General features: G+C 42.5%; 3 protein-coding genes across 4 annotated transcripts in view; 2 read left to right on the plus strand and 1 right to left on the minus strand.

The window, feature by feature from the left end:
- The window catches only part of LOC308253463 (zinc-alpha-2-glycoprotein-like), a 9,331-nt gene extending 6,848 nt beyond the window's left edge, over positions 1 to 2,483 (minus strand). For both annotated transcript variants that reach the window (XR_013961134.1, XM_080679003.1), the window contains exon 1: positions 2,129 to 2,483. Coding sequence is in view for 1 of the 2 variants with exons in the window: in XM_080679003.1 (XP_080535129.1) it covers positions 2,129 to 2,204 (76 nt within the window). In the remaining variant the exon portion in view is untranslated. The remainder of the gene's footprint in view (positions 1 to 2,128) is intronic.
- A 14,575-nt stretch (positions 2,484 to 17,058) lies between these two features.
- Positions 17,059 to 23,234, plus strand: GJC3 (gap junction protein gamma 3). The gene is made up of 3 exons (XM_080679687.1): positions 17,059 to 17,111; positions 21,346 to 22,130; positions 22,929 to 23,234. Exons 2-3 carry the CDS (start codon positions 21,347 to 21,349, stop codon positions 22,934 to 22,936), a joined length of 792 nt encoding a protein of 263 aa, XP_080535813.1. The 5' UTR covers positions 17,059 to 17,111; position 21,346; the 3' UTR covers positions 22,937 to 23,234.
- A 5,102-nt stretch (positions 23,235 to 28,336) lies between these two features.
- Positions 28,337 to 55,237, plus strand: TRIM4 (tripartite motif containing 4). The gene is made up of 6 exons (XM_080679049.1): positions 28,337 to 28,957; positions 36,187 to 36,282; positions 36,955 to 37,185; positions 43,284 to 43,306; positions 43,566 to 43,663; positions 51,688 to 55,237. The coding sequence occupies exons 1-6, from the start codon at positions 28,565 to 28,567 to the stop codon at positions 52,272 to 52,274; spliced, it is 1,428 nt and encodes a 475-aa protein (XP_080535175.1). The 5' UTR covers positions 28,337 to 28,564; the 3' UTR covers positions 52,275 to 55,237.
- Positions 55,238 to 71,940: the final 16,703 nt, after the last annotated feature.

The raw sequence follows: 71,940 nt of genomic DNA on the forward strand, positions 1-71,940 counted from the left end.
ACAAACACTATAATTAGAAAGTGTAGGAAGGAGAATTGACTAGTAACCTCAGGAAATGACCTAGAATGGATCAGCATAAGGTAAGAACAGGATGGAACTCAGAAATGCCAGGGCTGTCCCTGCATTTTTGTGTGAGTCGGAGAGCGGTAGAAGGTTGGGATATTTTTATAATAAATTTCAAAATGGATTCCTAATATAACTCTTACTAGAAGCCTGGTGCACGGATTCTTGCACCAGTAGGGTCCCTCGGCCTGGCCGGCGGGGATCAGACCGAAACCGGCTCTCCAACATCTCCCAAGGGGTCCCAGATTGCAAGAGGGCAGTTCTCAGGTGATGCACCCCGGAATCAGGCTCCCTCCTCTCTGGTTCCAGGTGCATCACCCAAGAATCACAGCTGCCAAGTCACCACAGCTTGGTAGCTCCTGCATTGAGTGTCTGCCCCCTGGTGGTCAGTGTGTGTCATAGCTACCGGTAAGAGCGTCTGCCCCATGGTGGTCATTGCATGTCATAGCTATCGGTCGGACGGTTGCTTAGGCTTTTATATATATAGATAGGTGTTACTAATGTTAGAGGTCATATTCCAGATTTCTAATTCCAGTACTTAAGTTATTCTTTTCTTTTTTAAAGTTGGGAGAAGGAAAAGGGTAAGGTAAGGAAGGGTGGAGGAGGTTATGAAGAAACAGATATGATTAACAGGAAGGTGAAAGGTGCCAGTGGGGCAGGGGGAATGGATGGGAGAGAAGGGACAATTGTAGGACATACAGGACATGAACTAGGCTCAGTGATACCAAAACTGGGCCTCAACTCTTCTTTTCACAAACTAACTTAGAAAACATTGAAAAGATGCTTTTGGTATAGGAAATGTGAAAAGCAGTGGGCATGCTGAAAGAGTTTCAAAATAAGAAAAAGTATCCAGGGGGAACAAAAGGGTAGGTTAAGTCAAAAAACATGTGGGTATATGGAAAGCTTGCTAAAATTAGGGTAAAAGGAGATGAAGAATGAGAAAAATTCATATGTAAAAAGTAACAAGGGAAAAGAAGAAAAGAAGAGATAAAAAGTGTGAGTGGGGAAATATTTGTGAGTTATTCTCACTAATTAGTTTCTAAATGCGATTGCCATTTTACTCAGTAGATGTCGAGTAAAGATTACCACACATAATGTGGGTGGGCCTCCTCTAATCATTGAAGGCCACAAGAGAAGAGACTGAGGTCTCCAGAGGAAGAAGGCGCTCTGCCTCCAGATGGCCTCTGGACACAAGACTGCGACATCCTCTCTTCTCTGGCTCTCCAGTGTGCTGACCCACCCCGCAGATTTTGGACTTCTCAGCCCCCACCATGGTTTGGGCCACATCCTTAAAATAAATGTTTCTTTATGTGCATATACATCACATTCATTCTGTTTCTCTGGAGAACCCTAAAGCTACACTAGATTTTGGTGTAGGATGTTATTAACAATGTAAATATAATCAATAGTTATAAAACACATATTCTGACAGTTTGTAAATGTAAAAATTCTAACTTACACAGTTTTGCTTACATTTCTTCATCCTGAAATTTTGTATGCCAAAAAAAGCCTCAGGACTCTGTCCTAAAATGGACTCTGCCCAACCTCCAGCTGGCTTCTTTCCCTGTCACTAGCCTTCCAGGCCCACTGTCAGTGTCTAACTGGGGAGGGGGGCGGGGAAGGAATGGGCTTGTTTCTAGAAGTATCCTCCAGTTAATATGCCTTTACAAGTGCTCTTTGGAGTTGCTGTCTTTCTTTTTCAGAGTCAGATACATCGAGCCATTGGAAGGAGGGAGGAACCAAAAGTTCTACCTGTGTGGCCCCTGCTCTGTCTTGGCTGTATGACCCAGGACAGGTCACTTCACTTGTCTGGGTCTCAGTTTTGCTCATTTTCCTACTAAGAATTTTAGATTCTAATTATTCAAGGCCTTACGTAGCATGAGTCCAGAGGCTCCCTAAATGCTTCTGGAAGTGTGTGAGCTGAGGTAGCTGACAGCCTTGAACACCCATTCCCACTGTACACCGGGAATCCCGGCTTCAGCCGGGGCCCTCTCCCAGCCCATCTATCTTGCTCATTCCCTCCCCTGCATTCTTCTCCATACCCAGCCCTTGGTTCCCAACTCACTGTTTTGAGTGTCCTGGGGGACTGCAGGACCCACAACAAGCAGTAGCGACAGCAGGACAGGCACCATTGTGCTCATCGTGTCTGAGTGGAAGGTACTGGAGCTCCCAGGTCCTGGTGCAGACTACTTGGAGAGACAGCCAGATATAGTTTTGGGAACAGCTTGGCTTTGAGCCCTGCCCAGGTGAGGTAAATGCACAGGCCAATGAGAGTGCCAGGCGGGGCTCCTCAGCTGACTGTGAGGAAGCAGGATGCACAGGCCAGGCTGGGTGTGTTTTCCTCGGTGTCTACAGACGATCTGCTCATGTGGAGCTGAGCCAGGTGATCTGGGACTGGGACTTTGACATGGGTCCAGACTGTTGCTCTCTTGGCAGCAGCATGTAATTACAGGACCAGTCCCATGGTGTTATTTGGTTTGTGCTTCTCCTGCCTAATTCTTAGTTTCTCCATTGATTCCAAGAACTAGCTGGTAAATAAATGTATTTTTTTGCTTAAAGTCAGAATAGGAATCTGTTTCAGTAACTAATGATGTGACTGTTACCAAAATTGGAAAAGGATTCTTTTTAAGCAACAGTCACTTGGGAAAATGGAGGAAGGGGAACCAGGCTTGGTTATGGGGCCGAATTGGGGTTAAAGGCACAGTCTCGCAGGCTATGATAAGGAGTGGAGGGTCAAACAGCCAACTGAGTCACCTCTTATGGTCAACTAGAATAGAATGCTCAGTGAAGGCAAAATATTAGATGCCAAACAGCTTGAGAAATTCAAAGACAAAGTGTGATGATCGAGTCCATAGTGCTGGGAAACTTGTAAAAAAAAAAAAATGTAATTAGCCGAAACCGGTTTGGCTCAGTGGATAGAGTGTCGGCCTGCAGACTGAAAGGTCCCAGGTTCGATTCCGGTCAAGGGCATGTACCTTGGTTGCGGGCACATCCCCAGTGGGGTGTGTGCAGGAGGCAGCTGATCGATGTTTCTCTCTCATTGATGTTTCTAACTCTCTATCCCTCACCCTTCCTCTCTGTAAAAAATCAATAAAATATATTTAAAAAATGTAATTAACTCAAAAGCAGAAAGTATTGAGTCAAAGCACAGTCTGAAAACCAGGTGATATCTATAATAGTGCAGAGAGGATCTTTTGGCTTTTCTAGTTTTAAAGATGAAACAGACAAAAAATGAATAGTGCCTAATGATTTAAAGCTAAAAACAAAAAATAAGTTTTCATAACTTAATAACAAAAGTCTGAAAATTCCAATAGTCAAGTATGACCCAGACATTCCTGCAAAACTTATACAATTGCTACTAAGGATGAGTGACAACAGGAGTTTCACCAGAGGAAGAAGTCAAGTGTGGAATGGCATTGGGAAAGGCTTCCTGAGAGACGTTGGGGTTGAGGGAAATACCCAACAGGGATAGAATTTCTGTTGGCAGCAGGAAGAAATTTTGTAAGGACAGGGATGTGTGTTCTGTCTGTTTCTCTGTCCCTAGTACTAAGCCCAGTTCCTGGCAGAAAGAAGACAACAAATAAACACAAAAATAGATCAATCGATAAATGAGCAGGGACCAAAAGGGATGGCAGCAGATCTATCTGAGAGTCATTGAAGCCATTTGGTGGAAATGGAGTTCAGGAAGGAGAGTGAGGGTATGGCAGATGGCGTGCTATATTCAAAAGGAAGGTTGGAGTCAAATTCCAGACAGTCCGCATCCAAAGAACATCCAATGTCTTCCAATGAGTGAGGCACATTTTACTATTGTGTCTTTTCCTTCACAGCCTATATTCCCTGCATACTCTATCCCTAGATCACCAGTTCTTAGCCTTTTGTGCCATCTACTCACTTGTTGAGACAAATTTTATATTTTCTTAATTTTTAGAAGTTATTTATTTTTTTATTCCTTTCAAGATAATACTTAATGCATTATAAATAAAACACAGAATAGAGCAGAAACCAGTTACATGGAAGTGCAGGTCTTTCCATGTATTTTTGTGACCTGATGGTTGTTTGCAAAGGGGTCCCCCATACAGAGCAACATGCTATCCTAAAGTGGCTCTGTCCTAAATGCAGGTTGCATACCTGTCAGGATCTGTCACTCTCCCCTCTCAGCTGTCTCATACCTTCCTGGTCAGCAACAATCTTTCTACCTCTTTTTGGCAAGCTGTGTTACACTTTTATACCTTCTCTGAAATCTCAATCCTTCCTGGAAGTTTCTGTGGGGCTGTGAATGACTCTGTGCCCTCTCCTGTTCCCCCAGTCTTTAGAGGTTTCCTCCTTCTGGTCCAAGTCTGCCCTGCTTCTCATAAGTGGGGTGAGATCTCTCATTGTAATCTGCCTTAGCCTTGGGCTATTCATGTGACTTCTGGTTTCTTCATTGATCTGAAAATGTTCTCCTGTGATATGTTTTTCTTTATTTGTTCTAAATTGGTGTGTGTGTGTGTGTGTGTGTGTGTGTGTGTGTGTTTAAATACCACTGGCTGGTTTATTTCCTTCTGAGTTATTTGATTTTTCTTCCATTACTAAATATCAAATACAACATTTCCATATACTTCCCACCCAAAACAATGTAATTAAAAATACTAATGTGAGAGAGAATTAAAGGGCCACATGCCTTACCCAGGCCACTTTCCTTTTTCTCCCTGGGGACCTCAAGATAAGAACATAAATTAAACTTAGGCCCCTTTCATGATACTCAGGGGTGGACTGACAATGTCCCTCTCTGTGCCCATTCTTGTCCTGAACCCAGAGCTTTGAGAGTCGTTTTAGTGGGTTAAGTAGGATTCTGAGGAATACCATTCCTCTAAATCCTCCTCTTCCAGTAGGTTATCTACCCTTTTATATCCCCTTTCCTCAAGGTACCTTGGCCCTTCTCTTTCTCAGTGCTGGTGAGTAGAACATAAGAAGCTGTGAACACTCAGTCCAGGTAGTAGGTGATCCTTCTGAGCATCTCAGGGCACTCCTCCTCCAGACAGGCCTCAGACATTTAATTGAGATGCTCTCTGCTCTCTGCTTCTGGTTGGTGTTCAGGGCTGCTAGGGGAGCAGGCCTAAGCCAGCAGTCGGACATTCCCCAAGGGGTCCTGGACTGTGAGAGGGTGCAGGCCGGGCTGAGGGACCCCTCCTCCCCTCCCCCCTCCCACTCCCCCTCCCCCCTTAGCTTATTTTTATTTTTCATTTTGATAAAACACATTATCAAGAAGCTTCTGGAGGTAAAATTTTTGAGAGCTTGTATATCTGAAAATGTCTTTATTATACCTTCACATTTGATTGACAGTTTGGCTAGGTATAGAATTTTAGGTTAGAAATAATTTTCTTTAGAGGTTGAAGGCATCTCTCTGTTTTCTTCTAGCTTTCATTGGTACATTTGAAATGTTTAGAGCAGTGGTCGGCAAACTGCAGCTCGCGAGCCACATGCGGCTCTTTGGCCCCTTGAGTGTGGCTCTTCCACAAAATACCACGTGCGGGCATGCACGTACAGTGCGATTGAAACTTCGTGGCCCATGCACAGAAGTTGGTTTTCGGCTCTCAAAAGAAATTTCAATCGTTGTACTGTTGATATTTGGCTCTGTTGACTAATGAGTTTGCCGACCACTGGTCTAGAGACATTCTGATTTTTTTTGGTTACTCCTCACTTGAGGATAGTTTTTCCACTGATTTTCAGAAAGGATGGTAGGGATGGAGGAGGAGAGAGAGAGAAAAAACAAACATTGATGTGAGAGAGACACACATTGATTGGTTGCCTCCTGCATGCACACTGACCAGGGCCAGGGATCAAACCTGCAGCCCAGATACATGCCCTTAACCAGGAATTGAACCCGCAACCCTTAGGTCTGTGGGCTGACACTCTAACCACTGAGCACCACTGGCCAGAGCGCCATTCTGATTTCTTTTTTTTTTTTAATTATTTTTTACATCTTCATTGTTGAAAGTATTACATATGTCCCTTTTCCCCTCCCCCACTGACTTCTTCTAGCCCATCCCTGCTCCTCACCCCAGGCCTCACCCTACTGTCTATGTCCATGGGTTATGCATATATGCATACAAGTTCTTTGGTTGATCTATTCCCGCCACCTACCCAACCCACCTTCCCTGTGAGATTTGACCATCTGTTCATACTTTTGTCTCTGGATCTATTTTGTTTATCAGTTTATTTTGTTCATTAGATTCCACATATGAGTGAGGTCATGTGATACTTGTCTTTCTCTGAATGGCTTATTTCACTTAGCATAATACTGTCTAGGTCCCTCCATGCTGTCTCAAAGGGTAAGAGATCCTTCTTTTTTACAGCTGCATAGTATTCTATGGTATAAATGTACCACAGCTTTTTTAAAAAACAAATATTTTATTGATTTTTTACAGAGAGGAAGGGAGAGGGATAGAGAGTGAGAAACATCGATGGGAGAGAAACATCGATCAGCTGCCTCCTGCACACCCCCTACTGGGGATGTGCCCGCAACCAAGGTACATGCCCTTGACTGGAATTGAACCTGGGACCCTTCAGTCCACAGGCCGACGCTCTATCCCAGGGGTGGGCAAACTTTTTGACTCTAGGGCCACAATGGGTTCTTAAACTGGACCGGAGGGCCGGAACAAAAGCATGGATGGAGTGTTTGTGTGAACTAATATAAATTCAAAGTAAACATCATTACATAAAAGGGTACGGTCTTTTTTTTTTTATTTCAATAGTTTTATTCATTTCAAACATTTTAACAAGAAGAATGTAAACACTAATTATGATAATTTGAAACTTCAAAAAATGGAGGAATCATAGCACAATAACACACCTTATATTGAAGATGGCAAAGGCAAAATAAAATTGCCTAACAAAGGAAAGGTACAAAAGCCTTTCAAATTAAACTTAAATATAATAAAATAATTTAAAACTAAAACAAATAGAAAAGAACAAAATGTGTAAACAGTAAATTAAACATTTTCTTTAGTGCAACTTCCAAATTATGCCCGGGACGTAGATGTAGATGGCAATGTAGACTGGGTTGAAAGGTTTTTGGTCTTTAAAACATCAACTTCAGTGGGAACAGTGTTGTTGGTCTCCTTTTTAGCTAATGCTTTGATACTGTGCTCTCCAGGGGCGTGTCTCCCTACATCACCACGATAACGTGTCTACGCATTCCCAGGGTGATGTCGGGGATGCGTCCGCTGGCATTACAAGGAGCCTCTGGAAGATTGAGAGGTTGTTCCTTCTACTGAATGGGCGGATATAAATCCGCCCACTCAGAAGAAGAAGCTGCGGCTGTGTTTCCGACGTTGCCATGTTAACACTGCTGCTGGTGAAGGAGCGAAGGGGAGAGCAAGAGAATCCTCCGCTCTTTCGGCTCCACGGGCCGGATAGAACAGCCGACCGGGCCGGATCCGGCCCGCGGGCCGTAGTTTGCCCACGGCTGCTCTATTCACTGAGCCAAACCGGCTAGGGCTACCACAGCTTTTTTTATCCACTCATCTACTGATGGACACTTGGGCTGTTTCCAAATCTTGGCTATTGTAAATTGGGCTGCTATGAACATAGGGGTGCATACATTATTTCTGATTGCTGTTTTGAGTTTCTTAGGATATATTTCTAGAAGTGGGATCACTGGGTCAAATGGCAGTTCCATATTTAATTTTTTGAGGAAACTCCATACTGTTTTCCATAATGGTTGTACCAGTCTACATTCCCATCAGCAGAGTATAGGGTTTCCTCATTCTGATTTCTGATTCTTTTGTGTATGACCTGTGTTTTGTTTTTTTTTCCCTGTCTTATCCAGAAACTTGTAAAATTTTTATTTTTTCTCTAGTTTTTTGAAATTTCATGACAATATGCTCTGGTCTGAGTCTATTCCTCCTCAGTTCTTTCTATATGTAACTTCTATTGTATAACTGTTGGACCTTCTGGCCAGTAATTTTCTTATGTGTTCGCTCCTACCATCTCTTTTTCTTTTTACTATAGTTTCAGGGAGATTTCCTCAACTAAGGAAACCACCTCCCCCTTGGCTGAGGGACTCCACAAACAAAATGACCCATCCCTCTGCTCCTGGACGTAATGAAAAACCTGGAGCTTTCCAGGGCCCGTGAGAGGGCTGGCGGTGATGCCCAATGGCAGGAGAACCCTCCTTTCCCTTGACAGAGAGGACTACCCACAAGAGACAGAGGGAACTTAGGGAAGAGGTGCTCTGGGCCACCCCCCAACCAACCATGGCTGAGTAAGAGGAGAGCCAATGGCAGGGGGGGTGGGGCGGGCAACAAAAAGGACAGTCAATCCTTCACGGCTTATGCCCTGCCAGGAGAGCACTGAGTTATGGCCTTGATCACTGCCTGTGAGAATGTTCCTCTGCCTGATTCCTTTGTAAAGCCCAGATAGGAACATTGGTGCTCTCCCCTTCCTCCATGATTGACTTCAGAACCACAGAGGGCATCCTGGGCGATGGTTGTGAGGAAAGCCGGGGGTGAAAAACACCAGCTGGCACCACATTGCCCTAGGGTGCTGTAGACTGGATGGGGGCACCGCACAGATTCTCCCCACACCTCCAAACACACACACAGAAGGGTAGGGCAGTTGGCTGCTGTAGCCCAGAATCCTGAACCTTTCCTGTGTCCCACATCCACGGGCGTCAACAACGATCAGTATGTTAGCACCATTCTGAGGCAATCCTGCCTCACCGGTAGGAACAATCGGCTGTGAGTCAGGGAACAACCGGTTGATGGAACATGGAGATGGGGGTGGAGGAAGGAATTGGGGAGGGTGCTTTTGAGAAGAGCAATTAGCCAGGGGCCTCGAAGTTCCTACACATTCATACTTAGCATGTCATGTATGCAAAACCCTGTGGGATCTTAACCAAGCCCATTTCTCAGGGTAGTGTTTGCAATGAGAATCCTCAAGGGATGAGGTACTGGATCCCCTTTGGAAAAAGATCAGGCTTATGACAGCTGACTGTAAAAGCGTGCATTCCTCAAGCTCAGTGTTCTTTGATTGTACTGCAAGCCTACTGCCACCTGGATTCTTTGAAGTTACTGTCTGGGAGTTAGGGGTTCAGGACAACCCTGGTCAACATGCTGCTCATGCTGCTTGCTGTGCCACGATCACCAGTCCTTTGTCTCGCTCTCCTGTCTTCTGCCAGCATCCACAAAACAGTAATGGACTAATTTATTGGGTTGAAAGTAGGGTTAATTTACAGACTTTGACAAGTATCTGTACCTTTTTTGTCTGCATTTGGATCCCCATTGGCAAAGGGTGTGCTGCGCCAGCACGGCCAAAAGTGAACTGAGGAGGGGCGGTGAAGGATTGAAGAAAAGACAGACAAGAGAATACCGCTGGGCCTAGATGAGGACACAAAAGACCCAGCCTGCAAGCTGATGCTTTATTTTATAGTCTGATTAAAACAAGGGTAGATTAACATGTATACAAATGCTCTTGTTTTGGCAACACTTGCTGCACCTCCCACAGCCCATTGGCTACTTAGGAAGGAATTAGGGAGGGCTACAAGGTCAGGTTTAATTATGCCAGGAGAGCTCTGCCCTCCAGGCTGGGACTTGTTTGTGGACCTGCCACAAGTCAGCCTGAGGCTTGACCCTAGAGCCACTCCCTACAAAAGGGGACTTCATGTGCCAAGATGATCAACCCATCTGTTGATGTACCAGGCTGAGCAACCAGCCATGGGAAAAACGGGTTAAGCAATGAAGACCTCCAGATGTGCTGGTGCAATTTTGGGAAACCTGATCAACTATTGCAGGGTAAACAGGATGATTCAGCCCTTGCTGACAGCTTCCTGGAACTCTGCAGCAGACACCATACACATAATGTCCTCTCTTCAGTAAGGTCCAAGCTAGACATTTACATTTGTGTTGATGTTTGAGTCTAAGCGGTAATATCCTATTTTGCCACAAGAGGGAGGCTGGGAGAGGAAAATCAGATCTGCTGACTTTGCCAAGTCACTTGAATAGTTTCTTTCTTTGGATATCTTGTGAATTCTGAGGAAACAGACACAACAATATTCATAGCTATTCCAAAACAAAATAAAAATGACTTGTAATCTTTATATTATTTGCAACTTTTATTTCCATCCAGTTTAAGAGTTTAACTGCCTGGTCGAGTGACTGTAGAGTGATTACGTCTGCTCTTTTATCTTGCTTTTAATATCCCCATCTCAAATCCTGATGTCCCCATCTCCCTCACTCATCTTCAATAATTCCCCATTGTTTTCTCTTCCCTGAACACACACTTTTCGGGGTAAGTGTAATGCCAACTTAGGGTTTTGATCTTCTTCTGATTATTCAAAACAGTAACTCCTAACTAGGATTTTACCCAATATAGTGAGTTATGGTTAATGAATCAGATTTTACAGACCTTGAGCAAATTACTTAATTCCTATGTACTTCAATTTCCTCACTGCTACACTGGATATTACAATAATAACTTTATCACAGTGTTTTTGGTGAGAATTAAATGAGATAATATATACCTGTTACATAGTATTTGCTTAATACCACTACTATACTTACCCAAGGTCCTCCTCTTTCTGTTTTTATTCATTACTCCTGTTACTCATAACTTCTGACTAAAACTTTTCTGTTCCAGCAATGTCCTTCCTAGTCCATGTGACTTAATCACTCCTACTTAGGAGATACAGACTATTTTCCTGATCTCTCCTCTTTGAGATTCCTGATTCTCTGCAGTTGGGGGGCATTTTGTTATCTAATATCACTCTTTATCCCTTATTCTGTGCCTTTTATCAACAGTTCTACAAGGTCTGAGCAACTGGCCTCTGTCTTATTCTGTCTCTTGCAGTCTGTATGACCCATATAAATTACTTGAGTCTGTTTTCTCATGTGTAAAATGGCGTGGAGGACCCTTAGGGTCCCATGTAGCTGTAACAGTTTATGGAAAGAAGAAAAAACACATTTAGTGAGCACCTAGCCTAGACTCTGAACTATGGACTATATTTACTGAGCAAGTTCTCAATGTTGAGCAATGCCCTTGGCAATGAGGGTGCAGGGCAGATCAAGAGACATGCTGCCTCTACCCTCATGAAGCTTACATAGATTAGTTTTAAAAATTGAATTTTCACGACAGCCATGTGAGGACTCACCGATGCAATGTAGCATAGAGGATTAAGTCACTTGATTAAGTCCCTGTAAAACGACTAGTGACTGGTGGAGCCACCATGTGAACCCAGGTTTGATTGACCCCAAGGTTGGCTCACTTTCCACCCAACATCCCTGGGCACGGTGAGTCTGATACTCTTTTAAGTAGGAACAGCCTCAGACAAATGCAGTTGTGGAGCTGAGAGATCAGATATGCCTGGTAAAGAGCTGACTTTGACTATTTCCTGCGAGACTTGAGGCCTAGAAGTGAGAATGGAGAAGTGATGGGGAAGGAGAAAGCAGCTGTGTTGTGGGGGAGGCAGGAGAATCTGTGTATTTCTATTTGTGTCTTTTGCTGATCTTTTAGGGATCTGATATTTTCTTTCCTAACTCCTCTTTTTATGCCTAATTTAATTGGGACTGCCCCTTGATCTTGTAAAAACAGCACATGCAGGTGGACAAAAGTAAGTTTACAGTCATGAGTATGCAAAACAGAGTTTATTCTTGCATTATTATTTATCTTGTATTATATATTTTTCCATATGAACAACTGTAAACTTACTTTTGCCCACCTCTGTATGTACCTTCCATCCACAACACTCAGTCCACTGGCTTTCTCTGTCTTTGGAATAGTGCATGATGTCTTTCAAGGTCACCAGTAAGATGTCCTCTCTGGTCTTCTGCACTTGGCTTTCCTCCTCTCCTCTGTTCCCATCACCTGGCTCTAGGGTCCCAGGGACTTCATAATCATAGAGAAAGAAAGCTTGCTTGTTGGGATGGGCAGTGGCCTAAAATCTAGGAAAGACTTTACTGGGCATGGAAAATCTGGTAAGAAAGGCACAGAGTAAGGACCTGCAAAAGTGGAAAGGACTTTGAGGAGTGGGTCAACTGTGAGTCCCATTGTGGGGCAGCAGAGGATCAAGAAGGAAGACCTAGTGGTTGGGATTAATAGCTGCGTCACCGTATTGTGTGCTGACATGGGCAGAAGGACTTGCCTTTGATAGAAAGTGCAGGAAGGAGAATTTTCTAGATTCAGATAATGAATTATTCTGATTAATTAATTACCCCAGATGGGATCAGCATGGAGTAAAACCAGGATGCTGTCTCTTTATCAACAGTTCTTTGAGTTGCCATGCTGGTGAGAAATGCATTTGCTGACTATTTGTAAATGTTACAGAGTCTAAACCTACACAATCTTAAGAAGTTATCAGCTTAGCCCTAGACGGTTTGGCTCAGTGGGTAGAGCATCAGCCTGCAGACTGAAGGGTCCTGGGTTCGATTCTGGTCAAGGGCACATACCTCGGTTGCAGGCTCCTCCCTGGGCCAAGCCCTCAGGGCGCCTGCAGGAGGCAACCAATCGATGTGTTTCTCTCACATTGATATTTCTCTCTGTCTCTCTTCCACTCTGTCTAAAAATTAATGGAAAAATATCGTGTGAGGATTAAACAAACAAACAAAAAAAGAAGTTATCAGCTTATATATATATATTTTAAAAATATATTTTTATTTATTTCAGAAAGGAAGGGAGAGGGAAAGAGAAAAGCATCAAAGATGAGAAAGAATCATTGATCAGCTGCCTCCTGCATGCCCCACACTGGGGATTGAGCCTGAAACCTGGGCATATGCACTGACTGGGAATAAAACTGTGACCTCCTGGGTCATAGGTTGAAGCTCAACTACTGACCCACACCTGCCAGGCTTAGCTAATATGTTTGTTTCCTCCAGATTTTCATGTGATGATGGGCCCAGGACTAGCTTAGCTCTCTTCTCTCCAGGTCATGTAGTATCTCAGGTCCCGTACCATTATATCCAATTCTCTAGGGGTGGTTTTCCTTCTTGTTCTGATTCTTTCTGCTGACCCCTCTTTAACCCTTATTCCTGGTGGTGTCTTGTCTCCCCCAAACTAGACAGATACAGCCATCTGTGGAAAGAAGGAGGGAGGGAGAGAAGAAAGCTATTTCTCCAATCATTGTGGGGTACAGAGATGCCAGACCTCTGCACTCCTTTCTACTCCCTAACCTTGGGTGATCCTTGCACCCTGAGCATACTGCTGCTCCAGGTCTTGGCACATGTTGCCAACATATGGCTGTGGAGGAGGCTGGTCTCATCTGGTGGGAAGAGGAGGGACAAAGAGGATATTGTGTGGTGGACTAAAGAAGTGGGGGCTTCTTGCTTGGCACCAGTCCTCAGAAACTTACTGTAAAAGAGAAGTTTGTCTTGGTGTTTAAGGGTCCTGTTAGAAGCTTAGAAATAATTAGGCAGAAACCCTCTCCCTCTCCCTCTCCCCCCCAGCACCAACTTTGGCCTCCACCCCTGATACCCATGCTGACTGAGGCACTGTGGACATTTATAAATGGGGCCATTGAAGAATCAGGAGAAATTCAGGCAATTTTAAAAAGTACCCCTATTCCCTGGGCCCTCTGCACTCCCCACTTTCCACCCTCACTTCAGACATTTAGACAAGGACTGCGGTCACTCCAGCTGGACCATCTGTATAGCCCATCTGTATAGTGGGGTCAGAGCTCTTGGTTTCCAAAGGGAACTGTTAGTTTTTTTTTTTTTTTTAAATATATTTTATTGATTTTTACAGAGAGGAAGGGAGAGGAATAGAGAGTTAGAAACATCGATGAGAGAGAAACATCGATCAGCTGCCTCTTGCATACCCCCCACTGGGGATGTGCCCGCAACCAAGGTACATGCCCTTGACTGGAATTGAACCTGGGACCCTTCAGTCCGCAGGCGGACACTCTATCCACTGAGCCAAACCAGTCAGGGAAAACTGTTAGTTTTAAGTAAGTTAGATTAAAAACCCATCATTGAAAGGGTTGGATCTCCATCTGGAAGTACCCTGCAATACACTGTGAGGTGCATGCAGTAGTGATTCCCCAGGTTCTTCCCCGAAGTAACCTACAGCTATTTACTCAAATATCCATACAATGGGGGAGGGGGATACTGAGATCTTTTGAGGTTGCATAGATTATCTGAGCTGGCACTGAGAACCCTGAGGACCCAAAGCGCCATCATAGGGCATGTGGAAGTTGGTAATAAATGGAGCCCTGTCCCGCTTCCTCTCACAGTTATAGCTTACATTCACTGCCTCTACAGACCCATCTGCTGTTCGTTTCCCATGTTCTAGAATGTACAGTTAGAATAGATGAACTTAGCAGATGGCTGAATCCCACATAGATTCCTTGACCACTGAAATAAAGTTATTATGATAGGGGCAGAAACAGAATATTGGGAACCAGCTAGAATTGTAAGAAATATTAATCATGCTCTGTTAACCATGATTGTTTTATTCTGGTTAAAGAAGGCACATTCTAACCTGGCTGGGAGCTCACCTGGAAATGCAGCCCATTCTCCCCATCAGGGAGCTGCCTATTATTGTAGAAAGATTAATAACCTTGTTGCAGAAACCAGAGCCAGAAACCAGAGCTGCTAGCTTTGAAGACCCCTAGCTTTTGCATACCCGAAGGCCTTTGCAAATCCCCAGCCTGTATTACCTGTAAACTGCCCATTTGGCTAACCCTTTCCCTACTTCCCCATGTAATCTTTGTCCTCCTACCCAATATAAGCAGCGGGCTTATGGTGGGGGGCAGAGCAGATTTTTGTGGATGACCTGCTGCTCTCCCATGCTGCCGGCAGTATTGGAATAAATGCTCATATATGATTCAACCCTGTTCTGCTTAATTGGTTCAAGTAGTGACAGGCAGCATGGACCCACTGATTGTCTGGTTACAATTACATAGCAAAGGGCAAGTGAGCTCTGCCCCACTCCCTCTAGGCCAGTGGTTCTCAACCTTTTTAATGCCACGACCCTTTAATACAGTTCCTCATGTTGTGGTGACCCCCAACCATAAAATTACTTTTGTTGCTACTTTATAACTGTAATTTTGCATTACGATTCATAACAGTAGCAAAATTACAGTTATAAAGTAGCAAGTAATTTTATGGTTGGGGGTCACCCCAACATGAGGAACTGTATTAAAGGGTTGAGGCATTAGAAGGTTGAGAACCGCTGCTCTAGGCCAAGAGAATAAATAGAAAGCTATATTGCATCACAGGAAAAATAATGGCAGAAATCAGTGTCATTTTCAAATAATTAAAGAATGCATGGCAGTGGTCTCCATCATATCCCCATTTAATTCACCAGCCTGGGCCCTGAAAAACAGCATGGATTGGAACCTCAATGTTTAGCACTGGGCTAGATGTAGTATATTTAGTAGAACAAAATAACACAGCCTTTGTTATATGGTAAGTGGCTATTGATCGGATTGCTGTGCATACTGATTCATTGTAAGAACAGTCAGATTGCTTGTTCAAATCCCAACTTCTCCACTCAACTAGTTGGTCGACCTTGAATAAGTTACTTAACCTCTCTATTATTCATTTATCTCCTTTGTAATAGTACTTACATCAAAAGGTTGTTATGAGGGATAAGTGAGTTAGTAGCACTTAGAATATCGTTCATTTATTAAGCACTGAATTAATGTTAGTATAACAAAATATTAAATTGGAAATTTTGACTGGGATTTTGAGATGCAATGTTTTAAGAATATATATACAATGCAGATGACATTCTAAAGTGATTTGTTAGTCTGAGATTCACTACTTCAAAGGAAAAACAAACAAACAAGTTATGTCACTTAAACTCTACACCCACATCAAAGTTGTATAAAATGGCAGAGTTGTTGAAAATTAGAGGGCAAGAGAATTAACTTGGGAGAGAGGATATCTTTGGAAAGAGATTGCTGTTAGTTCTCCCAGAGGACAAAGAATGAAGGTGTTGGCCTCTTGCATCTCAAGCCTAGTGAGAGGAGCTCCAATATGCTATTGACTTCTGCTTGATAAATCAAAAAGGGAAAATATAGGACATCCAGTAAATGAATAGAAGGAGATGAGGCTGTATTAGAACAGGCTTGAATGCTCAAAGTTTGTTGACCCTAAGAATGCATAACTATTTCCTGTGGCCCAGACGTGAACATGCCCCAAAGGGAGGTTATTTTATGATGTGCTTAATAGAATACCCGGAGAAGCAAAGAGGCTTCAAAGGCAAAAAAAAAAAAAAAAAAAAAAAGGAAAAGGAAAAAAAAAATCATTTGACAAATTGTCAAAAAGATCAAATCACTTAAATGATGAAGACTATCCAGATGGACTTAGACTTCTCCATAAAGATATTAAATGCTAGAAAACAGTGGAATGATACCCAAATATCCACAGGGGCAGAATCTGGAACTGAGGTCCCCTCCAACTCTCCTCCTTGAGAGTGGAATGTTGGCTCTGGGAGCCACAACAGAGTAAACAGATCTCTGCACTGAGAGTTACTCTCCCATCCAGCCACCCACCTACCTGCTCTTCCAGCCTTGCCCCTTCCCGTTCTTTGGAGGGGATGGGGCTCTTGCAATGAAGGCAATAATGGGTATGGGGCAGGTATTACAGTTCTCACTGGGCCTGGTGGAGAGGAGCTGGGCTCCTGGGGTTGCTGAGGAACATGGAGCAGATGCCCATTATGCTGTGGTGGGAAGCCTGTGCTATTTCTCCCAGCCAAGAGGAGAGGACATCCTGAGATAAATAAGAAAATTCTATCTGTTGTTGCCGGCAAGCCTGCATGTTGGAAACATACTGAAGTCAATGCTCTCTTTCTGATAATCTGAAAATTCCTGTTTCAGTTCACTTAGGACACTACCCTCGCTCTCAACAACAGAGGGTTATTCTCTACAGCCCATTCTTTAACAGCAGGGCAGCCTGCTCCTCAGCTGCAATTCTTTTATCCTTCACTTAGGCTGCCAGGAATGGAAGGGGGAGGGGCGGAAGTGGGCGGCGGGAGGAGGGAGGGCCTGGGGGAGAGCTGGGACCCTGTGGACTTCAGCCTGAGGCTGTTTCTCTCTGTCACCAGTTGTTGGTGCTTTTGCTCAAAGCTGCCAGGTGAGTGCTCACGCTGGGACAGGGGGCAGCTGGGGTGGCACAGGGCTAAGGGGCAGAGGTGGTGGGGGCTGCATGGGGCTCTACACTGCCTTCTCCAACTCTAATGTGCACACCAATGACCTGAGGATAGAATTAAACTTCAGATTTGATTTGCTAAGCTGGGGGTGTGGCCTGACATTCTGCATACCTGGTGATGCCAGTTCTGCTTCACATGGTCCACACTTGGACTAAAAGAATCTAGGTCCTTTTCCAGGCCAGGTGGGGTGAGATGGGAGCAGTGAGCGGGTCCAGCACTGTCCTCAGTGGACATCCTACACTCATACCTTCACAGAGATGGATTCTGCCACCAATGGAATCCTGAACATTTTCTCCAAAAGAATAGAGATGCTTGGAAAAATTCTTACCAAAATCATGATGGATTACAAAAAAATCTATTTACATATTTGAAAATCCCCTCAAACTGGGCTTTCCTCCCTCTTCCAGCTACTGAGCTCACTGATGTTGCTCCACCAACTAAAATCTTAACAGGGCTCAGACCCTACCAATTCTCTCCCAAGTTTATCTGCAAACTATTTCTCCAGTCCTAGAAACAGAGTGGTGCTGAGCTTTGTCAGCAATGCTCAGCCCTCAGCTCCCTAGGTCCTGAAGTTCAGCTTGGGGACGCTGGTCCTTGTGGGCAGAGCTGCAGACACGTTTATAGAAGGATGTGGGTCTCCGTGAATAAGACAGGTGGGCTGGGGAGGATTGGAACAGATTGGGGGGAAGGGGGTGTCACAGAGTCCCAGGAAAGCAGGAGATGAGGCAGAAGGGAGGACTGTGTTAGGCGCGGGTCTATAGAAAACTCCCTTTGGTCTGCAGACTTTGGGAGCTGGAGCACAATTTTGTCTGAACATGAGGCCCCAGAATGTGTGTGGAAAAAGCATTTTGGTGATAACAGCCATGGGGCAAAGGACAGATAGGGGACTCAGAACTAGATATGGAGGCTCTAAACCAAGAGGTTCTCAGGCAAGTCCTCTTGTCCTTTTTCTGCTCTCCCTTCCAAACCCCTAAAGCTCTCTGGTGAGCTGTGGAGACCCCAGTGCAGTTACTAGAACCTCTTAGAGGACATTTGGGTGTCTGGCTATGGCTCTGGGGTGGGCACAGGACAGAGAAGAACCAAAGGCAGGGCCTCTGGAAACTACTGAAATTCCCAATACTGAAAATATGCCAGGCCTGCTCTGTGTTAAATTGCAGTTCTGCTGGGAATGTGCTGGAAGTCCTTTGAGAGTGTTGGGCCTGCTCTTGGAAATGAGGAGCTGAGAGCAAGACTTCAGAATTTACCAAATTAGAATTCAGTCTGAAACTCACCAGGAGATCCAGGGCAGAAACACTCAGAGTCCCCGCTGCCTCCTAGAGGTATGCAGCAGGGAGGGGCTGCAGGCTTCCTCATAGATGAGGCTGGTTAAGGGAGGATTTGCAACTAGCCTGGAAATGGGTAGATTATCATGTCCCAACCAATAAAAGCTCTTTGAAATGTTCTTGCTTTACAGAGCTGGTAACTGAAGCCAAGAGTAGAGAGGTGATCGACCAGAGCTACCATAAACAGTGGTTCTTAACCAGGGTGAATTTGACCCCAGGGGACAATTAGCAATATCTGGAGACATTTGAGATGAGTAAGAGGGAAGTGTGCTACTGGCATCTACTGGGTAGAGGCCAGGAACACTGCTAAATGTCTTAAAACACACAGGGCAGCATTCCCCAGGCTCCTAGACAAAATGATCAGGACCAATAGTCAATAGTGCCAAGGTTGAGAAACCCAGAACAGCATTGGAACTTAACCTTCCTTTTGGTCCTCTATGGAGTTCAATATTTCTCTAAACAAAATTTAATTAAGCATTGATTGAGAAACTGTTTTTCTCCCTCAGGCACTTCACTATATACTTTTTTGGGGTATTTTTTCATCCAGTAAGTAAGCTAGTGATTTTGTTTTATTGTTGTCTTGATGTTCAAGTTAGAAAACAGATTTTGTTTCTTTATTTACCTTTTATTATTTTCAATTATTCATTCTCTTCTCCTGAATTCTGAAGAATTACTCAATGTGCTTTTAGCATTGCTATTTGATTTTCCTCAGAATCTGTCCTATTGCCTCCAAAGTAGTTTTTTTAAATGAATACATTTATTTTATTAATTTTTCAAATATATGTTTTTATTGATTTTGAGAGAGGAGGGGGGAGAGAGAGAGAGAGAGAGAGAGATAGAAGCATCACTGAGAGAGAAACATTGATCTGCTGCCTGAATGCCCCCTACTGGGGATAGAGCCTGCAACCTGGGCATGTGCCTTGCCCCATGTTGAACCAGCAACCTTTCATGCATGGGTCGACGCTCAACCACTGAGCCACACTGCAGGGCCAAAGTAGATTTTAGATATGCTACTGATGATCTTTCTCCCACACTACTTGTAGTGGGTTTATATAGTTAAATATCCATTTATTCTCAATTTTGAGGAGTCTTGGGAATGAGAGAAGATAAATCTCTCTTCAATTTGCCATCTTTATTCATGAGGACAATTTTGCATCTTTCTAGAGACTGAAAATAGGGTTCTTCTAAAAATTTTAACCCAATTTTATAGAAAAGAATTTTCAGTGGCCTGATGTACTTATGAGTCTTCACAATCTATGACGGGGGTAGAAAGATAGGGGCTGAGGAGCAGGCAGAAGTTCAAACTCGATTCCAATGACTCAAAATATGGTACCTCATAGTTGGTGAATGGGAACATATTTCTCTAGTCAAGTGAAACTTCTGGAAGCATCTTAATTCATCCCTTTCAATTACACAGAAGTAACAATTCTGCCTAAATTTTGGCATATGGCCTGTTCTTATCTATAGTTTATGACACTAATGCCCATTTAAAATTGTTTTGTGCATCTTTGTGGGTATCATAATTGGGAAGCATGTTTCATTTGCTGCCATATTAACTTAGAAATGTAGGCTATTATTATTATAGCTAAAAGAGAGAAACCTAAGCAAGTTCATAGTCAGAGAGTAAATAAGGGTGGTCTGAAGGAAAGACAATTTAGGGATCAAAAACCTGAAGAAGTCAGAAAGGAGAGACCCAAGGATACAGATTTGGAAGGGATAGTAGCCTTGGACAAGTGTAGGGCCGCTTCTTTCTCTAAGAGCTGTACAGGGAAGTGACTATGAAGAGAAGTAGTAGCTGTGAGGTTTTATATCAAAGAGTCTCTATTTTCACTATAGAATAAGAGGTTTGCGTGGTCTTCTAATAGTGACAAGAACCAGGTGTGTAAGAGTTTGGGCTTAATGGTGATGGTTAGAAACAGTGATTTGGCATTAGGAAGGCTGCTAATTGGGTCAAAGACAAAGATGACAATCTGGGCTGATAGCATGATGATATTTTGTCCAGAGAATTGAGGAATTGCTGAAATCTGTTCCTGACCATGGCCACTTCTCACCGTGAGGGAGATATGAGCCCAAGGAACAATGGCAAGGAGAGTCAAATTTAAAATTTTTCCCAGTCACTTCTGGCTTTGACCCCAAACCCCATTACATTTAACTAGCACATTTTGCTGTGTTTCTTAAAAAAAAAAAAGTTCTCCTTTTCCTAGGTCTAAAGAGCATTAAGACGAAAGCAAGCCTTGACACTCACTTTCTTCACTTGATTCCCATGGAGCCTCCTAACCTAATCACATCTCAGTTTTACTTTGTAATGGGAGCAGAGGCCAGCCAGACACACCTGTGAGCACCTGAGGGCATGGGACTAGTGAGAAGCAGACAGCAAGAGAATACACATTCCCCCCAAGCTCAGCACTGAATTTTGTTCAGGTGATGCTAGCAGCTGTACCAGAGCTGGCAGCCTGGGGAAATATCAGTTTTCAGAGGACACTGGTCTCTTGCTATTTAGCCTATTTAGGGTGAGAGGGAAGGAAGGATGGAAAGAGACAAAGACAGACCCTGGTCTCTACCCAATACTGAGAGTTCCTCTCCATTGCAGCGGGGGACAGAGGACAGAAGAAAGAGCCACATCCACACTTACTATTATTTTATATAGATGATTCCATTAACTATATAAATAGGTGCAATCAGAGTCTTAGTATTTGATCAACGAGATCATTGGAGAGGAGCAAGAAGGTTTGCCTTACCCATCTTTGGATTAGGAGTGAAGAGGTGGCCTACAGCTCCTCCTAAAGGACATTGAGCAACACACCAACACTCATCATTGTTCTCTGCTCCATAACAGAATGTGTGGCAGGTTCCTGAGGCGGCTGATGGCTGAGGAGAGCTGGCACTCCACCCCTGTGGGGCGCCTCATCCTTCCGGTGCTCCTGGGATTCCGCCTCATACTGCTGGCTACTAGTGGGACGGGGGTCTATGGCGATGAGCAGAGTGAATTTGTGTGTCACACCCAGCAGCCAGGCTGCAAGGTTGCCTGCTACGATGCCTTCCACCCACTCTCCCCACTGCGTTTCTGGGCCTTCCAGATCATGTTGGTGGCTGTGCCCAGTGTCCTCTACTTGGGTTTCACCATATATCATGGCATCTGGCATTGGGAAGACTCAAGGAAAGTGAAGAAGGAGGAGGAGACCCTGATCAGACAAGGACAGGGCAGCACAGATGTCTTAGGGGCTGAAAGCCCCAGGCTGCTCTGGGCCTATGTGGCGCAGCTGGGGGTGCGACTGGTCCTTGAGGGGGCAGCCTTGGGAGGGCAGTACCATCTGTATGGGTTCAAGATGCCCAGCTCCTTTTCATGTCGTCGAGAGCCTTGCCTTGGTAGTATAACCTGCCACATGCCCCGCCCCTCTGAGAAGACCATCTTCCTAAAGACCATGTTTGGGCTCAGTGGGCTCTGTCTCTTCTTTACTCTTTTGGAGCTGGTGCTCCTGGGCCTGGGGAGATGGTGGCAGACCTGGAAGCAAAAATCTTCCTCTTCTAACTACTTCACAACTTCAGAGAGCACCAGAAAACACAAGGAACCAAACGATAACTTCCCAGTGGTGGAATCAAAAGAACAGTTCCGAGTAGCAGGTGAGAAGGGCACCGATGTCCCTCATTCTTCTTGCCTGATGTCTAGGTCCTGATGATCCCTTCTTGGCAGGACCCTTACCTTCCAGCAAGTACAACTCCCACGTTACAAAGAAAAAAAAGTGAAGGGATTGAGCAAAAACAAAACAAAACAAAACAACACAACACTTCATAGACACAGACAACAGTATGGTGATTTCCAGAGGGAAAGGGGAATGGGGGGAGATAGAAGAGGGTATATGGAGATGGGTAAATGGTGATGGAAGGAGACTTGACTTGGGATGAATACACAATACAATATACAGATGATGTTATAGAATTGTACATCTGAAGCCTATATAATTTTATTAACCAATGTCACCCCAATACATTAAATCTTTTTAAAAAATATATTTTATTGATTTTTACAGAGAGGAAGGGAGAGGGATAGAGAGTTAGAAACATCAATGAGAAACATTGACCAACTGCCTCCTGCACAACCCCTACTGGGGATCCGTCCTGCAACCAAGGTACATACCCTTGACTGGAATCGAACCTAGGACCCTTCAGTCTGCAGGACAACGCTCTATCCACTGAGCCAAATCGATTAGGGCTAAATCTTTTTTAAAAAGTAGAAAACCAGGTTCTATGTAGATGTTCTGACCACTGTTCTCAAACCAACCCCCATCCCCATCAAATTGATGACTTCTTCCGATGAACCAGGACCAGAGTGCTCAGTGAATTGTACCTCCCTGTGCTTCCATTGAGGTCTCTTCCCATTTAGAAAAAGTCTCAGCTTCTGCTTGATTTTCTACTTTGCAGAGTTATAAAGACACCTGGCTCAACTCTGAAGGATACTCCATGACTGGAAGTTCTCCCCAACATCCAGTGAGTGGGGATATATCTCTGTGACAAGTTAGAGGCTGTTGAAGCATCTCTAAGGGCCATGGTAGGTCATGCTGCCTAAAGCATTTCCTTCAAGAACTCATGCTTGTGCCTTCTTCCCAGAATTTTCTGGTGTCAGCATCACAATTTTCATGGGCTTTGTTTGAATAAGCCAGCAGAAACTTCCATAAAACCAAGCCTCACCCTTGTCCTGTGTAATAAAGATTGACTACTGTTGGTGGCATTCTTGTTACTAAAGACAATTCTTCTTATCTCAGTGACTCTACTTATCTCTCTTCTGTGGTTCTACATTTTCTGCTTCCCCAATTTCAAAGTCCTGTAACCCTGAATACCCCCAGCCTTGCAGTATATGTCATATCCATAAACTCTGGCCGTCCAAGCATGTATAACCTAGTGTTCTTTTAATATATGAATTAGATTTATTCAAACAGCTGGCCACATCCCTTAAGAAGATTACTGTGAATTCAGAGGCTTATGTCCCCTGGACCACTGACAACTCTGATTTCTGCTCAATTCTCATTCTCTTCTTGGTTCATGGCAGTTGTTCCATTGGCTCCAGCACACAGCACCTTAAATGTGAAGCTAAGTCCCTACTTTTCCCTCAACTCTACTGAAAAGACATATGAGTTCCACTGCTGTTTCATGGGTAATGGTAAGGGGAATTTACATTATAGTGTGATTTGAGAGATAATTTAAAGCTGAATGACAGGTTTCTCTTTTCTTGAGTCTCAGTCATTTCTGTCCAAGAGTGTTCTAGCCTTTCACCTTTCTGCAAAAACACCTCTCTCCTCAGTTCTTCCTTGTCCTCAAATTCTCACCAAAGAGCAGTTACCTAGTTTTGTTTCTCCTTCTGAATCCCACGTTACCCCAAGTAAGTGAAAAAGGGGCATCCCTAAGGATATTTGGTTCTCCAAGAGACACTTTGGCAACAACTAGTAAAATAATAATTTTTCTTTCTGCTACACAAGTGTTTCATAAAGAATCCCTTATCTGAGCCCTAGCTGGTTTGGCTCAGTGGACTGAAGGGTCCTGGGTTTGATTCTGATCAAGGGCACATGCTCAGATTGCGAGCTCGATCTCCAGTAGGGGGCATGCAGGAGACAGCTGATCAATGATTCTCGCTCATCATTGATAGTTCTGTCTCTTTCTCCCTCTCCCTTCCTCTATGAAATCAATAAAAATATAATAAAACAAAACAAAACAAAACAATAATCCCTTATCCGATATAGCCAGAGCCCAGTCAAGTGACCAAGGACAGAAAAAAACAAATATCATTCAGAATTTCTTCTTGATAGCATCCCTTTCAAAACATAGCAGGGGTAAAGAATAAAAATGGCGACAAATAAGTACCTATCAATAATAACTTTAAATGTAAATGGATTAAATGCCCCAATCAAAAGACATAGGGTAACGGATTGGATAAGAAAACAAGACCCATATATCTGCTGTCTACAAGAAACCCACCTCAAAAAAAAAGACGCACACAGACTGAGGGTGAAGGGATGGAAAAAGGTTTTCCAGGCAAATGGAACTGAAAAAAAAGCTGGGGTAGCAATACTTATATCTGACAAATTAGATCTCAAAGTGAAGGACATAACAAAACATATTATTCATGTGCCATATAATTCATCCATTTAAATTATGCAATTCAATGGCTTTTAGTACAGACACAAAGTTGTGCATCCATTAACACAAATAATTTTAGAATATTTTCATCAACTCAGAAGGAACCCCTATGGCCCTCAGCTATTACCCCCAAACTCCCATAACTCCCAAACATTGCTTTGGCACCCTTGTTAAAAATCAATTGCTTGTAGATGTATGACTTTCTTTTTTCTGGATTCTCACTATTATTTGTGGAGGAGAAACGGTCCCATGATGTGACGGCTGTGGACCCTTAAGACAGATCCAGCTAGATTCCAGTCAGAACAGAGACTGCTTCCCATAAATCCCATCAGAGAATGTCTGATCAACTCCTACCTATGTCCCCAGGCATGGTGGTTCCTGGAACAGGCCTTTGCCCTGCGCTGAGCAAGCATGTAAGACATTTTCCTCTTATCTGGGGCTGGTCACACCACAGTACCACTATCCATCCTGCCCTGTGCTATATAACCTCATGGCATGGAGGATAGTCATGTTGTCTTGCTGCTGCCTAAGGTATGTCTCTTATGTAAGCTCCCTTAATACACTCTTAATGTAATGCTGGAGTTGTCAGCCTCTTTCTCCTGTCTCTCAGCCTCAGTACACTTTTCTAACAGTATTCCATTGAAATATATGTCTATCCTTATGCCAGTATCATGTTTTGATTACTGTAGCTTTGTAAAGGGTTTGAAATTGGGAAGTGTAAGTCCTCCTAATTTGTTCTTCTTTTTCAAGATTGTTTGGCTATTTGGGGTCTCCTGAAATTCCAGATGAATAAAGTTGTGAATTAGGGAACCTCAATATTTTCAGTAAAGAAGGACAGTCAGATGAAGACATAAGGACCTTAATGCAACACAGGGCCCCATTTCTCAATACATAGGCAGACATACAAATATACACTCACACCACAAACACTCATGGCAAACACCAGTAACTGGTAAGAGCACTTCTTCCTCCTTGGTCCATATTAAGACTCAGAGTCCTTCTCAATATAGTAACTCAATTGAGAGATAGAAACATTGATTTGTTGTTCCACTTATTTATGCATTCATTGGTTGATTCTTGTATGTTCTCTGATCAGGGATTGAACCCACAACCTTGATGTAGTGGGATGACACTTTAACCAGCTGAGCTACCTGGCAAGGGCTATAATTTAAACATTTTAAAACTAGCCTTAACCGGTTTGGCTCAGTGGATAGAGCGTCAGCCTGCACACTGAAGGGTCCCAGGTTCGATTCTGGTCAAGGGCATGTACCTTGGTTGTGGGCATATCCCCAGTAGGGGGTGTGCAGGAGGCAGCTGATGGATGTTTCTCCCTCATCGATGTTTCTAACTCTCTATCCCTCTCCCTTCCTCTCTGTAAAAAATCAATAAAATATATTAAAAAAAACACAGTACAGACAGTAAATAATAATAAAGGCGATGTTTATTAAAATACATTTCATTTAAAAAAATAAACATTTTAAAACTAGCTATTCTGTGGGACTTTTATAAAAATACTCTAAAACAAATTGAGGAAACCACCTTTCTAAATAATCTAGTCAGACATCCAGTAAATACTCATTGAGCATATTATGGGAAAGGCAGTGTCTGACACTGGAACACAAGAAGATTTAAAGATTTCATCCATAAGTAAAGGAACAAATGGGAATCTACACTAATAAAATAAAAATATGCAAATTGACCACACCTCCACAATGCCCACAAGCCAATCAGGAGTGAGGATGCAAATTAACCCAACAAAGATGGTGGGTTAATTTGCATACACAGGCACAGAGCGAAGACTGAAGGCTCCAGCCTGACTGAAGACAACTGAAGATGACTGAAGAGGCTTGGCTTCTCCACTGCAGCTGGAGCAGAGAAGTCTCAAGGCTTGGCTTCTCCGCTGCAGCTGGAGCGAAGGCCTGGGTCCCGGGTGCTGGAGGAAAACTGGTGCCGGCAGCCAGCGGAAGGAAGGCCTATTGCACGAATCTTCGTGCAACGGGCCTCTAGTCTATACTAATAAAAGCCTAGGTGGTGTCTCACCCTCGTGTCATCACAAGATGGCCACCCCCACGTCATCACAAGATGGCTTCCATAAGATGGCCAGCAGGGGAGGGCAGTTGTGGGAGATCAGGCCACCAGGGGAGGGCAGTTCAGGGGTGACTGGGCCAGCAGGGTAGGGCAGTTGGGGGGGACCAGGCCTGCAGGGGAGGGCAGTTGGGGGCGACTGGGCCTGCAGGGAGGCCAGTTGTGGGGGACTGGGCTGGCAGGGGAGGGCAGTTGGGCGCAACCGGGCTGGCAGGGGAGGGCAGTTGGGGGTGATCAGGCCAGCAGGGGAGCAGTTAGGCGTCAATCGGGCAGGCAGGGGAGCAGTTAGGGGGTGATCAGGCTGACAGGCAGAAGCACTTAGGGGGTGATCAGGCAGGCAGGCAGGCAGGAGAGTGGTTAGGAGCCAGCAGTTCCGGATTGTGAGAGGGATGTCTGACTGCCAATTTAGGCCCTGTGGGATTGGGCCTAAACCGGCAGTCAGACATCCCCCGAGGGGTCCCAGATTGGAGAGGGTGCAGGCTGGGCCTCTAGTAATAATAATAAAAAAGCACTTCAGAAACACAAGATCAAAAATTCATTGAAAAGAAACAAATAATTCCCTGAAACAGGCAAGCATATTATTTGTTGAAAGCCTTAGTGGATGCTCCTTGAGATAGCAAAATGGTTGCTGTCTTCCAGCTGGGTCCAAAAGGCAATGTATCTGTGCTTCTGAATCTTAATCACTCCTGCTTAAAAAAACTTATTTTTCATCCTCTCTACCAGTCTTTCACAACAGCTACAGCTTCAGCTCCACTCTCTAAGCATTGCTCTCTCATCCCGGTCTTGACCTCATCAGATAGGAGGATCAGAAACTGCTCCAGCACCAGCAGCTACAGGATTTGCTTCTTCCCAGCATCTTAGATGACAGCTACTCAGCAGATCACCCAGAGTTGGCATAGAGCATCTCCTGGTCCTCAGACCTCCTGGGAGTTGAATTATCTAAAACACTGGTGGGAAGTCAAACCTGGAGAAGATCATCTAATCCTAGATTCCTTCCCCTAACCACTAGAACCCCTATCAGCATTGGGTGAGTGCACCCATGCCCTGAGAAGGGGTTTCCTCTACCTGGGGTCTGTTTCCTATGCTGAGGAAGAAAGCGAGGGAAACCAGGGTGACGGGACGAAGAGATAGCTCCCCAAACACTCCCTTTCCTGCGCGCATCACGGGAGTTTCACCAAACTCCGGAGAGTCGAGAGTCGAGAGTCGAGAGTCGGTGGGCTTTGTTGGGGACTAGGCTATCCTGCTTTTCTATGAACTCAACCAGACCTTGGGGCTGGAGGGTGAGAAAGGGCTCCTTTTTTGGAGAATGAGGCTGAAAAAGAGGGGACTTCAAGGAGAGCAAGCCTAGAGGGCCAGCGCCTCCTAAGCCCCATTCAGGGCCCAGCTACACAGACCTGTCCTCCTGGGTGCAGCTTGCCTAGGACCTCAGCACTTAAATCGCCGGAGCAGCCAGCGACTCTCAGCCTCGCCTCCCACACCTGACGGACTAGCTGAGTTAGCCGAGTCCGTTAGCGCCTCGGGTTTAGCTGCACCAGCCCAGGCTGCACAGGCGTAGTCGCCGCCCTCCTAACCCAAAGATTCCCGGCATCCGCTCTAGGCTTCCGGGGGGGGGGGGGGTGGCGGGGGGTGTTCCGCATCTCTATTGTTGACCGGAGGAGCGGCCCAAGTCACATCCGGAGGGTGTCCAGGCTGGGAGGCCACTCCCGCGCGGGAACGGCGCCTCCGGTCAGCGCGCGCCCGCGTCCGCAGCCCCGGAAGTGGGACTGCACTTCTCCGGCCGAGCCCACAGGCCGCTCCTGCAGCCCCGCGTCGGCAGGGCGGGCTCGGGTAGGAGAGGCGTCATGGAGGCCGAAGACCTCCAGGAAGAGCTGACCTGCCCCATCTGTCTGGACCTTTTCAATGACCCGGTGTCCATCGAGTGCGGTCACAACTTCTGCCGCCGCTGCCTGCGCCGCAGCTGGACGCCGGGCGACGGCCTGTTCCTCTGCCCCGAGTGCCGGCAGCCGTCGTCGCCCGCCGCCCTGCGGCCTAACTGGGCCCTGGCCCGGCTGACGGAGAAGACGCGGCGCCGGCGCCAGGGCCCCGTGCCCCCCGGGCTGTGCTGCCGCCACTGGGAGCCGCTGCGCCTCTTCTGCGAGGACGACCAGCGGCCCGTGTGCCTGGTGTGCAGGGAGTCCCAGGAGCACCAGGACCACGCCATGGCGCCGGTGGACGAGGCCTTCGAGAGCTACCGGGTGAGCTCGCCGCGGGGCTGCCGGTGTTGCCCGGGAGTGTTTACCGTTTACTTAACTGTCGTGGAAGACGCAAAGGGTGGCTGCTAGTACCCATTGGAAGCATGAAAACTCCTTTGAGGCTCAAAGACGTTGTGCTACACGGATCTCAGAGCTGAAGTTGAAACTGGGGGTAGGGAGGGCGGTGCGGGGCGTGTCATCACCGCAGGGTTTACCGGGAACTGGCCCTGGGGAGCTGCCAGTTTAAGGCAAACACTCTGAGTGGGCGTGTGTATACCAGTGCTGTCCAATAGAAACATAAGGCAAACCACATGTATAATTTTTATAGTGGTAAAAAGAGCAGGTGACGTTCATTTTTAAAAAAGATATATTTTTATTGATTTCTGAGAGGAAGGGAGAGGGATAGAGAGATAGAAACATCAATGAGAGAGAATAATTGATTGGCTGCCTCCTGCACGCCCCCTACTGTGTGTGTGTGTGTGAATCGAACCCACAACCCTGGCATGTGCCCTTGGTCGGAATCGAACCTGGGACCCTTCAGTCCGCAGGCCGACGTGCTATGCACTGAGCCAAATGAGCTAGGGCACGTTCATTTTTAGTAATATATTTTATTTAACCTAATTAACCAAAATACTGTTTAACATTGTTCTTAAGAAATATCAGTGAGATAGCTATTTTTTCACAGTAGATCTTTAAAATCTGTGTACTTCATTTACAGCACATATCAATTCCAACTATCCACATTTCGGGTGCTCACTGCCTAATGGCTGTTGCATTGGACAGTGCAGGTCTATCCTGTGGGTGTCACAGACAAGTGATGATTTGGGAAAAGCCTGGTTTGGAGTAATGAGGCTGGGTTTTGTTACTAGCTTCTTTAATCAGTTGGGAAAATCACTTAATATTTGAATTGTATATTATTTGTCCTATCTCATGCGTTAGTTAAGAAGCTTCTGTTGAATAAATCAGTTTGTCCTACTCTGCTCCAACCACACTGGCCTTCTTGCTTTTGTTTTCAAGGCTGTTCTCTTTCCCTACTCACACCTTCCGTCCTTTAGATCTTACTTGCTTTTAGCTTGAAGATCTTCCTTGATCATCTTTTCCAGAGTAGCTCTACTCCCTTCCATTACTGATGGTGTAACTCCAGTGGTCTCCAACAGAATTGGTATCTAGTAAGTACTGGTTGAATGCACTCACTTAATGACACAAGTTAAATGATTTTGTAAACTATAAAATGTACAGTTTTATCAGCTGACTACAAACAGGAAACAGATGTAAAGCTGGACAATGAAGTATGTAGTAATTCCTTCATTCAGTAACATTTATTGATGCTTACTGGATGCCAGGCATTGTTCTAGAATCTGGATATAAACAAATGAGAAAGACATAGGCCTTGTCTTATAAGCATGTACACCAACAATTTTAGTATCTGAGAGTTACCCAAGTTTGTACCAAGTACCCAGAAAGTCTGAGTTCAGAGTGATCAGTGATGAGCGAGGAATGGTATTTCAGAAGCATTACACATGAGTTCAGTCTTGAAGGGTAAGTATAGCAAGGGAGCGGAGAGGATATTCAAGCCAAGGGAACAGTGTGGCAGTGTGGAATAGCGTGTATATGTAAGAGGACTGGAGGTTGCTTAGAACTTCTGGAGTGTAGAACATGGGCGGGAGGATGGTGGGAGTTGAGGTTGAAGAAAGGGGCAAGGGCCATGTCGTGAAGGATGTTGTTCATAGCTTTCTCTTTGAGGCAATGGGCATTGAGGATTTAAAGGCAGGGAATGACACCATCAGTTTTTTGTTTTAGAAAGATCACTTTGATATCTATGTGGATGGAGAAGACCAATTAGACTGCTGTTGCACCATTTCAAGCATGAGGCAATAAGGGCCTGAATTAGTGCAGGGCAGGGATGATAGAGAAGAGGGGATGGGTTCATTATGAGTGCTGGATTTGAATGACTAATTGGAGGGTAAAGGAGAGAGAGGAGTCTAGGATGACAGTTTCTAGTGCTCATTTTGGGACATGTTGAGTGGAGGCAACTGTGACAGGAAGTCCAAGGAAGAGGGACAGGAGGCAGGGGGCATCAGAGGCTCGAAACACTATTTTAGAATTGTCAGCCTACCCATAGAAGAAGTAAGCAGGTGAGATTCCCCTAGGGCAGTGGTTCTCAACCTTTCTAATGCCACGACCCTTCAATACAGTCTCTCATGTTGTGGTGACAACCATAAAATTATTTTCGTTGCTACTTCATAACTATAATTTTGCTACTGTTATGAATCGTAATGTAAATATCTATGTTTTCTGATGGTCTTAGGCGAAAACAGATATTTACATTACGATTCATTAACAGTAGCAAAATTACAGTTATGAAGTAGCAACGAAAATAATTTTATGGTTGGAGGTCACCACAACATGAGGAACTATATTGAAGGGTCGCGGCATTAGGAAAGTTGAGAGCCACATGCGGCTCTTTGGCCCCTTGAGTGTGGCTCTTCCACAAAATACCACAGCCTGGGCGAGTCTATTTTGAAGAAGTGGCGTTAGAAGAAGTTTAAGTTTAAAAAATTTGGCTCTCAAAAGAAATTTCAATCGTTGTACTGTTGTTATTTGGCTCTGTTGACTAATGAGTTTGCCGACCACTGGCCTAGGGGAACCACATAGATGGTAAGAAAAAGGGGGCATAAAGAGAAGCTTGGGAAATACCAGTGCTTAGTAGCCAGCAAAAGAGATCGAAAGGACCCATCAGAGAAATGGAAGGGAAAATACATTTGTGGGTGATGGCTGAGGCAAAGAAAGTGGGTGGTTGTGAAAGGAGAACAGGGCCCTTAAATCTTAAATCAACTACCTCCTGCACGCCCCCTACTGGGGATGGATGGAGCCTGTAACCCAGGCATGTGTCCTAACTGAATCGAACTGTGACCTCCTGGTTCATGGGTTGACACTCAATCACTGAGCCACACCAGCCAGGCTCAGAAGGTCTTTTAGATTAACACAAGTTGTTTTTTAAGAGTCATTGGTGGTGGAGCAGAAAAAGAGGACAGAGAAAGAGAAATAGCTTCATAAACTTGAGGAAGCAGATTATTTGCATGGAAAGGCTTTAAGTACTGATCTTCTTACTCATGCCATTCTGCTGATTCTTAAAGCTAATCCCTTCATTACTATTAATTCATTTAACAAATACTTCTTGAACACTGTTTTGTGTCAGACACTATACTATAGCATCAGACACAGCACTGGGAATAGAATGGTGAATAAGACAGGTAAAGACTGTTTTTATGAAGTGCATAGTCTATTTGGGCTGGGGGTAGGAGGTAGATAATAGACAAATAAATTAAATAATCACGGATTGTGATATGCTGTGAAAGAAATAATGTATCATGCCAGAGAAGTAGCTTTCTCTAAGTTGACATTTAGTTAAGACTTGATAGATGAGTAGGATCCAGCCATCTGAGGAACAGTGGGAAGAACATTCCAGGTAGTGGACAGCAAATGCAAAGACCCTGAGTCTGGGAAGAGCCTGGAACTGAAAGAAGGTCTAGGTGCCAGGAACATCATGAGTGAGAGGGAAAGTAGCATAAGATGACTTGGGTTATATCAGGCCATAATAAGGCGTTTGAATTTTTCTGGTGATGAGGAAAGCCAGTAAAGAATCTTAAGCAGGGTAGTGACATGCTCTGATTGGCTTTTAGAAAGATTATTCCAGCTGCTTTGTGAATATCATATGAGAGAAGGGCAAGATTAGAAGTAGGAAACCAGTCATGGGGTTATTATACATGTCCAGACAAGAGATGATGGTGACTTGAACTAGAGAGTGGCAGTGGGGACAGTAAGGGAGCTGATTTGATGTTTATTTTGGAGGTACATCTACCTGCTTGTTTACAGTGACAGAAATGCACAGAACCTAAGAGCTGGGATGGTTTTAAGAGACCATCTAATCCATTTGTCATCAGCTGTGACCCAGGAAATGTGTGAGGCTGACTTCCTCAGATACATAACTTGTTTGTGAAGGTCTAGATTGAAACTCATATCTGATTTGAAGTTAAATGTTATTTGAACAACATGATCGCAAGTAGCAAATATCTTCATTCTGCAAGTGTATGCACTTTTATTATACTTATGGTTTTATATGCACAAATTTTTCTGCTGTAAATCAAGAGAAATGGTTTTTAAAAACCAACTAGCCAGCTTTGAAATGTTTGGTGCTGCCCTCCTGCCACCTCCTGGCAGTTTCTGTTATTGCAGGGAAGGAGTTTTCTGATCTCCCCAAAGGGTTCCCAAGTTTACTCAGGGACCCTGTTTATATCCCAACTGTGGCAAGATTCAGAAAGACTTAAGAGTCTTGGATAATAGAACCAACTATGCAGAATAATATAACCAACTATAGAACCAATTTTTTTAAAAAAATTGAAAAATTCTGTTTAAAAGATTAATTTGTTTTCATTATCAAACAAAAGTGAAAACTTAAAAAAAAATCTTGGTCACATACATATCACCTATTTATCTCATTAAAAGCCTCATATATACATTGAACTTGACAGTGATCACCAAGTAGCAGTTACATAATTGAAAAAAATAATAAGATTATTTGAGATAATCGCTTACCTTACTGAGTAGCAGGATTATATACTTATTTAAGTGAACAACTAGGAGTAATAAGTCGATTTTGTAATGCTACATATAAAATATTATATTAGAAAATTGTACAAGTGATATTGTGATATAAAACAGAACTACAATATAAATTCCTTTATAACCTAATGTTATTTCCCCCCCCCCCCACATTTTACTGTATAATTTTCAAGCATACATCAAAGTTGGAAGAATCTATATATATAAAAGGCTAAGTGACCAGCCAACTGGCCGACTGGCCGGTAGGTATGAGGCACACTGACCACCAGGGGGCAGATGCTCAACACAGGAGCTGCCCAGCGACAGCAATTTTGCAGAGTGCCCTCTCGCACCTCGGGGGATGTTGGACTACTGGTTTCAGCCCGATCTCCGCAGGCCAGGCCAAGGGACCCCACCTGCCAGAGGGACCCCCATCCCCTCCCAGCTCACTCCGCAGATGCCCTTTGAGCCGTGGAGCCGCCCCAGGTGCGGCCGGCTGGGGAGGGACCATAGGAGGTTGGCTCCAGGGCATGTCTGGCCCATCTTGCTCAGTCCCACCCCACCGGCCACCTTCTAATTAATTTCCTTTCAATGTGCATGAATCCATGCACTGGGCCTCTAGTTTTAAAATAATACCAGTATACCCACATCTAGGTTCTGCCATTAACATTTTATTATATTTGTTAATCACCTATCTGTTCATCTGTCTATATCGTCTCTGTATCCATCAATTCTTATTTCCTTTTGAAGCATTTTAAAGTTAATTGCAGACAGTACACTTCCTCCTATACTTTAGCATGCTCAGCATTAACCAGAGTTAACATTTGTTTATGTTATTTTTTGAGGTAAAATTTAATGTAATGAAATAGATACAGCTTAAGTGTACATTTGAGACATGCTTCAATTTTTCCTGGAATAAGGAATAGAATTGCTGGACTCTAGGATTGATGTATGTTTAGTTTTATACTAGACCTTTTTCTGAAGTGGTTGTACCATTTTATACACCCACCAACATTGTATGAGAGTTCTAGTTGCTCCATGTCCTTGCTAACTTTGGTGTTGTGTGTTTAAATGATCTAACTTTAAGCATTGTCACTTATAAATTATTGGGAAAAAGTGATACCTATTAGTTTTTTTATTCTCCTAGAGAAGAATTTGAAAAGTAATTATACTACTTATTTCTTTGTTCTATTCATTTCTCTTTTTTCTTTTAAGCTTTTTATTTTGACATACACACAGACTTACAAAAAGCTTCCCTCAACCATTCTTCACCATTTGACAGTTTTCACCTGTTTTTAATTTAAATACTCTTTTGCTTTGTGTTAAGAAACCATTACTCATGTTTTTTCACCAATCACTCATTGCAGCTTCTATGCATGATTTTCATTCTCTGCAGACCCCTTGTTGTTGTTCCAGTTTTAGCCATGATGCTTTTTTACTCTATAGAATTCTACTGGGTGATTTTACTCACACCCAGGGCTTCAAGTGCTGCCTGTGCTCTAACCCCTAAATCTACTTCTTTAGTTCAGATCTTTCTTGACTCTTAACTGCTAACTATATCCACTTGGATGTTCCACAAATATCTCAAGTGCAATGTATTCAAGTAGAATTTATTTTCTTCCCTTCCATTTACATACTGTTCCTTCCTATATCTTCTAATTTGGTAGATAACCTACAATCCATATAGTTACTCAAGCCAGAACCCAGGGGCTAAATCTGGACTCCTTCCTGCAGCCATTTGGTCATCAGTTCCTAAAATGTGTGTCTTTTCTCTTGTGTGTGTCACTAACCTGCCTGCTTCTGTCTCTTAAGATCATGTCTGACATTCTGCTATCAGGTGCTTCCCCTCTATAGCCCACTCTGTTAATGCTGACTGACTTGTTTTTTTTTTAAATAGCTTATTTGGGTTTTTTAAATTACAAAAATTATTTAAATTATATGCCTCTTATAGAAATTCAAACAAATTTATAAAATTTCTAGTCTCCCTTCCTCCCAACTTTCAAGCCATTTCTATCCATTAGAAATAACTAGTGTTAATATCTTGGTGTATAGCCTCCCATATTTTCCTTCTGTTCAAACTCATACACACACAGATACACACTCTTTGCAAAACAGAATTATATAATACTATTGTTACAGCTTAGTTTTAACTTAATATAATATGTCAATATATAGAGAACTACCTGAAATTGATGTAGAGTATCAATATACCATAATTTACTTAATAATTTCTCATTGATAATGAATAATGCTGTAGTGAACACTCTTATATATTGATTATTTTAGTAGTGTTTTGTTGCATAGATTATTAGAAGTAGTATTATGTACATTTTAAATTTTATGAAATCTTGCCACTGCCCTTCTAAAAGATGCAACTTTGTACTTTCCTACTTATGACGGTGCCAGAAGCTTTTTCTACCTTGCCAGTGCTAGGTACTTATTAATTGTCTAACAGTGGTCAATTTTTGCCAATTTAATAGGCAAACTCTATATAGTTTTGTAGTGATTTAAGACCAGAATATTTCTTTTTCTGAAGATGGCCTGTTTGGACTAGGTGACTTTTTAAAGCTCTTGAACAAGGAAGTTGCTTGGAGAGATGATATCTGTCTAATACGTGTTTCTGCTGGCAGGAAAAACTTCTCATGACTCAGTGTAGTCTAACAGCCAAGATGAAGAAAGCCATGCATTTACAGGACATGGAAGTGAAGAATGCTACAGAGTGGAAGGTAGGCAACAGCAGCAGTGGTTGGACATTTCTTGCCTCTGAGGCCCTTGCAGTCTGTGTCTGCTTATGTAGTTTTGCTGGGATGAGCTTTTAGGAGGCCATCAGTTGTCAGGCCCCTTGCAGATAAGGTGATAGAACAGGAAGTATGTATCTGTCCCTAATGATCTCTTAGTTCCATATACTTCATCCCCATCTCTACTTTAAGGTAGTGCCACTTTCTTTCCCACTTTTTCCTAAGATTGGAATTGGTTTGGGTCCATGGCATTGTAGAAAGTAAATGGACTGTGCTTTCAGAGTTGGAGGCATGGTGTGTGTGTGCACAAGCACATATCTAAATGTTTAACAAAATGGGAGAGTAGGTGTTCTGAGAGCTAAACGAAGTAGTAGATGTGAAAGTGCATTTTAGTTTAAAAAGTACACAAAGTATTGATAGCAGTAGTAGAGACCCAGATGTTACAAAGAATAAATGAATACTATAAAGGCTACTATAAAGATGTCAAGTTAAGTTTAAATAGAGGAGAAGTGGAAATTTGTGGCAGGGGGTAGGCAGGAGTTTTTCTGGAGGAGGTGATTAAAATGGAAGGACCATGGATTACTGGGGAGTCATGTGCAAGGAGTTTAGGAGTAAGGACTGGGCAGAAACAAGGACTGAGCAAATCTCATGTGGCTCTAGGACAAGATGAAGAATCAGAAATTGAGATTCAGTGCAGAATTTACAAAGCTGCATGACTTCCTGGCTGAAGAAGAGCAACTGTTTCTTCAGAAGTTGAGCAAAGAAGAAGAAGATACTAAGAAGAAACGGACTGAGAACACATTACGGCTCCATCAGATAATCACTTCCTTGAAGAAGCTCATCTTAGAGGTTGAGGAGAAGAGTCAGAGCTCCATCTTGGAGTTGCTTCAGGTGAGACTGGCAGGGGAGGGGTTAGTTAACATCACTAACTGAACTCTCTTATCTTCAGAGCTGAATGTCTTTCTTAGTGAGTGGGTTTAATAGAAGAAATGTTTTCTCTCTGTTGATGATTACTACTGTCGTTATACAATTAAATAATCTAAGATTTACTATTTAAAGGAACTTAATGTACAATGTAGGTATCATTCACCTGGTCCAATAATTTATCTAGGATCTGAAGCACATCTAAGACTTTTCTATTTGTCTTATTTATATGTTTGTACAGGGTGGGGCAAAAGACTCCGACTCTAAACCTACTTTTGCCCCACCCTGTATTTACCAGCAAACAAGAGGGTAAATATAAATGAGCTAAGCATGCCAACTCAAGAAGGCAGTGGTTGTAGGAAGAGCTATAGAGCAAACCCAAGAACTAGTAAGGAGAAAAAATAATGATTTCACAGTAGCATTATCTATAGTGGTAATGGTGTTGGGGACAATCTGGGTATCAATTGCTGAAATAGGAAACTGGCAAAAAGAGGACACATGGATTCAATGTATACATAGTAACAGGAATGGATCTTAAAAATATAATGTCTAAGAAAAAAAAAGCAAGAAACAGAATGCAACAAGAACTCTAACTCATTGCATAAATGAAAAATACATAAACCTAAGCAATACTATGTATTTTGCAAGAACACATTAAAAAATTAAGCACAATAGGAGAAACCAAGATGGCGGCATAGGTAAACATCTGAACTTGCCGCCTTGCACAACAACTTCAAAACTACAACTAAAAGACAAAACGGACATCATTTAGAACCACAGGAAGGCTGGCTGAGTGGAAATTCTACAACTAGAAGGAAAGAGAAAAGCACACTGAGACTCAGAGGAGCTGCAGAAGGCAGAGGTACGGAGGTGTGCGAGCGGAGAGGGCTGGCAACTGAGTACTCGGCTGGCTTTCTCAAGCCGGAGGGAGACACAAGCTCCCGACTTCGCTGAACTTCAGTTCTGGGCGAGACTCTGGGGACCCAGACCCATACGGGGAGAAACTGGACTGTCTGGCAGCAGGTGGAACTGGAGGGCGGCTTTCTCTCAGAGGTGCTTGCGGTGATTACCGTGGGACACTGAGACCTGGGGGCCTCTTAGGGCAGGGCTGACGGGAAGCCATTGCTGTTTGCTCCACCCTGAGACTCCATCCCATCCAAGCTTTGTGCAGTGGCTTTTGCATATGAATGGCCTGGTCCTTTGAATTCTAAACTTACTTATCAAACTGCAGCTGAGTCAGAGAGTCCCCGAACATCCAAAAGAAGGCCCAAGGTCCCACAGCAGCTTGCGTTGCTTCACAGCTGGGCCTCATCTGGGCACCTCCAAAACCCAAACAAAGAAGAGGAATCTGTAGATCTCTCCGTAGCTCCTGCTAGGTAGCCTCAGGCAGAGGCTAAATTAGCACCTTCTTGGAGATCCAAGAGCCAGTGTACCCAGGGGTCAGAGTAGGACCATTTAGATTACAACTCCTCAGATCCATAAGGACCACACTCAGGGGGCAGACTCAGTGAGCACCAAAGCCCCACCGAAGCAAGTCTTGCCTCATAAGGGTGTCTCCAGCACAGAAGTTCTCCCATCGTAACACAGCTAATCCTCACAGCCATTTGGCCTGGAGGTTAATTCCTCCCAGTGATACCAACAACAATCAAGGCTTAACTACAACAAGACTGTGCACACAGCCCACAAAGGGGTGCACCAAGAGTGTCCACCTCAGGTAACTGGGGAGGCTGAGCCACTGGGCCCTATAGGACACCTAGCACACAAAGCCACTCTATCAACTCAGGGAAGCAGCCAAAATGTGGAGACAAAGAAACAGGTCACAAATGAAAGAAATGGAGGAAAGCAAATGACTGGATATAGAGTTCAAAACTACGGTTATAAGGTTTTTCAAGAATTTTCTAGAAAAGGCTGATAAATTCAGCGAGACCCTCGAGGATATGAAAAAGGACCAACTAGAAATTAAGCATACACTGACTGAAATAAAAAATATTATACAGAGATCCAACAGCAGACTAGAGGATCGCAAGAATCAAGTCAAAGATTTGAAATACAAAGAAGCAAAAAACACTCAACTGGAAAAGCAAAAAGAAAAAAGAACCCAAAAATTTGAAGATAGGGTAAGGAGCCTCTGGGACAACTTCAAGTATACCAACATCTGAATTATGGGGGTGCCAGAAGAAGAGAGAGAGCAAGATACTGAAAACCTATTTGAGGAAATAATGACTGAAAACTTCCCCCACCTGGTGAAAGAAATAGACTTACAAGTCCAGGAAGCACAGAGAACTCCAAACAAAAGGAATCCAAAGAAGACCACACCAAGACACATCATAATTAAAATGCCAAGAGCAAAAGACAGAGAATATTAAAAGCAGCAAGAGAAAAACAGTTAATTACCTACAAGGGAGCACCCATACGACTGTCAGCTGATTTCTCAACAGAAACTATGCAGGCCAGATGGGAGTGGCAAGAAATATTCAAAGTAATGAATAGCAAGAACCTACAACCAAGATTACTCTACCCAGCAAAGCTATCATTCAGAATTGAAGGTCAGATAAAGAGCTTCACAGATAAGAAAAAGCTAAAGGAGTTCATCATCGCCAAACCAGTATTGTATAAAATGCTAAAAGGTATTCTTTAAGAAGAGGAAGAAGAAGAAAAAGGTAAAGAAAAAAATTCTGAACAACAAATACGTATCTATCAACAAGTGAATCTAAAAATCAAGTGAATAAAAAAATCTGATGAACAGAATAAACTGATGAATATAATAGATTCAGGGGCATAGAAAGGGAGTGGACTGACAATCCTCAGGGGGAAAGGGGTGTGGGGGGTGCAGGAAGAGACTGGACAAAAATCATACACCTATGGATGAGGACAGTGGGGCGGGGGTAAGGGCATGGGGTGGGGTGGGGTGGGAACTGGGTGGAAGGGAGCTATGGCAGGAAAAAGAGGAACAACTGCTCCTGCGTTGACCATCTGCCCCCTGGTGGTCAGTACGCGTCATAGTGACCAGTCATTCCGCCGATTTGCATATTACGCTTTTATTATATAGGATAGGATAAACATTTTAATATAAAACCTACAGAAAAAAATATAAATCACAAGTTTGACAAATTATCACCAAGTGACCCAACCATGTAACCACCACCCAAGTCAAGAAGTAGAACAGGAATAGCATCCCAGAAGCCCTCCTCACACCCCCAATCAATATCCTTTACCTCCTCCTTAAAGCTAGTCTCCTTTCAGACTTTTCACACTGTTTTGTTTTGCTTGTTTTTGAATAAGAGTCTTTCAGTATGCACTCTTTTTTTCTATCCTCACCCAAGGAGTGAGGATATTTTTTCCATAGATCTCCAGAGAGAGCAGAAGAGAAGGGAAGGGGGTTTGGGGAGAGGGAGGAAGAGAGAGAAAAATATCTGTGAAAGAGACACATTGACTGGTTGTCTGGGGGGGTGAGGGGGTGGTGTGAGCTGGGATCAAACCTGCAACCCATGTATGTGCCCTTGATGGGGAATTGAATCTGAGACCCTCAGGTGCACAGGCCAACGCTCTAACCAGAGAGCCACGTCAGCCAGGCCTCAGCATGCACTCTTTTTCTCTGTGTTTGTGAGATTAATCCATGTGTTGTAGGGTAGCAGTAGATCATTTGTTTTTATCACTGCATAGCAGCAGTTCTCAACCAGGAGCAATTTTGCTCCCCCAGAAACAATGTCTAGAGATATTTTTGGTTGTCACAACTCAGAGGTGGTTACTACTAGCATCTAGTGCAGCCGTGGGCAAACTACGGCCATGGGCCGGATCCGGCTGTTCTATCCGGTTCTCTTGCTCTCCCCTCCGCTCCTTTACTTTGAATTTATATTAGTTCACACAAACACTCCATCCATGCTTTTGTTCCGGCCCTCCGGTCCAGTTTAAGAACCCATTGTGGCCCTCGAGTCAAAAAGTTTGCCCACCCCTGATCTAGTGTGTAGAGGCCATGGATGCTGCTAAACATCCTATAATGCACAGAACACACCTCCCCTTCTGCTCCAGCAGAGACTCATCTAGCCCAAAGTGCTGAGGTTGAAAACCCTTTGTATAGTACCTTATTCCTTGGTATCTAGCCCCCCAAGAATACCCAAATCCATGGATACTCAAGTCCCTATTATAAAATGGCATAGTTTTTGTATATAACCTATGCATACCCTCCTATATACTTTAAATCATCTCTAGATTACTTATATATCTAATATAATGTAAATAGTTGTTACACTATGTTTTTTAGGGAATGGAAAAAAAGTAAATTTTAGTACATATGCAACCATGGTAGGCCTAATTATATAGTCAGCAACAATCTACTAATAAAAGAGTAAGATGCAAATTGACCATACCTTCACGACTACCCACCAGCCAATCAGGAGTGAGTATGCAAATTAACCCAACAAAGATGGTGGGTTAATTTGCATACACAGGCGCTGAGCGGTGGGACGCTTGTGTCATCGCCATGGCAACAACACAGGCGTTCCGCACCACCCCAGCTGCTCCGGGCCTCTGGGCAGTGTGGGAAGGCGGAAAAGCGGCTCCAGGCCAGAGCGAAAAGGCAGCTCCTGCCGGAGCGAAGGCAGTGCCATCAGCCAGGGGAAGGAAGGCCCACTCTTGCACAAATCTTCATGCATTGGGCCTCTAGTGTAACATATTTTTTAAACTTTTCGATCTGCAGTTGGTTGAATCCATAGATGCAGAACCCTGGATATGAGGGGTGACAGTTTTCCATAGAATCAGCACATGAAAACATATTATTCATTTTACTATTAGCAAACTTTGGATTGTTTCCAGTGTTCACTGTTACAAAAAGCAGTTAAGAACATCTTGTTTTGGTGCACTATGTGTACACTTTCTGTCAGTTATGTATCAATGAGAGCAATCTCTGATCACAGTAGTTGTACCAGTTTACACCATTGCTAGCAATGTGTGAAAGATCCAGTTGCTCTATATATATCCTTATCAATACTTAGAATGATCAGTTCTTTAATTTTAGCCATCCGAAATGATGTATGATGTTATCTCATGCCGTCAATCAGCACCTCTTCTCTCTTTCTGAAAGGTACATGGCATTTGATGACTAATGAGGTTGAGTACTTTTCAAATGCTAATTAATCATTTTGACATATTCCCTTTTTAAAAAAACAAACAAAACAGCTTTCTTGAGATAAAATTCCCCCATTTTAAGTGTACAATTGAGCAATATAATTTTATCAAGTTGTGCAACCCTTACCACAATCCAGCTTTAGAGCATTTCCATAAGATCCATTTTTGTTTACAGTTAATCTCTGTTCTTACCCCCAGCCTCCCAAACCTACTTTCTGATTCTGTAGATTTTACTTTTTTGAATATATCACACAATCATATTATGTTATCTTTGTGTATGTATTCTTTCATCTAATATAATGTTTTTGAGTTTTATTTATGTTGTAGCATATATTAGTACTGCATTTGCATTCCTTTTTAAATTCCTGAGTAGTATTCCATTGTAGAATACAGCACATTTTGTTTATCTTTTCAGAAATTGATGGGCATTTGGGTTGTTTCCATCTTTTGGCTGTTATGAATAATGCTGCTATGAACATTTGTCTGGCATTCTGTGTGTGAATATATGTTTTCAAGATGGTAGGAGCAGAATTGCTAGTCAGTTTGGTATATTTAACTTTTTAAGAAGCTGCTAAGCTGTTTTCCAAAGTGGCTGAACCATTTTACATTCTCACCCCATCCTAGCCAACATTTGTTATTGTCTCTGATTGAAAGAGAATAGATGGAGAAGTTGGCAAAAAGCAGGAGAGAGTTAATGTCATAGTGCTAAAAGAGAAAGAATAGAGTTTCAAGAAAGGGATTGATTGACATTGTCAAATAGTACAGAGGGGTCACAGGAGAAAAAAAACTACATTGTGTCAATTCATTGGCTTTGGCAGCAAGAGATTATATGTGACATAAACAAAAGCAGCTGACAGAAAAATACTGCTCATAAAGTTGAGTACCAGCTCTCAAGAAGAAGGTACAAACTTACATCTTTCTTTCTTCTCTTCTTTTTACAGAATCCAAAAGATCTTTTAACCAGGTATGAACTCCTTCTTTCTTATGGGGGTCTTCATGGAATGGTGAAGATACAGCTTGAGTAGAGGGGAAACAAGGCCGGGCTCCATAGGTCAATCTGGTCACACCTGGAGGGGCCTGTGGAAGAGGGGTTCTGTTCCCTTTTGCAAGGAGGAATAGCAGAGAGGTTGTCTAAGCTTCGGAGTTGGAACCTTCATAGGAGTTGGGCGTCTTAACTTCCCTAGTTGTCTCCTAAGAAGAGAGCCTTCTGTACTTTTTTTTAGGAGTGAGAACCAAGATGTAAACTATTCCCTTGAAGTTCTAGAGGTGAAGACTGTGTGCCATATACCATTGATGAAGGAAATGCTGAAGCGATTCGAAGGTGAGCAGAATTTCTAGGAGTTGGAGCTCCCTATAAGTCTTTCAAATAAGAGAATAAACAGAGAGAAGTCTGGAAAGGAAGGAGGAAACAGGATATGAAGCTAACAGGAAGGTCAGGAAAAAATGGTAATTACTTAGGAATGAATGGATATATGCTTCATTCGAGAAACATTTATTTAGCCCTAGCCAGTTTTGCTCAGTGGATAGAGCATTGGCCTGCAGACCAAAAGGTCCTGGGTTTGATTCCTGTCAAGGGCACATACCTCAGTTGCAGGCTCCTCCCCGGCCCAGGCCCTGGTCAAGGCTTGTGCAGAAGGCAACCAATCAATGTGTTTCTCTCACTTCAATGCTTCTCTCTGTCTTTCCCTCTCTCTTTTTCTCTCCCTAAAAACCAATGGAAAAATATCCTCGGGCGAGGATTAACAACAGAAAACAAAACAAACAAACATTTAACACTATGTGTTGTTATAAGGCACTAGTGATACAGAAAGAAAAAGACCTCTTCCTTCTAAGAATTCATAAGCAAATTGGAGACACAGACACATATCACTGTAATATTGTGGACTCAGTGTTTATCAGTGGTATGAAATATTATAGAAGTACAGAAGAGCTCTATTGGTGGGTGAAGTAGGGAAGTTTTCACAGCAGAGATGACAATTTTGGCATTTGAGGGATGAGTGGGAGCTTGCCATGTGGAAAAAGGGAGTGTACTCTTCCAAGCAGAGGCAGTGACATGAACTAAAGATGTGGAAAATGGAGGGTATCCAGTGTGACTAAACCATAAAGGTGTATTGTAGGGAAAGGCAGGGACTGAGGCTGAGAAGATGAGTGTAGGAAAGGCCAAAGATAAACTTATGGGATCTCTAGGGAAGTATCAAGGCATGTACATGTTGTAAAAGCTATACAGGCAATTCCCGTGCACATCCCTGGGTAAGAACCATGTTGTGGATGTCCCCATCTGGCTAAAATGAAGTAACAGGGACTCTGCCTGAAACTGTTTTTGTTAATTAAAAAAAAAAAAAAGATAGTACTAGAAACAACAATTTTTAAAACACCAAGCATCAGGCAATGATCCTTGATAAAGTGAAACAGATGAGGAGAGCCCTATGATTGTTCCAGCCTATACCCTTGAGAGAGTTTTCAGGCTATCTTAGGGAGGGTTAACTGAGGTAAAACCAGGTAGACTTCCTGAGTTGAGCAATGGAACTGAGAGTCTAGGGAGAACAAAAAAAGTGAGAGTTTGCAGAGTACTGGAGAGGAGATGGCTATACAGAGAAAGAACCCTGATGTTTTCAGCAGAGTACTGATCAGCTTGTGAAGAACTACCTGAGGTTAAGGAAGGAAGTTTCCAAAATGATTATAAGGAACAGTTCCTGATGCTCACACAGGGCTAGGAACAATACCTGTTTCTATCAGCCAGACTGGAACACTCTTAATTCATGGTTACTGAATAGAGTTTTCAGGAAAGTCTTACCTCATTAGTGGGTAATAATAACCCTATACTGAGCAGTGCTTTGGACCCACCTTAAAAATCATGAATGAAGACTCCAAATGATCAAATTATTCCCGAGTAACTGCATCCCAGGACAAGCTCAAGAAGATTGATTGGGATTTTAAAAAATGAGTGCATGTTCAGCAATGTAAATGCACAATGTTTGGCATCCAATCAAAGATTACCAGGCCTGCAAAGAAGAGGAAAACATGACTCATAATGAGAACAATTAATAGAAATTGACCCAGGATTGACCAGGTTATTAGAATAAACATAAGAAGACATTAATACAGTGATTAAAGGATTGACCAGGTTATTAGAATAAACATAAGAAGACATTAATACAGTGATTATGACTGTTCTGTAAATAGGCATATAGAGACATGGAAGATATAAAAAAATAACCCTAGATCAAACTTACAGAGATAAAAACTAGAGTGACTTAGATGAAGAATACACAGGTTTGGATAAATAGATATTGCAGAAAAAAAATTAATGAACTTGAAAATGGAGCAGTGGCAACTTTGCAAAATGAATGAAATGCACAGAGAAAAGTACTTAAAAAAAAATGAAAAGAGCATCAGTGAGGTCTGGGACAACTTCATGCAGTGTTATACATGGTAGTTGGGGTCCTTGAAGGAGAGAAGTAGGATGGGATGGAACAAAAGTATTTGAAAAAATAATGGCCGAAATTTTTCCAAATTTATTGAAAACTGTAAGTACACAGATCCAATAGCTCAACAAATCCTAAGCACAAGAAGTACAATGAAAACACCAAAAGCAGTGCTAAAAAAGAAAATTTTAAATATAACAGGATAAAAAGAACATGTTATAGGGGAACACAGATAAAGATGACATCATATATCTCATGGGAAACAATGCAGGTGAGCAAAATCTTTAAAGAACTAAAAGAAAAAACCTAGAATTAAAAGATCACCTGAAATGATAATGATATAAGTAAATATATATATATGTCATTTAAATATCGTTAAAAGTAAATAGTGATGGTTAATTTACATGTTAACATTACTGGCCCACAGGGTGCCCAGATATTTGGTCAAATATTATTTTGGTTGTTGCTCTGAGTATTTTGGATGAGATTAACATTTAACTTGGGAAACTTGAGTAAGTCAGATTGTCCTCCATAATGTTGGTGGGCCTCATCAAATCAATTGAAGGCCTAACTAGAACAGAAGGCTGGACCACTCCTCCCCACCCTTGAGCAAGAGGGAATTCTGCAGTAGACTGCCTTTGGACTTCATCAGCAGTTTTGGCTCCTTTCAACTGGAGCATCAATTTTCCATGGGTCTTGAGCCTGCCCACACACAGTAGATTTGGACTTTCCAGTCACCATATTCATGTGAGACAATACCTTTATAATCTTTCTCTCTGTATATACACACACATCCTATTTGTTCTATTTCCCTTTGTACCCTGACTAATATAGTAACTGAATGTTTAAACAGACAGACAAAACAATAACATTGTGGAGTTTGTAACATATTACAAGTAAAATACACAACAGTAGCATGAACGTTGGGAGGGAAGAATGAAAGTATACTATTATACAATTGTTATATGTGAAGTGGTATAGTATAATATCACTTGAAGGTAGATTCTGGTAAGCCACACAACAACCACTAAAATAAAACGTGCCGGTGGGTAGGGGAGGCTGGGGGAAGGTCAATTGGGAAGAAAAAAAAGAAGACATATGTACTACTATTTGTAATACTTTAAACAATTAAAAAAAAAATGGCCCAGCGACAGAGATCCTGATAACAGGTAGGGAAGATAGAAGATATATGCAATGAAACTATTTTAAAGTGAAGTATATAAATAAATTTCAGGTTTGCAATTAAAAAAATAATAAAATAAAATAAAACATAATTAAAGGAGATAAAGTAGAATCATAAAAATATTTGATAAATCAAAAAGAAGAGAGAAAAAAGAATAAGTAGGAAAAATAGAAGACATACTAGAGGTATCACACTACCTGATAAACTATACTACAAGGCCATAGTAATTAAAACAGCATGGTACTGGCATAAAAACAGACATAGAGATCAATGGGACAGAATAGAGAGCCCAGAAATAAACTCACACCTATGTGGGCAATTAAAATTTCATAAAGGAGGCAAGAAAATATAAGGGGGTAACTAAATGATGTTGGGAAAATAGGACAGATACATGCCAAAAAATGAAACTAGACCACCATCTTACACCATATAGAAGAATAAACTCAAAATGGATTAAAGGCTTAAACGTAAGACTCAAAACCATAATCCTCCAAGAAAACACAGGCAGTAAAATCTCTGGCAATATTTTTTTCTCATATATCTCCTCCGGCAAAGAAAACAAGACAAAAATGAACAAATGGGACTATATCAAACGAAATAGTTTTTGCACAACAAAGGTAACCATCAGTAAAACAGACAGCATACTGAATGGGTAACGATAATTGTGAATGATACATTTGATAAGGGATTAATATCCAACATTTATAAGGAACTCATACAACTCAACAAATAAATAATTAAGTAAAACCCAAACCAATTAAAAAGTGGGCAGAGGACTGAATAGACACTTCTCAAAGAAGACTTACAAATTGCCAATAGACATGAAAGATGCTTAAAGTCACTGTCAGAGAAATGCAAATTAAAACCACAGTATCCTCTTACACTTGTCATAATGTCAATAATCAACATACAAGTTGGTGAGGATGTGGAGAAAAGGGAACCCTCATGCACTTTTGGTTGGAATGCAAATTGGTGCTATGGAAAATAGTGTGGAGGATTCTCAAAAAATAAAAAATGGAACTGCCTTATGACCCAGCAGTTTCACTTTCGGATATATATCCAAAGAAACCCAAAGCACTAATTCAAAAGAATATATGCACCCCTATGTTCATTGCAGTGTTAATTTACAATAGCCAAGATACGGAAGTAACCCAAGTGCCCATCAATAGACAGGTGGATAAAAAAGTAGTGGTATAGCCATGGCTGGTGTTTGTCAGTGGTTAGAGCACGGGCCCCGTGCACCAAATGGTCAAGGATTCGATTCCTGGTCAAGGGTACATACCTGGATGCAGGTTCGATCCCCGGCTCTGGTTGGGGAAGAGGAGTCAACCAGTCGATGCACCTCTTTCACATCAATGTTTCTCTCCCTCTCCCCCCCCCCTCCGCCCCCAGCAACCCTTCTCTCCCTCTCACTTTCTCTAAAAAGCAGTGGAAAAAATATCCTAGTTTGAGGATTAACAACAACAACAAAAAGTAGTGGTACATATATACAATGGAATATTACTTGGCCATAAAACAGAATGAAATCTTACCATTCGCAACAGCGTGAATGGACCTAGGAAGTGTTATGCTAAGTAAAATAAGTCAGACAAAGAAAGACAAGTACCATTTGATTTACTTATATGTGGAATCCAAAGAACAAAATAAACAAAATTGAAACAGACTCATAGACACAGAATAGACTGATGGTTGCTAGAGGGGAGGGTGTTAGGGCACTGGGTAAAAAGATGAAGGGATTAAGAAGTAGAAATTGATAGTTACAAAATAGTCATGGGGATGTAAAGTGCAACATAGGGAATATAGTTACCAATACTGTAGTAACTATGTATGGTGCCAGGTGAGTCCTGGAGTATCTGGGGGAACACTTTATAAAGTATATGATTATTTAACCACTATGCTGAACACCTAAAACTAATACAAAATAATATTGAATGTAAACTGTAATTGAAAAGTAAAATGAAAAGAAAACATATAGCAAGATGATAGGTACAAACCCAGTCATATTATTAATCATATTAAATATAAATTGCCTTAGTATCCTAATTAAAAGATGGAGATTAATTGGATTGGATAAAAAAGCAAGACCAAAGTGTATGGTGCAAGAAATATATTAAATATAAATACATGTTAAAAATAAAACAATGGAAAAAGATAACACCATGCTAATATTAGTCAAATCTAGAGTGGCTATATTAATACCAACGATTTCAGAGCAAAGAATATTATCAGAGATAAAAAAAGGTTACTTCCTAATGATAAAGGGGTTAATTCATCAGGCGGACATAACAGTTCTAAACATTTATACATGTAACAACAGCTTCAAAATATATTAAGTTAAAACTAATAGAGCTACAAGGAAGAATAGACTAATCCATAATTATAGCTGGTGTTTTAATACTTGCAATAATTTTTAGAACAAGTAGGCAGAGAATCAGCAAATAGAGTAGGCCTGAAGATTACTAGTAACCAACTTTACTTCACTGATATATATAGAATACACATTTTTAAAAAGTGTACATGGAACATTTTAACTAGATAGACCAAAGTAGGCCATAAAACAAATCTTATTAAATTAAAAATAATTAAATTTATGCAAAGTATGTTTTCTGACCATGATGCATTTAAGTTAGATATTAGTAACAAAAATGTCCATGGAAAATTCCCAAATATTAGGAAACTAAATACATACTTCTAGATAACCCAGGAATTAAAAGAGAAATTAAAAAGGAAATAGTAAGTTCTTTGAACTGAATGACAGGGAAAATACAAATCAGAATTTATGGGGTGCAGCTAAAGCAATCCTTAAGGAGAAATTCATAGCACTCCAGGGGTGGGCAAACTTTTTGAATCGAGGGCCACAATGGGTTCTTAAACTGGACCGGAGGGCCAGAACAAAAGCATGGATGGAATGTTTGTGTGAACTAATATAAATTCAAAGTAAAGGAGCGGAGGGGAGAGCAAGAGAACCGGATAGAACAGCCGGATCTGGCCCGCGGGCTGTAGTTTGCCCAAGGCTGCACTAACCTATATTAGAAAAGAAGAAAGTTCTCAATTCAGTGTCCAGTTCCCACCTTAAGACACTGGAAGAAGAAGAGCAAATAAAGCAAGTAATTAAAAGAATGGAAATAGAAATATTGCAATAGAATACAGAAAAATTAATGAAACCAAAGCTGATTTTTAGAGAAGATTGATTTTATTAATAAACTTTAACTAGAATGACGATAAAAAAGAGAAGATACCTATTTCTAATATCAAGAATGAGAGGCCAGCACCAACCTGTATAATTTTATTAACCAATGTAATCCCAATAAATTCAATAAAAAAAGAATGAGAGAGGCAACATCACTACAGATTCTACAGATATTAACAGGATAATAAGTGAACATTATGAACAACTTTTTGCTGAGAAATTTGACAACATAGGTGAAATAGACAGTCTTTAAAAGACACAAATAAGCAAAGCTTGCTTAAGAATAAACAGATAACTGGAGTAACTTAATTTCTATTAAAGATATTGGTGTTATAGTTAAAAACCTTCCTAAATGGCCTTACTAGTGAATTCACCAAACATTTAAGAAATAAATATGTATTCTACATGAACTCTTACCAAAAAATTGAAGAGGAGAGAATATTTCCCAATTCATTCTCTGAAGCCTGCATTACCATAATACTAAAATCAAAGACATTACAAGAGAAGAGAACTATAGATCAGTGTTTCCTATGAACATAGAATAATTCTAAAAATTTTAGAACACTGAATCTAACAACATACTAAAAGGATAATACATCACAACCAAATGGTTTAAATATTTGAAAAATAAATGTAATTCACCACATTAGCAAGCTAAAAAAAGAATATATGATAAGCTCAATAGATGCAGAAAAGCATTTGTCAAAACGCAACATCCATTCATGATTTTAAAAATAAGACAAACTAGAGAGACATGGAGAGTTGGAAGGAAGAGAATTTGGACACAGGGAGGCCAGGGAGGACGTTATAAACAAAGTTAAAGTGAGAGATGCTGAAGATCTGAGTAAAGACAGTGGCAGTGAGAATGAGAGGAGGAAAAGAACCCGACTGATATTTCAGAGGTAGAATTGATAGAACTTGGTGACTAATTAGTCATTGAGGGTTAGAGGAAAAGAAGAATTAAATAACCTCAAGATTTCAAAGTGTGAGTATTTGGGTGGAGATAATGCTGTTATACCTTAGAGACGTAGAAGACAATGATATCTGCATTTGTAGGGGGCCTCATCCCAAGTGGGTGGAAGGAGACTTAGGATAATAAGTTCTGTTTTGACTTATCTTTTGGGGGCCTGTGGAGATGCCCAGTGAACAACTGGAACCAGTGAAGAGAAACCTTGTTAACGATGACATTCATGTGTACCTACCTGTACAGAGGACCAGCCAGTCAACAGTCTTGGTCTAGTTCTGATTCAATAAGTCAGAATTTGTTAATATTTCTTCAAATTTTATGCTGGTTGTGAAGTCTTAACGGCCATGATCTAATGAGCTCCCTATTTTCTAGGTCTTAGTCTTTTGCAGCAGAAGGGAAATGAGGATTTTAGGTTGCTAGTGGCCCACCTGAGGGATAGTTGAGAGGCAATGAGGAGTCTCATGCCTGACAGTACACGTTAGGAGAAAGATGGAACTGAAGCTGGAATGATGGGCGTTTCTGGAGGAGGGCTGGTGGTGAGCTCTTGCATTATTTATCTCAGCTCTCTTTTTCTCTGCAGTGGCTATCAGTGCAGCTGAAGACACAGGTCATCCCCAACTTGTCTTCTCCCAGGAAGGGAAGTATGTGAAAAATGGAGCACCCGCCAATTCTAGGCCATTACTGTCTACAGCATGGAACTACTTTACTGGATGGAGAACTTCTCAGCAGAGCACACACTTTGTGGAGAGATTTCAGCACTTACCGTGTGTTTTGGGAAAAAACGTTTTCACTTCAGGGAAACATTACTGGGAAGTTGAGAACCGAGATACCCGGGAGATTGCTGTGGGGGTGTGTCAGGAGGACATCATGGGGATTGTTGATAACGCAGAAATGTCTCCTCATTTGGGCATTTGGGCTATTTGTTGGAGTTCTGCTGGCTATTGGCCCCTAACAGGCTCCCTTGTGAGTCCCACCAAGCTAGAGCCAGCTCTTCACCGGGTAGGCATTTTCCTAGATTATGGGGCTGGGGATATCTCATTCTACAATGCTGTGGATGGAGTGCACCTACACACTTTTTCTTGTTCTTTTGTCTCAAGTCTCCGGCCGTTTTTTTGGTTGAGCCCATTAGCATCTTTAGTCATCCCACCAGTGACTAGTGGGAAGTGATCATGGCTATTCTTCCCTGGCCCAAGAATCCCTACCTATGTCCCATGGACACCCATTTCTTGGCCCTCTTTAACTTCATAGTGATCCTTCATAGTACATCAGTACTATCCATTCAGAACTCCAATTTTGTGTTCTGTTCATCTTCCTGTATGTCCTGTGCATAGACAGATATGGCAGATCCTGTTGCCTTTCTAGCCACTTGCCCCACTTCTCAGCTTCTCTTCTGGCTCTTTCTAATTGAACTGTTTGGTGTCCGCCCTCTATGTGCTTCAGGAGAAGCAGTCCCATGTGAGGTAATTCTGGCCAATGAGATAGGTTGGGAAGTTTTCCAAGGTGGGGAAACTTTCTGGGGAATATTTTTGTAGCTTCTAAAAATAGGTATTTGGAAAGCCACAGCTCTTTTCTGATATTAGCAGCTGTCTTGGAACTGAGGAGAGTACAGTAACAGTGGAAAGGAAGAAAAAACATGGTCTTTGCTGGCATCAAACTGTTGGAATTTCCCTAATCCCAAACTACTTGTTATGTGTGATTATTGCTCCCTTTTTGTATGAGGCGATTTTAGTTGCATTTTGGTTACTTGCAGTCTGAAGAGTCCTAACTGGTGCTATAGGCACATAGCATGGACATCCCAAGTTGAGGCTTATCTCATTTTTTTCTGAAACTTGACAAATGTATGGAATCCACATTCATTTCAATTGCATAATTACTCTTTCCAGTAAGTACTGATATCCTTCACTTTTCTGGATCAGAAAACTGAGGGAGTCTTCTCTGACTCTGCCCATGCTACTACTCTCTTCACCTGACCAGGTCTCAGCCGACACGTGTTCATTATGCTGTTTGTTAAAATCATAGATTGTATATACAAGTTTATTAATATAGTGGAAATGTTGAAAAACATTTAGGTGTTTACACTGTGCTAGCCTCTTCACATAATGCTTTCGTATGACTCTTAACAGCTTGGTGAGATGGAGATTAAAACCCTATTTTTACAAGTGAGAAAACAAACCTTTAGAGTAACTCATTATTGCTTAGCTGGCAAATGGGAGTGTTGGGATTAAATTTAGATCTGTTTGAGATGAAAGCCACACTTTTTTTCTACTCTGCATTTATTTGTAAGTATTTATTGAACGCAGATTGTGGGTGAGCATAAATTGGTTTCTTATTTTCTTACATGCTTTTATCCTATATATGTGTTTTTTTCTTTACCTTTATACTCTCAGTTGTAAGCACTCAAGAGGATTGTGGAAGTTACTGGATAGTTATTTTAAAAATAATGATTGTTTCTCTTATTATAAAAGTCGTGCACTTCTTGTAGGAAATTTGGAATGTACAAAATGTGTAAAGAAAATTAAAGGCATCAGTGGTCCCACCATTACTAACATGTTAATGTGTTTTCTCCCAGATTTCATTAGATTTTCTGGCAGTGATTTAACAAGGCTTCTTTCAAAACTTCTAGCACCCTCTTTAATCCTTCTTCCCCTTCCTGTGTCCCAGCCCATTCTGGCTTATCTTCCTATTCAGCCAGGCCAATATGATTTCATTTAATGATTTCTCCTGAGTCCTTTTTAATTAACTCTCCAAGTTACTTGAGGTTATGAGTTGAATGTGTCCTCCAAAAAGATATGTTGAAGTCCTACCTGTGAGTATGACCTTATTGGGAAATTAAGTTGAGGTCATTAAGGTGGGACTAACCCAACGTGACTGGTATTCTTGTAATTAGAGGGAAATTTGTAAACACATACACACACATGAAATGCCATGTGAAGGCTTGGAATATGGCTATAGGAGAGATTGGAATTATGCTATCATAAGCCAAGGAATACCTGGGGCTGCTAGAAGCTGGGAAAGGAAGGAGGAATCCTCCCCTAGAAGCTTCCAAGAGAGCAGGGTCCTGCCAACACCTTATGGACTTGTGGCCTCCAGCACTGTGAGACAATAAATTTCTGTGGTGTTAAGCCAACCAGTGTGTGGCAACCCTAGGAAAGTAACAGGTTCCATCAGGACTTCTTCTAGTGCCTGCCTTGTTAATGTCCAGTCCTTGGGAAACTTATCAGTACCTTTGCTCCCCTCTTTGTTCTGGGCTGTTGAACTAGTTACTAGGTTGATTGGCTCTGCTCCAAAGTCTTCCTCTGACTTAAACAGGGCTCTTTGAGCTGCTTGGTAAACAAACGTCACTTTTTCATCCCTTGACTTCCTTTTATATCTCTGGTGACAGTGATTCCAAGCTTTTTCTTCCTTTCTCAAGCTTTCATACCACTCTAGTGGGGGTAAAACTTTACTTCTACCTATCTTAGGTTTTCAGGTAGGATTCTAACAAAAAACAAGAGAAAGAACAGTTTATCAACACATGCAGCACGCAACACGCGAGAGAAACTAAAATGAAGAGTAGCTCACATTGGAGGCTTAGCATTCTGACTTGCATAGTATCTTCAACAAAGAACAATAAATTTGTGGAGAAATAACAGGACAAAGGAAAGCAGTGTTCGCCTTCGCAGGGTGGCAGGTTGCAGGAAGGTAAATATATGTGAGGAAACTAATGGAGTAGTTTGTTTGCAGATTCTTCTGGTGCTCTGTCTGGGTTAAGAAGCTGCCTCCAGTAAAAGGAGAATTTATATCTTGCCTTTAGGCAGAAAAGCGGGGGTGGGAGGGTGGTGCTTTTCCTGGATTTCCTGCTGCTTGTTTGTCTCAGCTCAACATAACTTACATGTTAGGCATATTTTGGGGTGACACATTAGGGTCCTTTACTAATTATTATTACAAAGAACTTGCTTCTTTTACTGAGAAAAATTTTTTTTCTGGTACTGCACCAAATTCTTTTGTCTTTTTTTGTGTATGTCTTGGTATTGGCCCCGCTCATATCCTGAGTATGGGATGGGACCCATGTGTTGTATTAATAAAACTCAAATAAGCTTTTCTGATGTACAAACAGGATTGAGAATAAACTTGTAATAGCTTTCAATTTTACTTGGAGGTTTCTTTGAGACTTTATGTTAAATGTATTAACTGACTCATTAGGAGGGGTATTTATTATGTAGCCTTAAGAAAGCTTATTTCACCACAGACACTTTAGCTTTGGGAGCAGAAATTAACACTTTCCCCAAAACTGTTTGACAATGACTTTCTTTAAAAAAAAAAATCCTCACTGGAGGATATTCTTTTCCATTGATTTTTAGAGAGAGTGAAAGGGAGGGAGAAGGAGGGGGGAGAGAGAAACATCAGTGTGAGAGAGATACATGGACTGGTTCTGGTTGCCTCCCCAGTGGGGTGCCCTGAACTGGGGAGGGGAGAGTAAACCCGCAATCAAGGTACATGCCCTTGATGGGGAATCTAACCCTTCAGTCTGTGGGTTGGTGCTCTGACCACTGAGCAATCTGGCCAGGGCTGACAATGACCATCCTGCACTTTGTCCAGGTGATCTTGACCATCTCAGATTTCAACCTAGACTTGTGCTGCACAGCCCCCACAGTTGGTGATACATGCTTGGGTTCTGTAAACTACTCATGCTGTGTGATCTGAATAGAGCGCTGTTAAAGTCTTACCCCGCACCCCCCCCCCCCCCCCCCCCCCTGCCCTGGAGAGACTGGGCTTTTGTTATGGAAAACACTCTGGGCACATTTTCCAATGATTTCTAGTCCTCTTTCCCCTGCCAGAGCCATGAGGGGGATCCTTTTCAACATTTCTCTGAGAATTTGGTGGGATTCCTGGAGGTAAAACTCATGAATATGTGCCCCCTCTCCAAAACTGCAACTAAGTTTCTCACTCAAGCCAGTCTACTCAACCTTTGTCAAATCTGCATTTAAGTTTATGGCTCTGGTGAGGGTTTTGCTTCAGGTAAGTGAATGTAAGCTTCAACTCTGGATCTGTCTACCCAGATTTTGGGGTGGCAATTTGCCAGGCAGCCTCAGTTCTCTGCTGGGTCCAAGAAAAGCCATTGCTTTTCAGCTTTCATCTTTTTTTTTCTCTTAAGGATGTGAGTTATAACTTCCAAATTTCTTACACGTTGCATCTGAAACTGGAAGTCTACTATCATAAGATTAAAATAGGTTTCTTGTAGACCTCTGTAATGGTTAATTTTGACTGGGCTAATGGATATCCACATAGCTGTAAAACATTATTTCTAGGTGTGTCTGTGAGGGTGTTTCCAGAAGAAATGAACATGTGAATCAATAGACTTAATTAAAGAAGATTGCTTTCACCAATGTGGGGTAAATATCATCTAGTCATTTGAGAGCCTGAATAGAACAAAAAGGGACAGGGAGGACAAATTGGTTCTCTGCTTCAGATGGGACATCCATCTTCTCCTGCCATTGGACATTGGTGCTCCTGGTTCTTAACCTTCAGGTTTGGATTGACATATATACCATTGGTCTCTTGACTCTTTGGCCTTTGGACTCCAGCTGGAACTTACACCATTCCCCATGGTTCGCAGGACTTTGGACTCCAACTGAATTATACCACCATCTTTACTGGTTCTCTAGCTTGCAGACAGAGGACTGTGGAATGTAGTCTTCATGATCATGTGAGTCAAAGGCCAATGATCCATCCTATTGCTTCTATTTCCCTGATCAATACAATCTCATATAGTTGGTTCTTACTTTTTAAAAAAAAACAACCAGCCAAAACCGGTTTGGCTCAGTGGATAGAGCGTCAGCCTGCGGACTGAAAGGTCCCAGGTTCGATTCCGGTCAAGGGCATGTAACTTGGTTGCGGGCACATCCCCAGTAGGAGGTGTGCAAGAGGCAGCTGATCGATGTTTCTCTCTCATCGATGTTTCTGACTATCTATCCCTCTTCCTTCCTCTCTGTAAAAAATCAATAAAAACAACAACAACAACAAAAAAAAAACCAGTCTGTTGATTTTTAACTATTATTCTTAAATCATTCACCTTTAAATATATTGTTTGTATAGTGTATTAAAATATACTATCTTGGAGGGGGGGGCAGCCGGGGAGTGGTCAATGGGGGAAAAAGGAGACTTGTGTAATACTTTAAACAATAAAGAATTTAAATAAAAAAACTGTATAGATTAAAAAAAAAAGTATGAGTTATCTTTCCAGCAAAGGCAAGTGAATCCTTGATTGTATACCATTACACTTGATGGCACAACTAGTCTAGGATTCTATGAGCTGCCCTTGGACATTCCTAATAATAATATATACTATCTTGCTAGCTGTTCTCTATTAGTTTCATTTCTTCTATGTTTCTTTTTCCTTTTTCTGCCTTCTCTAATTTTGCTGAGCATTTTTGAAAAATCATTTTATCTCCTGTATATACTTACTAAATTTCTTTTAAAAACCTTTTTCATCATTGCCATAGGGTTTACATTTTGAACTATGAATCTACCTTCTAATAATGTCACTTCTTGTATGGTGAAAGACTATAACAATATGACCTTGATTCCCAGTACTTGTTCGATTGTTACACATTTCACTTCTGCATATGCAATAAATATCAAGAAATGGTTACTATTACTACTTTAAACACTTACTAGCTTTAAACATCTTCTGGTATGTTGAAAGTGTAAGGGGGTGAAATGACAATGTGGAAAAAAGGCAATGAAGAAACCTAGGTAACTGAGGACTTATAAGATATTTTGGAAAGATATTTCATAGAATACCCATGCTGATGAATTAGGATCTATGGTCTACATCCATAGGCACCCAAGAGAGACTCACAGGAAAGATTGAGAAAATCACTGCTCCTCTGGAGTCTGAATGCTTAGTACAGCCTTCATTTCTTGTTTACTTGGTCGCTAAGAATGTAGGAGGTAGGTAATTCTGAAGTGAAAAAGATTTTCAGAGTTAAAGGGATTAGGGTCCTCTGAATAAAATTGAAAGCACACTTATCTGCTCTTCCTCACAGTTTTGTCATCATTGTTATATGGTGTAGACCTATAGAATGTTTCTTGACAGATCATCCTGGCTTTGTTTTTTCATTTAGCACTAGGGGCCTGGTGCACGAAATTTGTGCACTGGTGGGGAGGGTCCCTCAGCCCAGCCTGCCCTCTCTCACAGACTGGGATCCCTCAGGGCATGTCCTCCTGATGGCTTAGGCCCGCTCCCTGTGGGGAACGGGCCTAAGTCACAGTCGAGCCTCCCTCTGCGGGAGGCAACCGGGCTGATCAGGGGAAGGCGCCAGCCCCATCACCCCGCTGCTGCAGCCACTGCCAGCTGCCAAGGTGTTTTCATCAACATTGACTCCAGTCCCTTCACCATGAAAAAATGACAACTTTCTTTAGGCATTTTCAAGATATGTCTTTCATAGGATATGACATTTCTTTCTTCTTTTTTTTTTTAATCCTCACCTGAGGATATGTTTCCATTGATTTTTAGAGAGTGTGGAAGAGAGAGGGAGAGACAGAAATATCAGTGTGAGAGGGACACTTTGATTGGTTCCCTCCTGCATGAGCCCTGACCTGGGCCCCGGCCAGGGAGGAGCCTGTTACCTAGGTACATGCTCCTGATCAGAATTGAACCCGGACCCTGCGGTCAGCAGGCCGAGGCTCTACCCACTGAGCCAAACCGACTAGGGCAGGATATGACATTTCTTAGCCCCTCCAGCAGCAGACCTTTGTTTTTTTTCTCCAGCAGTGTTGTGGAAAAACCCTAGATCACCTTGGATTCTTATTACTCACGTTACCAAGAACACTGCCAGTGGAGGTGTACAGGGAGCTTAGCCAATGAGCAGTCAGAAAAGGTGTTAACGCTTGAACTGGTTTGGCTCAGTAGATAGAGCGTTGGCCTGCAGACTGAAAGGTCCCAGGTTTGATTTCTGTTAAGGGCATGTACCTTGGTTGGGGGCACATCCCCAGTGGGGAGTGTGCAGGAGGCAGCTGATTGATGTTTCTCCCTCATCGATGTTTCTGACAGTCTATCTCTCTCCCCTCTTTTCTGTAAAAAAAAAAAAATCAATAAAATATATTTTTTTTTAAAAAAGAAAAGGTGTTTCCTCTGCAGCCCATGCACAGATGTTCACTGGGCTAGTGGTGTGCTCCCGGCCACCGGGGGCACGCCCCCAAGCCCAGCAGCCACATGATCGCTGTGTCTGCCAGGCTGGGGGGCGTGGACCCGGGCCGCTTGGCAGGGGCGCAAGCAGCTGTGGGGCGGGAACTTCCGCCACGTCTGCAAGGCAACGCAGCTCAAGCGGCCGTGGGGCGGAAGCTCCCACCCCCCCCACCCCACCCCACGGCCGCTTGTGCTTGGTGCCCCCGGGCCTGTGGCTGCTTGTCCCGGGACCCAGCCCTCTTGGCATCCCCGGACTCTCGTCCAGGGACCCGGGCCGCTTGGCACAGGCACACGTGCAAGCTGCTGCCGGGGCGGGAACTTCCACCCTGTGGAAGTTCCCACCCCGCCCTGTGGCCGCTTGCGCTTGGCTCCCCCAGCCACTCATCCTGAGATGTGGGCTGCTTGGCGCCAGCGCCCGTAGGCCACTCCTGGCCTGGGGCGTTCTGGGACCCTGGCCACTCAGGGCCTACAGGCTCAGAGTGGCCTGGGTCCTGATGATGTTCCCAGAACCCAGGCCGCTTGGCGCCTGCGTGTGCAAATTAACTGGCCATCTTTGTTGGGTTAATTTGCATACTCACTCCTGATTGGCTGGTGAGTGTAGCAGAGGCATGGTCAATTTACATGTTTCTCTTTTATTATATAGGATGACACACACTTTCAGGTCTTGCTTCTTCATCCATTGTAAAAATCTCTGACTTTTAATTGAACTATCTAATTTATTTATACTTAATGATATAATTGGTATAGTTGAGTTTAAATCTACCAACTTTTTAAACTTTTTGCTTTCTGATGCAAAATTGGTTCAATATCTGCCAATTAATTAACATGATACGCAACATAAACAAAATGAAGGATAAAAATCACATGATCATATCAATAGTTGCATAAAAGGCATTTGACAAAATCCAGCAGTTATTTATGATAAAAACTCTCAACAAAGTAGGAATAGAGAGAACATAACATAATAAAGGCTATATATGACAGACCCCATAGCTAACATCATACTCAACCAGGGTAAACTAAAAATGTTTCCCTTAAGATCAGGAACAAGACAAGAATATCAATTTCACCACTCTTATTCAACATAGTCCTGGAAGTCCTAGCCATAGCAACCAAGCAAGAAGAAAAGCATCTACATTGGAAAGAAGTAAAACTGTCATTATTTGCAGATGATATGATATTGTATATAGAAAACCCTAAAGATTCCACCAAAACACTACTAGAACCGATAAATGAATCCAGTAATTTAGCAAGATGCAAAGTATTCAGAAATCAGTTGCTTTTTTTTAATACACCAATACTGAACTATTAGAAAGAGAAACTAAGAAAACAATCCCATTTACAATTGCACCAAGAAAGGTAAAATACCTAGAAATAAATTAAACCAGGGAGGTAAAAGACTTATACTCAGAAAACTATAAGACACTGAAGAAAAAAATTGAAAAAGATACAAATAATTGGAAGCACATGCCGTGCTCATGAAAAGAAGGAATTAACATCATTAAAATGTCCATACTACACAAAGAAGTGCATAGATTCAACACAATTTCTTTAAAAATATCAATGGCGTTTTTCATGCTAGATCAAATAATTAAAAAACTTACGTAGAACCACAAAAGACTGAATAGCCAAGCAATCTTGAGAAAGAAGAACAAAGTTGAGGTATCACACTATCTGCTATCAAACTATACTACAAGGCCATAGTAATCAAAATAGCATGGTACTGGAATAAAAACAAACATATAGATTAATGGAACACAATAGTCCAGAAATACACCCACACCTATATGGGCAACTAAAATTTCACAAAGGAGGCAAGAATATACAATAGGGTAAAGACAGTCATTTAGTAAATGATGTTGGGAAAATTGGACAGATACTTGGAAAAAAATGAAACTAGACCACCTTCTTGCACCATATACAAGAACAAACTCAAAATGGATTAAAGACTAAAACATGACAAAACCATAAAACTCCTAGAAGAAAACATAGGTGGTAAAATCTATGGCATCTCTTTTAGCAATATTTTTTTCTGACAAATCTCCTCGGTCAAGGAAAACAGCAACAAAACATGAACAAATGAGACAACATCAAACTAAAAAGTTTTTGCACAATAAAGGAAACCATTAACAAAACTAAAGGGCATCCTGAATGGAAGAAGATATTTGCCAATGATACATCTAATAACGGGTTAATACCCAAAATGTGTAAAGAACTCATACAACTCAACAACAACAACAAAATCCAATTAAAAAATGGGCAGAGGACCTGAGTAGACACTTCTCCAAGGAAGTGTCTATAGACATATGAAAAGATGCTCTATGTCACTAATCATCATAGAAATGCAAATGAACACCACAATGAAATATCATCTCACAGCTGTCAGAATTGCTATTATCATTAAATCAACAAGTGTTGGCAAGGATGTGGAGAAAAGGGAACCCTCTTGTACTGTTGGTGGGAATGTAGATTGGTGCAGCCACTGTGGAAAGCAGTATGGGGAGTCCTCAAAAAATAAAAATGGAACTGCCTTATGACTCCATGATTCTACTTCTGAAGAAATAATGCTGTAGTAAACATGCATATCTATGTTTACTACAGCATTATTTACAATAGCCAAGATATGGAAGCACCCCAAGTACCCATCAATAGACAAATGGGTAAAAAATAGTGGTACATATACACAATGGACTCTGCCATATAAAAGAATGAAATCTTACCATTTGTGAATTTCTTGCATGCTTTATAATGTATTTCCTGTAGTTCATATAAATAATAAAGTAGATTATAACAAATATAATTTTCAAAGCATAATTTTAAGTTTTTAAACATCCAACAGTATATTAATTGGAGTAATTAATACTAAGTGCTGTAAGCCATCCCCCAAAGTCTCAACAAAGGTTGAGATGTCTTCTAAATCACCATCTAATGTAGATAATGGGGGTAACTCTTCTCCAAATGGTGACTCAGGGAATGAGGCAGCTACCATCTTCTTGTTTCAGTGTCATCCTGGTATTACACAGCTAGCAATAGAAGAGCACATAGGGAGGTCAAATCAGATCCTTAACCTGTCAGCCTGGAAGCGACATACATCCATTAGGCTTACATTCCATTGGCCAGAATTAGTCACAGGACCCTACCTAGCCCCAAAGAAAGGGCCTGACAAGTATAGTCTTCCCAGTAATCAGGAAAGTGAATGGTTTGTTAAACACATAACACTGTCTCTGCCTCAAAAAGATATCAAACCTCATAGTCTATTAAGGAGGAAGGAGGAAGGAAGAAAAGAATGCAGTATCCACTGATTTGGGATAGCAAGTTTAATGATAAAAATTTCACACACACTGTGTTTAGTTTATTTTTTTCAAAGTTAAAGCATTAAAAGGTACTTTATAGATATTTATTTAATTTATATACTAGAGGCCCGGTGAACGAATTTGCGCATGGGTAGGGTTTGGCTGATCCCTCCCCCCACTCCATTGGGGCTGATCAGGCTGGGCTGGCCGGGGGGAGGGGCTGTGGGCAGTTGGCCACCCCTGATTGGAGTGGGGGGGTGATCAGGGGCAGGGTCAACCAGGGGGAAGGGCTGCAGGCAGTTGGCCAGCTGGCCCCACCCCCTGGTCGAATTCCCAGTTGAACTCCCTGTCGAACTCCCGGTTGAGGGGACAATTTGCATATTAGCCATTTATTATGTAGGATTTTTATTAGATTTATTGGGGTGACATTGGCTAATAGGACCATATAGGTTTCAAGTATACATTTTCATTGCATTGTGTGCCCATCACCCAAAGTCACACCATCTTTCGTCATCATATATTTGGTCCCCTTAACCCCTCACCACCCCTCACCCCCTTCCCTCTGGTAACCACCATACTGCTGCCTGTGTATATGAGCTTCAGTGTTATATCATACATATGAGTGAAATCATATGGTCCTTAGCTTTTCCTGACTGACTTATTTTACTTAGCATAATATTCTCAAGTTCCATCCATGTTGTTGCAAATGGCAGCATTTTATCTTTTTTCTTATGGTTGGGTAATATTCCATTGTATATATATATACCACAATCTTCTTTATCTAATCCTCTATCAAAAGACACTTTGGTTGTCTCCATGTCTTGGCCACTGTGAATATGCTGCAATGAACATAGGGGTGCATATATCTTTAAGAATAAATGTTTTTGAGTTTTTCAGGTAGATATCCGAGAGAGAGAGAGAGAGAGAGAGAGAGAGAGAGAGAGAGAGAGAGATTGCTGGGTCACATGGTAACTCTATTCTTAATTAAAAAAAATAATCTTTATTGTTGAGATTATACAGATGTCCCTTTCCCCCCTCCCCCCTAGCTCCCCTCCACCCAGTTCCTGCCCTGCCCCAGGCCTTCACCACCCTATTGTCTGTGTCCATAGGTAATACATACATGCATATATGATCTTTCTTTAATCTCTTCCTGCCCCCCTTCCCTCTGAGAATTGTCAGTCTGTTCCATTTCTATGCCTCTGATTCTATTTTATTCAACAGTTTATTCTGTTCATTAGATTTCTTATTCCTTTGATTTTTAGATTCAGTTGTTGATAGATATGTATTTGCTGCCATTTTGTTCTTCATATTTTTTATCTTTTTCTTTTTCTTCCTCTTCTTAAAGTATACTATTCAGCATTTCACATAATACTGGTTTAATGGTGATGAACTCCTTTAGCTTTTTCTTGTCTGTGAAGCTCTTTATCTGACCTTGATTTCTAAATGATAGCTTTTCTGGGTAGAGTAATCTTGGTTGTAGGTCCTTGCTGTTCCTCACTTAGAATATTTCTTGCCACTCCCTTCTGGCCTGCATAGTTTCTGTTGAGAAATCAACTGACAGTCGTATGGGCGCTCCCTTGTAGGTAACTAACTGCTTTTCTCTTGCTGCTTTTAAGATTCTCTCTTTGTCTTTTGCTCTTGGCATTTTAATTATGATGTGTCTTGGTGTGGTCCTCTTTGGATTCCTTTTGTTTGGGGTTCTCTGCGCTTCCTGGACTTGTAAGTCTATTTCTTTCACCAGGTAGAGGAAGTTTTCTGTCATTATTTCTTCAAATAGGTTTTCAATATCTTGCTCTTTCTCTCTTCTTCTGGCACCCCCATAATTTGGATGTTGGTACGCTTGAAGTTGTCCCAAAGGCTCCTTACACTATCTTCATATTTTTGGATTCCTTTTCCTCTTTTGCTCTTCAGGTTGAGTGTGTTTTGCTTCCTCATATTTCAAATTGTTGATTTGATTCTTGAGATCCTCTAGTCTACTGTTGAATCCTTGTATATTATTCTTTATTTCAGTCAGTGTATGCTTACTTTCTGACTGGTCCTTTTCCATTTATTTGGAATTCTCACTAAGATCCTTGAAAGTCTCACTAAGTCCCTTGGAGGTTTCTAGAAGATTCTTGAGTAATCTTATAACCATGGTTTTCAAGTCTATATTCAGTAGTTTGCTTTCTTCCATTTCTTTCATTTGTGACTTTTTTTTGTCTCCACATTTTGGCTGCTTCCCTGTTTTTGTTTCTATGCATTGGGTAGAGCTGCTAAGTCTCCTTGAATTGATAGAGTGACCTTGTGTAGTAGGGCCCACAGCTCAGCCTCCCCAATCACCTGAGGAGGTGCACCCCTTTGTGGGCTGTGTTCACAGTCTTGTTGTAGTTGAGCCTTGATTGCTGTTGATGTCACTGGGAGGAATTGACATCCAGGCCAATTGGCTGTGGGGACCAGCTGTGACTACAGTGGGAGAGCTGCTGTGCAGGAGACACCCTTATAGAGCAGGACTTGCTTCAATGGGGCTTTGATGCTCAATGAGTCTGACCCTTAAGTGTGTCACTTTTGGATGTGTAGAGTTGTAATCTGGTATTGTCTGACACTGACCACTGGGTATACTGGCTCTTGGGTTTCCAGGGAGGTGTAAAGTAAGCCACACTCCCTGGAGCTACAGAGAGATCTCCAGATTCCTCCTCGTTGTATCAGGTTTGGCAGTGCCCAGATGAGGCCCCAGCTGTGAAGCAAGGCAGGCTGGTGCCTGGTCTTGGGCCTTTTATTGGTAGGTTTGGGGCTTCCTGACCCAGCTGCAGCTTGTCTGACAGGTTTTAGCCTAAGGACAGGCCATTCATTTGAAAAAGCTGCTGCACTCAGCTGGTTGGGGTTATAAATTGGATGGGGCGGAGTCTCAGGGAATCACCAGGGTGGAGTAAACAGAAATGGCTGCCCGTCAGCCCTGCAACCAGGGAGGTCCAAGCATAGGAACAATGACTGTTGTGAGCACCTCCGTCTGGGAGAAAGCCACTCCTGAGTTTCTGCCCGGATGCCAGGTAGTTCAGTTTCTCCTTGTATGGGTCTAGGTCCTCCAGATCCTTGCCCTGGTGCTGGATCTCGGAGGAAGTGAGAGCTTATAAGTTCAGTTTGTGTGCTGGCCTTTTAAGAGAAGCAGTTGTGTATCTAGCAGCCTCTGTGTCACTTGAGCCCCAATCCGCACTGGTTTTTATAGCCTGTAGTTCTTAGTGCCTATGGGGACTTTTTTTCCCAGCTCTGGGACCCTGGACTGGGGGTCTGGTGTAGGGCTGGGACCCCTTCCTCCTCCAGTGGCCTCCGCAGAGACTATCTCCCTCCTGATTAAAAAGCAGCACATGCAAGTGCCTGACCAGCCTGTTCCTTGCCTCCACACCTCCTACTAGTCTCAGTCTCAGTGTGCTTTCTTCTTTACTTCTCTAATTGTAGAATTCCCATTCAGCTAGCTTTCTGGTGGTTCTGGATGATGATCTGTATTTTAGTTGTAATTTTGATGTGGTTGTGGGAGGCAGTGTGTATAGGCGTTTGCCTATGCCACCATCTTGGTTCTCCTCCTATTCTTAATTTTTTGAGGAATTGCCATGCCAGACTGTTTTCCATAGTGGCTGTGCCAGTCTACATTCCCACCAGCAGTCAATAAGGGTTTGCTTTTCTCTACAACCTCTCCAACCCTTGTTATTACTTGTGTTGTTGATAACAGCCATTTTAACAGGTGTGAAGTGATATCTCATTGTAGTTTTGATTTGTATTTTCCTAATAGCTAATGAAGTTGAATGTCTTTTATCTATCTGTTGGCCATTTGTATGTCTTCTTCTTCTTCTTCTTCTTCTTCTTCTTCTTCTTCTTCTTCTGCTTCTTCTTCTTCTTCTTTTTATTTTTATTTATTTATTTATTTATTTTAAAATAAATCTTTATTCAGATTATTACAATTATTTCTCCTTTTTCCCCCCATAGCTCCCCTCCACCCAGTTCCCACCCCACCTTCTGCCCTTACCTCCCCCCCACTGTCCTCATCCATAGGTGTATGATTTTTGTCCAGTCACTTCATGAAACCCCCCCATACCCCTTTCCCCCTGAGAATTATCAGTCCACTCCCTTTCTATGCCCCTGATTCTATTATATTCACCAGATTATTCTGTTCCTCAGGTTTTTAATTCACTTGATTTTTAGGTTCACTTGTTGATAGATATGTATTTGTTGTTCATAATTTTTATCTTTACTTTTTTCTTCTTCCTATTCTTTAAGAATACCTTTCAGCATTTCATATAATACTGGTTTGGTGGTGATGAACTCCTTTAGCTTTTTCTTATCTGTGAAGCTCTTTATCTTCCCTTCAATTCTGAATGATAGCTTTGCTGGGTAGAGTAATCTTGGTTGTAGGTTCTTGCTATTCATCACATTGAAAATTTCTTGCCACTCCCGTCTGGCCTGCATAGTTTCTGTTGAGAAATCAGCTGACAGTCGTATGGGTGCTCCCTTGTAGGTAATTAACTGTTTTTCTCTTGCTGCTTTTAATATTCTCTCTTTGTCTTTTGCTCTTGGCATTTTAATTATAATGTGTCTTGGTGTGGTCCTCTTTGGATTCCTTTTGTTTGGGGTTCTGTGTGCTTCCTGGACTTGTAAGTCTATTTCTTTCACCAGGTGGGGGAAGTTTTTGGTCATTATTTCTTCAAATAGGTTTTCAGTATCTTGCTCTCTCTCTTCTTCTGGCACCCCCATAATTCAGATGTTGATACGCTTGAAGTTGTCCCAGAGTCTTCTTACACTATCTTCATATTTTTGGATTTTTTTTTTTGCTTTTTGCTTTTTCGGTTGAGTGTTTTTTGCTTCTTTGTGTTTCAATTCTTTGACTTGATTTTTGTGTTCCTCTTGTCTGTTTTTGGGTCTCTGTATAATATTTTTTATTTCAGTCAGTGTATGTTTAATTTCTAGTTGGTCCTTTTTCATATCTTCGAGGGTCTCGTTACATTTATCGGCCTTTTCTAGGATATTCTTAAAAAACCTTATAACCGTGGTTTTGAATTCTATATCCAGTCGTTTGTTTTCCTCCATTTCTTTCGTTTGTGATCTGATTCTTTGACGCCGCATTTTCACTGCTTCCCTGAGTTGGTAAGGTAGATTTGTGTGCTAGGTTTCCAATATGGCCCAGTGGGTCTGCCTCCCCAGTTAACCTGAGGTGGACACTCTTGGTGCACCCCTTTGTGGACTGTGTGTACAGCCTTGTTGTAATTAAGTCTTGATTGTTGTTGGTATCACTGGGAAGAATTGACCTCCAGGCCAGTTGGCTGTAAGGATCAGCTGTGTCTATGCTGGGAGAAGTTCGGTGCTGGAGACAGCCTTATAGGATTAGACTTGCCAAATTGCAATAGCCTCTGTGCTCAGCTTGGATGGGGTGGAGTCTCAGTCTTGGCTTCCTGTCAGCCTTACCCTTGCGCGCACGTGCGCGCCTTCAGACCTCCACCTTCCCTGGCTCCTGAGTCTCTGCCCGAGAGTCCAGACTCCCCCCACAGGAGCGTGGGTCCCCAGGGGCTCGCCTGGAACCGGGGTTCAGTGCAGTCAGGAACCTCCGACTCCCTTCCACTAGGGAAAGCCTGTGGCAACCTCCGCAGTCTTTGTGCGCACTGGCGTGTGCGCGCGCGCTTTCAGTCCTCCGCCTTTCCCGGCTCCCGAGTCTCCGCCCGAGAGTCCAGACTCCCCCCGTAAGAGCGTGGGTCCCCAGGGGCTCGCCTGGAACTGGGGTTCAGTGCAGTCAGAACTGGGGTTCAGTGCGGTCGGGGGGCTTCCTTCCCCCTTCCGCCAGAGAAAGTCAGCCAGGCTCTCAGCCGCCCTTCCTCTCTGTGCGCACAAAGACCCTTTGCCGTACCTCCGATTCTCTGTGAGCTTTCCTCTTTCCTTCTAGTTGTAGAATTTTCACTCAGCCAGCTTTCCTGTGGTTCTGGATGGTGTCCGTTCTGTCTTTTAGTTGTAGTTTTGAAATTGTTGTGCGAGGCAGCAGTTTAGGTGCTTACCTATGCCGCCATCTTCTTCTTCTTTTTAATAAATCTTTATTGTTCAGATTATTACAGGTGTTCCTCTTTTTTACCCCCATAGCTCCCCTCCACCTGATTCCCCACCCCACCCCATGCCCTTACCCACCGCCACTGTCTTCATCCATAGGTGTAAGATTTTTGTCCAATCTCTTCCCGCACCCCTCACACCCCCTTCCCACTGAGAACTGTCAGTCCACTCCCTTTCTATGTCCCTGATTCTATTATATTCACCAGTCCATTCTGTTCTTCAGATTTTTTATTCACTTGATTTTTAGATTCACTTGTTGGTAGGTATGTATTTGATGTCATTTTGTTGTTCATAATTTTTATCTTTACCTTTTTCTTCTTCTTCCTCTTCTTAAAGAATACCCTTCAGCATTTCATGTAATCCTGGTTTGGTGGTGATGAACTCCTTTAGCTTTTTCTTGTCTGTGAAGCTCTTTATCTGACCTTCAACTCTGAATGATATGCTGGGTAGAGTAATCTTGGTTGTAGGTTCTTGCTGTTCATCACTTTGAATATTTCTTGCCACTCCCTTCTGGCCTGCATAGTTTCTGTTGAGAAATCAGCTGACAGTCGTATGGGTGCTCCCTTGTAGGTAACTAACCGTTTTTCTCTTGCTGCTTTCAAGATTCTCTCTTTGTCTTTTGCCCTTGGCATTTTAATTATGATGTGTCTTGGTGTGGTCCTCTTTGGATTCCTCTTGTATGGGGTTCTGTGTGCTTCCTGAACTTGTAAGTCTATTTCTTTCACCAGGTAGGGAAAGTTTTCTGTCATTATTTCTTCTAATAGGTTTTCAATATTTTGCTCTCTCTCTCCTTCTGGCACCCCAAAAATTCGGATGTTGGTACGCTTAAAGTTGTCCCAGAGGCTCCTTACACTATCTTCATATTTTTGGATTTTTTCTTTTTGTTTTCCTGGTTGGGTGTTTTTTGTTTCCTCATATTTCAGATCTTTGGTTTGATTCTTGGGGTATGTTGAGCTACAGTTGAGTTTCTGTATATTCTTTATTTCAGACAGTGTATGCTTAATTTCTGACTGGTCCTTTTCCATTTTTTTTAGCATTCTCATTAAGATCCTTAAAGGTCTCACTAAGTTCCTCAGCGGTTTTTAGAAGATTCTTGAGTAACCTTATAAATGTGGTCCTGAACTCTATGTTGTCCCGTAGTTTGCTTTCCTCCATTTCTTTTATTCGTGACATGTTTCTTTGTCTCCGCATTTTGCTGCTTCCTTGTGTTGATGGAGTGGCTTTGTGTGGTAGGTGACCTATAGGGGCCAGTAGCTCAGCCTCCCCAATCACCTGAGGTGGACGCCTTTGGTACACCCCTTTGTGGGCTGAGTGCAAAGTCTTGGTGTAGTTAAGCCTTGATTGCTGTTGGTACACTGGGAGGAATTGACCTCCAGGCCAATTGGCTGTGAGGACCCGCTGTGTCTATAATGGAAGAACTGCGGCGCTGAAGACACGCTTATGGTGCAGGACTTGTTTCAGTGGGGCTTTGGTGCTCACTGAGTCTGCCTCTTGAATGTGTCACTTATGGATGTGAGGGGTTGAAATCTGGTGTCTCACACTGACCACTAGGTACACTGGCTTTTGGATCTCCAATGGGGTGCAGGTCAGCTACTGTCTGAGGCTACCCAGCAGGCGCTACAGCAAGAACTACAGTTTTCTCCTCTTTGCTTGGGGTTTGGAGGTTTTGGAGCTGTCTGACCCGGGCTGCAAGTTTGCTGGGTTAAGCTGCGATAGGGCAGGTCATTCATATGCTAAAGCTGCTGCTTAGAGCTTGGGTGGGTTTATAGATTGTGCGGGGCGGGGTCTCAGGGTGTGACTAGGCTAGGGCGTAGCAAACAGTGATGGCTGCCAGTTAGCCGGCTCTGCGTCTTGGACGAGTTCCCGCGTCCCGCGCCCCAGCACAGTAAACAATTATTCCTGCGCGCAGCCCTGCAAGCAAGCCACCCTCCCTTTCCGACCCCATGGCAGACAGTCCAGCTTCTCCCCGTAGGAGTTTGGGTCCCCCGTGTCTCCCCAGAAACTGGAGTTCGGAGTAATCGGGAGCTTGTCTCCCTTCGGGTTGAAAAAAGCAGCGCTCCCAGTCGCCTGTCGCCAGCCCGATTCCCGCGCCTCCGTACCTCAGCTTTTCAGTGCTTGTGCACCCTTCAATGCTGTTTGCTCTTTCCTTCTACTTGTAGAACTTCCACTCAGCCAGCTTTCCTGTGGTTCTGGGTGATAGACGTTTTGTCTTTTAGTTGTAGTTTTGAAATTGTTGTGCGAGGCAGCAGTTTAGGTGTTTACCTGCACCGCCATCTTGGATCCTCTACCTGTATGTCTTCTTAGGAGAGGTGTCTGTTCAGGTCCTCTGCCCATATTTTTTGTTTTGTTAATCCTCACCTGAGGATATTTTTTCCATTGGTTTTTTTAGAGAGAATGGAAGGGAAGGTGAGAGACATAGAGAGAGAAACATTTATGTGAAAGAGACACATCAATTGGTTGCCCCCCGCACATGCCCCGACTAGGGCCAGGGACTGAGCCTGTAACTGAGATATGTACCCCTTGACCAGAATCTAACCTGAGACCCTTCAGTCCATAGGCCAACACTCCAACCACTGAGCCAAACCAGTTAGGGCTGCCCATTTTTAAATTGGATTGGCTCTTTGTTTGGTGTTGAGTTACATGAGTTCTTTATACTGTATTTTGGATATTAACCCCTTGTCAGAGCTGTTGTTTGCAAATATCTCCTCCCATTCAGTTGGCTGCCCTTTTATTTTGTTGTTGGTTTCTTTTGCTATGTAGAAGCTTTTATGTTTTATATGGCCTCATTTATTTATTTCTGCCTTTCCTTCTCTTTCCGTTGTGGTCAAGTTCATAAAATGTTCTCTTTTAAAGAGTGGAAATTTTTGAGCACTCCAGAGAGGCTGTGGACCATGCCCCAGATAGAGTTGTCAGTGCTGACACCAGGCCAGGCCTTGAGATATGGTCTCATGGCCCCTTCCCCGCTGCACCTCACAAAATAGCCTTGCAAGATAGAACACTGTCAGCTTTCTGAAGAACAGGATGACCCTATGAATAACATGGTCGTCAATGGCATGACCCTGACATTACTTGGGAAAAACTGTTTTGTCTTAGGTTGCTTGCTCTGCAAAAACAGGATGTGGTTAATGGGCTTAAAAGTGGTCCTGCACAAAGGGTTGGGGCTGCTCTCTGGACTCCCTGAGTGGAGAAAGGTAGAGCAGTCGCCAGCCAGCTATTAAAGGCTCCCTAAATTTTAATTTGGTCTGGACTCCAGTGGTCGTTCATTCACGTTTGCTTCACAACATTCTCCACGACCAAGGTCAGCAAAGTT

This window comes from Plecotus auritus, assembly GCF_963455305.1.
Source record: "Plecotus auritus genome assembly, chromosome: 7".
Classification (NCBI taxonomy): Eukaryota; Metazoa; Chordata; class Mammalia; order Chiroptera; family Vespertilionidae; genus Plecotus; species Plecotus auritus.

Bases quoted from the DNA above. Each gene is read 5' to 3' on its own strand.
- TRIM4 (XM_080679049.1), top strand. From the start codon at position 28,565: ATGGAGGCCGAAGACCTCCAGGAAGAGCTGACCTGCCCCATCTGTCTG. The intron at 28,958-36,186 runs GTGAGCTCGCCG...TTCTGCTGGCAG, and splicing joins AGGCCTTCGAGAGCTACCGG to GAAAAACTTCTCATGACTCA. The intron at 43,307-43,565 runs GTATGAACTCCT...ACTTTTTTTTAG, and splicing joins CCAAAAGATCTTTTAACCAG to GAGTGAGAACCAAGATGTAA.
- GJC3 (XM_080679687.1), top strand. From the start codon at position 21,347: ATGTGTGGCAGGTTCCTGAGGCGGCTGATGGCTGAGGAGAGCTGGCAC.